General features: G+C 39.4%; 4 protein-coding genes, 2 non-coding genes and 1 pseudogene across 8 annotated transcripts in view; 4 read left to right on the top strand and 3 right to left on the bottom strand.

Moving 5' to 3' along the window:
• LOC110001868 (high affinity choline transporter 1) overlaps positions 1–16335 on the top strand; it is a 17838-nt gene extending 1503 nt beyond the window's left edge. The window contains exons 2-9 of the mRNA XM_020657415.3: positions 3896–4104; positions 4327–4440; positions 5313–5468; positions 9929–10077; positions 10391–10537; positions 10807–10960; positions 11197–11414; positions 12414–16335. Of these exons, the coding sequence (XP_020513071.1) occupies positions 3921–4104; positions 4327–4440; positions 5313–5468; positions 9929–10077; positions 10391–10537; positions 10807–10960; positions 11197–11414; positions 12414–12953 (1662 nt within the window). The 5' untranslated portion in view covers positions 3896–3920 and the 3' untranslated portion in view covers positions 12954–16335. The remainder of the gene's footprint in view (positions 1–3895; positions 4105–4326; positions 4441–5312; positions 5469–9928; positions 10078–10390; positions 10538–10806; positions 10961–11196; positions 11415–12413) is intronic.
• Positions 16336–31185: 14850 nt separating this feature from the next.
• Positions 31186–31851, bottom strand: LOC136177279 (uncharacterized; annotated as a pseudogene).
• Positions 31852–38288: 6437 nt separating this feature from the next.
• Positions 38289–38362, top strand: trnai-aau (transfer RNA isoleucine (anticodon AAU)). The gene has a single exon. It is a non-coding gene; the product is annotated as a tRNA-Ile (tRNA).
• A 312-nt stretch (positions 38363–38674) lies between these two features.
• trnaq-cug (transfer RNA glutamine (anticodon CUG)) lies at positions 38675–38746 on the top strand. The gene has a single exon. It is a non-coding gene; the product is annotated as a tRNA-Gln (tRNA).
• A 563-nt stretch (positions 38747–39309) lies between these two features.
• Positions 39310–45076, bottom strand: exosc9 (exosome component 9). Its single transcript, XM_020657416.3, has 12 exons — positions 44906–45076; positions 44512–44606; positions 43998–44117; positions 43215–43317; positions 42995–43132; positions 42758–42840; positions 41452–41584; positions 41179–41267; positions 40947–41093; positions 40214–40398; positions 39927–40005; positions 39310–39807 (listed from the first exon to the last, which is right to left on the bottom strand). The coding sequence occupies exons 1-12, from the start codon at positions 44969–44971 to the stop codon at positions 39747–39749; spliced, it is 1299 nt and encodes a 432-aa protein (XP_020513072.1). The 5' UTR covers positions 44972–45076; the 3' UTR covers positions 39310–39746.
• A 639-nt stretch (positions 45077–45715) lies between these two features.
• Positions 45716–61112, top strand: clgn (calmegin). The gene is made up of 15 exons (XM_020657411.3): positions 45716–45908; positions 48622–48903; positions 49589–49662; positions 50441–50499; positions 50860–51001; positions 51647–51728; positions 51857–52049; positions 52186–52375; positions 52506–52619; positions 52724–52880; positions 53841–54056; positions 54234–54350; positions 54456–54594; positions 54711–54874; positions 59678–61112. Exons 2-15 carry the CDS (start codon positions 48622–48624, stop codon positions 59750–59752), a joined length of 2004 nt encoding a protein of 667 aa, XP_020513067.1. The 5' UTR covers positions 45716–45908; the 3' UTR covers positions 59753–61112.
• Positions 61113–61202: 90 nt separating this feature from the next.
• scoca (short coiled-coil protein a) lies at positions 61203–68735 on the bottom strand. Of its 3 annotated transcripts, XM_029281145.2 has the most exons (5): positions 66614–66674; positions 65016–65040; positions 64546–64617; positions 64360–64440; positions 61203–63712 (listed from the first exon to the last, which is right to left on the bottom strand). In XM_029281145.2, the coding sequence occupies exons 3-5, from the start codon at positions 64562–64564 to the stop codon at positions 63570–63572; spliced, it is 243 nt and encodes an 80-aa protein (XP_029136978.1). In that variant the 5' UTR covers positions 64565–64617; positions 65016–65040; positions 66614–66674; the 3' UTR covers positions 61203–63569. The 3 variants fall into 3 exon arrangements, with proteins under 3 accessions (XP_029136978.1, XP_020509356.1, XP_020509358.1); XM_020653700.3 differs by lacking the exons at positions 65016–65040; positions 66614–66674 and adding an exon at positions 68371–68735; XM_020653702.2 differs by lacking the exon at positions 65016–65040 and having other exon boundaries at positions 66614–66761.
• Between the last annotated feature and the right edge of the window lie 2798 nt (positions 68736–71533).

Raw genomic sequence — 71533 nt, 5'->3', positions numbered from 1 at the left:
TGGAGGGGGTTTTTAATACAAAGGAAAAGAGAGGTAGAAGCCAATGTTTTCAATTCATGAGCCCTGTGTTGGTTCTCTCTCTCTCTCTCTCTTTCGCTCTGTGAAAGGCACTACACCTGTGTCTGGAGCATAGGTCACATTTCACTGCACCAAACCTCTCGTCTTAAAGCCCTGACACTTTCAGATAACAATCTGCCTAATTGCAGGGAGTGGAGAGCGCTGCAAGGCAAACGGCAAACATACAGTTGTCATAAGAGAACGGAAAAGTACTGAGCGGCTCAGCGATGAGTTGTGTGTGTGTGTGTGGGTGAGGAGGGGTGGCAGGGTTATATTTGTAGAAAGTGTGTAGCTGAGCCTGTATGGAAGAGAATAGACAGTAAGCACTACCTTCAAAAGCTGATCTGTACGAGGGGCCATCAGTCTGTTGCTATCTCAGGCGAACACAGCCAAGTGTTACATTCAGCCTCCTGCAAACAGCTATCAAATATGATTGTGTCATTACCTCCTAAAATATTAGATTTGTTCAAGCATTCTGTGGAGGAATTTCTCACAATGAGATGCTCACGTGCTTTTCATTTTTGCAGGCGTCAGCTGTATTTTCATTCTGATAAAACTAATTAAGACTTTATTGCCTCAAGAAATTTAAAGTCATTTTGGACATTTTCTTCATGCTGTCTGTCAAGTGTAAGTGTACTTAGATATGCTGGAATATTCTGGAATGCCAGCCACAGCCTTAAGAATGTTTTTCGATGTGCCTGCTTTGTGTTAACACGAGAGCAGCAATGGAAAGTTACCAGGTGCTGAGGAAGCAGACTGGTGAGGGGACTTTTTCAGAAATATTTGTCACCTTTAAAAGTTTAACCATGTGATTAAGTGATAATGTTGGCGGCAAAAATGTCCAACTCACACTGATCCTGATCCTCAAAAGAGATGAAAGTGTTGTTTATTTGGAATTCCGACCTTGCTTGTTATTTTTTACCCGTGTGCATGTAGTTGTATACCAGGGAGGAATATCTCTTGTAATGATATATTTGGCAATATAATTGTCCTGAGTCCTGTAGCTATGCATGTTTGTAACCTAACTGGGCCTTTTCCATACTATATTTTTTTAAACCTGACTACAAACTTGTGTTGGTGTCTGGTGTTACACCTACAAGTCTTTACCTTTTTGTTCAGTTTCTGAAGTCTCTAGATGATTTACAGTTTTGGCTATGAAGTTTACTGGATGTAATTGGCAGCAGTTGCCTAAAAACCCGAGTCAAAAAACTGTCTTTTATTGACCCTTCTTTCTCTAACTACTTCAGTGAAAGTTGTGTAGCCTTGAGAACACGAGTTTACCATTAACTTTCAAAGAACATCTTGATCTGGTTTAGATCAAACCTTGGGAGCACATTGAAAGCAGACCTTTAATAACTTCTAATAATATAGAGAGACTGACTGATAGAGTTCTGACTCCTTCCTGGTTTTGGGGGTTTACCAAAAGGCTTAAGCTAGCTTTCTAGCAGCCATATTAAGGCATATAGGAAGCTTAAGTAAATGTACTTAGACATATCTGAAAAGTTGAGGTGAATACATATTCATGTGGTGGTCAGAAACACAACTCCTGCCCATAAGTTGCCCAGAACTTATCAGGCAGCAGTATCAGGCTTTGGCAATATTTGACGCAAATACTTTTTTACGATGTGTTCCTCCTCTGGATTCAAATTGCTTCGGATTATAGGAACCTGTTTGTTACCACAGTGCAAATATCTTTGGCGCAAAATTTTCTGAAATTGTTGTGACACATGTCTTCTTCCATTTGATTTACAATGTTCCCTTGTTTGGGAAAAAAAACAATATACATAGCCCACATGGAACTCTGCAATGCCTAGTGTTGCATGCAAACCCAATAAAATGTTTACTAGTCCCTCCCTGGAATAGTTCCAGATGTTATTTATTCCTTTTGAGGTACATAGACTACTGGTGATTTAAAAAGTGGCTTGTTTCCAGAAAAAAAACACCCTCTACTGCCAGTTGTTTACCACACAGTGTATGTTGTTCTGCTTGCTATCCAGTTGTGCATGCAGTTATTTGATCAAGCTTTAGTGGAACATTGTCTGGCTGCTAGTTTTTCTGGTAAAACTGACAATAAAGTGTCCAAAGATAAAGAACTGCTATAGGGGTTTCCACTTTCCTTTGACGCAAACACTGAAGCTATGGAATGTTTTCAATGTATGTCAAACTTTGTCCTGCATATTCGCTTTCATGAACCACTGTCTGATCTTTTGTTGTAGAGTAAAAAGTGTACTTAAAATGTTGAGGAGAAATTTCTAGTTCTTCAAAAAGAGGACTATGTTTCTACTTGTGTGTTCTTCACTATTCTTTGTGGACAAAGGTATCGTAAACAAATGTCCAAATCGTCAATTTCTTTGAAACCTATATGTCTTGCACAGGGAAATATGAGTGCTATAATCTAACGTAATGCCGTTTTAACTCTGCAAAGACTGATATGTATGGCCTGCAGCAGATTGTACAAACATACAGAACAGAGAACAAAACATGAGCCACGTGACTGAGCTTTTCAGGCTTTTGTTGACTTTGGCACAGTGCCACCCTCCCTCAAGACTTCACTCATTCCTTCCATGCCTCGCATAAACACACACACACACACACACACACACACACAGTCGCCTCCAACCCATATTTTTCAGACCATTCCTTCCACAAACACTTTTTTTTCTTCCTCTCTATTCTCCCCAAGTGGATATACACACACATTCTTTTTTTCCTCGAGTTTTATGATCTGAGCCATTACCTTTTTTTCCCCCATAATCTTTTGCATACCAAATGTGTTTTTCCACTACTTTTGGGCAAGGGCCATGTCTTGTTTTCCACCATGACAATGATGGCTTTGTTTACAATAAATGGGTTTCTGTATGTAATAAAGAAAACGTTTACTAAGAATCTGCCTTACTGTGATATTTCAGATAAAAAAATCCTGTCTTACGTCCCTAACTTCTCCTGGACTGCCTTAGCACTGTTGATACAGTATAGACAAAAATTAGCCATGCTAATGTGCAACGTGGATGCAAACCTGTGGTAAAAGAAGATTAACACTCTTTTTATAGACTCAAAGGCTTGTTCTATCTTTGAAAAGGTTTTTTTCAAACTATCCATCCAATGTACAGTCACATCAACCACACTCACATACACAAATATGTGTACACACTAACTTGGCTCTGAGTTGTGTTCACTTCCCGATGTTTGGGGTGGAACCTCGGGCCGCCCAACCACTGAAGACGGGGGGCAACATCTGTCCGCCATCTTTGTCAGTGCCGCAAAGTAATATGGTGAGACCCCTTTTGTCTCTTCAACTCTTCACTTTCCCATCCCTCGCTCATTTACCTTCTTGATCTCATCCTCCTTCGCTCCAGCCTTTCTAAGCACATCAACCCTTTCTCTTGAGAAAGCAGAGCTCCTTTTTGTCACTGCAGCCTTTTCTTCATTCACTCTTTTTCTTAAAGAAGACGTAAAAGAGTCCCTTTCCAGCTCTCTCACCCTCCTTTGTGCATTTAGTTGAATACATGCTACTGTTTTCTATTCATTGTCATGAATGATTATTTTTCATGTGGGTTTTGTATCTTCATGATGAGTATGCATTTTTGTTCATAGGGATCATCTTAGAAGATTCCATAGATTGAGCAAAGATTCCTTCTCTGCCCCCCATTGACTTGCAGTCCTTGAATTCTTTTTATTAAACATTTTTAGAAAATTAGAACATGCACTGTCATGTCATTATTTGTGTACTTTGAATTATGTTACAGTCATTCAACAACAATGGTAATGACCACTTTGCAAGCTTCTGTTTCCAGCAGCTAACATTTCTACGTTGTGTTTTTTAATTCGCTCTCTACAGGAAACGCACACAGGAGTGGTCCAGGATGGCTCTCAATGTGCCGGGTCTAATAGTGATGGTGGGATTCTACCTGCTCATTTTGGGTACAGGAATCTGGGCTTCCATGCGCTCCAGAAAAGAGGAGAAGAAGTGCACAGGAGATGGCATGGAGATAACACTCCTGGCCGGACGTAACATCAACCTGCTAGTCGGCATCTTCACTCTTACTGGTAAAGCCAACATAAGGTGTTTTATTTAGCTGATGGCCTTAACATGTGTTTACAGCTTTAAATATTCAAACCATGCAATTGAATGTAAGTGAAAATCTTTGTGTAGTGTTGACGTATTTTAAATAGTGATTGTTTGGTATATGTATAAAGTCATTGGAATGCCAAGCGAATAAAGTATCTGGATCATGTTTCCTTTTAATATTTATGTGTTTGTCTTTACAGCTACATGGGTGGGCGGAGGCTTCATCCTTGGTATAGCTGAGGCAACATACAACCCAACACTAGGTGCAGTGTGGGCTCTTATGCCTGTACCATATGTCCTGACTTTTTTCTTAGGTAAGTTGCATCACTTACCGTCAAACGTCAAACCCTGAACCATAAACAACCCACCCAAGACACAGCTTGTCTTTTTTAAGAAATGATCTCAGCTGAGTGCAGCAGTCTGGGCCAAAGTGACTTGATACAACCGTGCTTAAAAAATGTCTTGGTGGTGCTTGATATCCTCCCATTACACAATATAGGACACAATCAGAAAATAGACATCGACTAAACTTGGGCTTACAAAGATCTTGCTTATGACGACTTTGTTTTTAGTGTAAAATTATGTTTCTCAAAGTTCTTGGATACAATGTTTAAAAGTTTTGTTAAACAGTTACCTAGCTTCCATATCCCTAACCCCAATCTGACTCCAAGCACCAATAAAGGTGTCGCTCATGTTAAAAATAGGAGCATGAGAAATCAGTGAAGGATTGTAACTCAAAGCAACAGGTGCAAATGCTTAAGTTCACCCAGAGAAGTATAACCCGCTCTGAATTCACCAAAATGACCAACTAAGTGATTCCTCTGCACGCATTTGCAACAGGTGAAATATCCTGTTTTTAAGGCCCCTTTGTCACAATGGCTTGCATGGTGTGAGTAATGGGAACTGGAAACACCAAAGTCCCGGACCAGGAAATAAAACTTCCCCATTCTGTTAAAGTCCATTGTTGGCCAAGTGGGCCCAAGAGTTCAGCTAAAGGTGTTTATTGTGTTATCTGAACTGAACATTTATTTTTCTTGTTGTTCAAACACATTTGTTTCCCTTCCCTCTTCTTTTTACCCCTGGCCTTTGGTTTTTAAAATGACAGAAATATTGCCACTATAAACTGGCTTCATTATGTCGAAAAAGAAAACACGGCTTTAAAGTAATCCCCTCCCTTCTGCTTCAGGTGGTTTTTTCTTTGCCAAGCCTATGAGAGAGAACAAGTACTTGACAATGATGGATCCCTTCCAACAGAAGTATGGGAATGTTCTGAGCACTGCGCTGATCTTTCCCGCACTGGTGGCTGATGTCCTGTGGGTGGCTCGTACACTTGTCAGCCTGGGTAAGTTACCTCACACTACAAAACCGTCTGGCACTTAAATGTGAGCACACAATCATGCAGTCAGGCACCCATAATTATGGACTTAAATTGGCATAAACACTATAGTTAAAGAAAGCTGAATGTTGATGGAGTTAGGGACAATTAATTGTAAAAGTGCAATATTAATAAGCCAACCACAGAGCATGGAGGCCAACGTTACAACCGCAAGTGAAGTCATCTCACACAACCTCATGTTCAGATGGACACAAAGGCAACTGCTGTGGTACCTTAACCAAAAGTAACTTGGCCCCCTTAGGAACATTGTTGCTTTTAGCTGAATGAAAAAAGGCGAACCAGCTGATTTAGATGATGAAAATTGGTCAAATCTGCGCCAAAAAGATCCCTGTGAAAAGAGGGATTGTGACTTTTGTGTATATTTTTTCTTAACCACAAAACCATGGAAGTTTGTGACAGACACTGTTGGTAACAAAAGAGTAAAAAATAAATGAAAGTCACAATCAAAATAATCTTTGGGGCCAGATATTATTACTGGCAGTCCAGCTTTGGCCTGGGGGCCGCCAGCTGCCGTCCCCTAATGCGATGACTGCATACTGTTGAGCCACACTCATTCACTGCAGGGGGAATTCCTTCACCACGACAGCCTTACATGGAGTGAACTTTTTGGCACCAACTCGCTGTTGTTTGGACTTTATTAATGCAGTTGAATAGAATAAAAGGAAAAATGTGATATGACACAACACCAACAGCTTTATAATGAATAGCCTCTGACACTCACTAACACAGGGTCTTTTTTTTTCCATGCTTTTACAAGAGCAGAAACTGTATGAAATGAACTGAACCATGTGCACCTGTCTAAGCTACCATAGTCAGCACTCAGCCAGCTAAGTAGCACAGTACCTTTTGAAACGAATAGATGCATCTGCTGAGGAGCCCTTTATGAAATATATTACTTTACAGGGTTATAGGTTACTTAAGAAAAAGGGGATACTGATATTTTGCTTGGTACACTGTTAATTGTAGGGGCTGGCCATTCTACATGAGCTTTTGTCTTGTTGCATAATATGTTTGTAGTAAGTTTGGAGTCATTTATACCCTTAACAAGAATCTTGGTTTTAAGGAAGTTGCTGGATACACTGAAAAGTCTGAAACAGAATTTTCTTAACCAACAAGCATTAATATAATTAGCTAGCTAACAGCTGTGGACATCCGTCTGAAATCAAAACCCAGCATTCAAGTCATAAACCTGTCAAAGTGCACGTACTAAATTGCTGGTTGAGAAGAGCTTAATAAATATTTTTTTTAAAAGAAGTAGGAAGAGGGAGACTGGCTTAACAAACCGTCACACCACTATACATCTTGCCTGTTTAATGCTAGCAGCAAAGAAATGGCCAACAATTATGCTTTCAAAACCTCACACTAGGTAAGTTTGTTTAAGGACTTATTGAGCTTTTCCATTCACACATTTTACAGCCAGATGCTGGAGATGCTTGCCTTTGGTGCCTTTTTTTGAAACTAAATAAAAGACAATAATTGACCCTGAGCATTATATATACAATGAGTGTTGGTCAGAATAAAAGCAGCTATGTTATTTGAGTTTATGTGTCATCATTCAGATGACAAGATGGCTAACAATATTATTATAATAGAAAAAGCTTTGTTACATAATACTTTTAAATATGCTACTACATATGGTCCTATTGCTTTTACTGTTGCTATTGTCATTTGTCAGTGATGATTTGTGTGTGTGCGTGTGCGTGTGCGCGTGTGCGTGTGTGCGTGTGTGTGCGCGTGTGCGTGTGTGTGTGCGTGTGGTGGATGACAGTGAGCATGTGCTTTGCAGTGTGAATGAGTGGGAGAGACCATGAGTGTGTTGTGGCTGGGTGTGAACATATTGTTTTCTTGTGTGTTTTTAACGCTGTTTTCTTTTCCAGTGTTATTTGAAAAGTGGGTTAAACATCGAGCAGCCTGTTGATTGTGAGAGGTGATCAATTGTTTAAACCAGATCAGAATATTGTGTCATTGGAGGTTTCTAAAAGTGTTGGTGCCAAGGCACCGAGTCAGTTACATAGTAAATATTACATGGGAAGCAATCATTTAATTATCTGTAATTTGTAAGATGATGTTGGGGGAAAAAAACTTGATCAAACCAATGAAATCCATTGAATCGAGTCAATAGCAGTCAATAACCAAATTAGCACCACATGCTGTAATGACACTCCACAAAAGGACTGGTGGAGATGCAGGAATGTTCCGGTCCAAAGCTATAAAACCAATATAGAGTCAGGACACCCCTCACTCCTCAGAAAAAAAAAAACTCTTGCTGTTGTTTCTGGTACAGCTATGAATACATCATTGATGTGGGCTTAGCATCACACACATACACACACATAAACACTTGACACTCCAGAGAGTGTACTGAGCATTTGACCCACCACAGGGGCGTTGTTGCTGGGAGACTGTTTATTTGTGTGTGTGTGTGTGTGTGTGTGTGTGTGTGTGTGTGTGTGTGTGTGTGGAGTATAAACTGAGCTTCATGGTCAGCTTGAGCGTGTGTGTGTGTGTGTGTGTGTGTGTGTGTGTGTGTGTGTGTGTGTGTGTGTGACTGTGGTGGTTCAGTGCCAGAAATTATTGAACTAATTTAAAAATACTTTGAATGTGATCTGAGTTAACTGTGTCGTATCAAGAGTACACAGTCATGGTCAAATTTCTTCTGGGAAAGAATCATGGACAGGACAGAAAGGTTATGTGTGTCCGTGTGTTTGTGCATGCACGCTCACGCACCAGTTTTTTTTAAAAAGGACATGGATAAAAACAACATGGGGTATTTGGACAGCCCCTTCCCTCTGTCCATCCCTGGTGCTGCGCCCATTACGTCCAGAGGCCCCTGAATCTCATTCCACCTTTCCCTTGCCTAAATTTAGCTTGGAGGGGAACAGCACAGCTCAGCATAGAACAAATATGAGATCCAGTGCTATATTTGGAAAACAAGGAATAATTTAGTATCCAGTGTTAAGGTTGCATTATGTCCCAACAATGAGATAAGTCCCTTGACAAACAACACAGAACCCTTTCTTGATCATAAAGCATAGCTATCACGTTGAGATGGATTTCAGTTCACACATGACACAATGCATCTCGTCTGACCATTTGTGGTCAGAGTTTGCTCACCTGATAGCATTGCAGTTAATACAAAACAAGTTTCTTATTCAAAATGAACTCCTCATTCAATGTTGACATACAAATTTGTCACTGAACAAATCTAAATGTATTACCAACTGTATTTTAAGATGCATTTCTGTTTCAAGTGTGAACAAGTGGTTTATAACTGTAGTATCTACTATCTTTTTTTCTTAAGTGTTGGGTTATTCTGTCTTCAGAGTTCAGATACAAAAACAAACTACTTTAGATTATATAATAACTAAGATACACCAACTGAAAGCTTACAAGGTAACAGATCAGATTTCAAAAATGTGAAACACATGAGGTGAGAAGCTCAAAATGTAACAGCCAAGTATGCTTAATGTAGATGGTGCAAAGCGGGGAGACAGAAAGTTGAGATGGGATGGAGTGAGGGTGGGAAAGTCAGCAGGGTGGTGAGTGGCGATCGATGGTGCCGATCTGACACTTCTCTGTTTAAGGGCATTGTTGTGGTGTGGCTGCAGGCTGCGGCTGGGGGGACCCTGGCAATGTGGCAGAAGAGACGGTGAAGGTAGTGACGTTTTGCTTGCCTTGTTTGAGTAACAAGATGTCTTTTTTTTTCATTTATTTAAAATATACATTTAATCACAAATTCATTTGAAACACGTTTTACTTGTTGAAGACACTTCTCTTTCATTATTTTTTTTACATTTATTTTCAAAATGAAAGTAACTTAATGAAGAATTATTAGTGTTAAAATGGTGAAATTGACTCACAAGGGTGAGAGTTTCACTTGGAGTCACAATCAATAGGCTGCTTTTGTTTGTGTTTCTTTAAAGTTCTTTTTGTTATGATCTTATTATCAGTTTTTGTTCGCTTGTTGCATTATTTTAGCTCATGGATGCTTACTAGAGGTTTAAACCGAAGCAACCCATACTTAAGTATAACTTTATTCCTGACTTATATGTCTAGAAATGTTTTGCATTTTGGTTGTTAAAGCATTATTTGTTTACGTGTTCATATAAAATACTGTGTGTTTAGATAATAGTATGACCATATCATATGCTTAGTTTCTTAACAATTCTTTGGTATTACTACATACAGTAAGTGTGACTGCATGTACGTGTGTGTGTGTGTGTGTGTGTGTGTGTGTGTGAAAGAGAAAAGATTTAAAAAGGAGAAAACTAATACAACTATTTAACTATCACATAAGCAGTTGCATGTAACCATAGCAACCAACTGCTGTAAACTAGATGACTTGCTGTAGCATTATTGGTCTCTGCTAGTGGTGTGAGGCTTATTGCTGTGCTGTGTTGTTCCAGGTGGAACTATGAGTGTGATCCTGGACCTGTCCTACGTCTACTCCATCATCACCTCCTCAGTAGTGGCCATAATCTACACACTGCTTGGGGGGCTCTACTCTGTGGCTTACACAGACGTCATCCAGCTCATCCTCATCTTTATCAGTCTGGTGCGTAATATCTATACACTATTGAACTAGTCTCTGTATCGTCACCTATTGTTTTCTGAAGAGGCGTTATGAAGCCTAACGAGGGGTCGCCATAATGGAATTGTTGACCTCTACTTATTGTTGAGGGTATTTCATACGAATAAATTTGAATCCAAAAGAATATATAAGTTTACTATGATGAACAAATGCGGAAAATCCATAATAAATTTTAACTACTGTACATCTCCAACAGATATTTATAGGGACAGACAGAAAACTTCCCAAACTGGGCCCACAATCAGATTAACCATTTTTCCTGTGTTTGTGTATACAGTGGGTGTGTGTTCCTTTCCTGATGACCAACCCTCACTCTCTGGATATCTCACTAACTGCTTACAACCAGACCTTACAAACCAGTCCCTGGGTCGGCACGGTGGAGCTCGATCAGGCCGGCAAGTTTTTTGATGACTTCATGCTGCTGGTGAGTGGAGTGGGAGAAGTCATTATATACACACACACAGACTGCACTACATGTTGTCTCATACACAGCTAATCTAGTATTTACAGAGCTCCAGCCATTACAGCAATTAAAATTAAATGGAACCAGCAGTGGAATGAAATGGTCTGATTTCATTAGATGAACAAACAGCTAAGCACAACAACATCAGGGTCATGAGAGGATTGCTCCTTCTAGTCCTGTGTAGCTGTACAGTCATCTGTCATCATGTCTCAACTGTGTGTTTGTGCCAGGCTCTGGGCGGTTTGGCCTACCAGGCATTCTACCAAAGAATCTTGTCGGCCTCATCTTACACCCAGGCTCAAGTGACTTGCTTTGCCTCGTCTGCCTTCTGCCTGGTGCTCGGTATCCCCTCCGTGCTGATCGGCGCTGTGGCTGCATCAACAGGTACACACTTAACTCACAGTTATAGGAAATTGTAACTCAGCTTTCCAAGACTAGAGTCTGAATATGTTTCTGCTTTTGAAAGAGTCAAAATGTTGACATTCTTCTCATGGTTTAACTAATTAGGCTCTCTTTATCAGATTTAGTGTCTTTCTGGATTCAATTATTTCTCCCCTCGGTCTTCCAAACTTTCCTTTGGTATTCATCCAAATGTTCGTCCTTTCCGTCCTTCCTCCCAGACTGGAACTCAACCAGCTACGGATTGCCAACCCCATATGAGCGTGACCAGGCAGGCTCCATCCTCCCCATCGCCCTGCAGTTCCTCACGCCCCCCTACATCTCTGTTATTGGGATTGGAGCTGTGGCTGCGGCTGTCATGTCCTCCATGGACTCGGCTCTTCTGTCCTCAGCGTCCATGTTTTCCTCTAATGTCTACAAGAACATCTTCAGGAAGCAGGTCAGAATCTGAGGGAGATGTCAAGTCTGTCTGAGAATACATCAGTGAAACCACTTTTTTAAAACTTTCATTTACATTTACATAAGAGTAACTTCCTATAAAGTATGGTAGAAAAATTGGTTTAATATCTGAAGGTTCTTGGAATAACTGTGAAGTGAAATTATATTGTTTTAAATATATATATATATTATATTATATATATTATATTAAATCCATCTCTATCGACAACAGGCTTTCTGGAACATAAGGTAGTCTTTATTAGTATAACTCAATCATTTATTAATGCAAACAGTCGATAATTTAAAGGTATAGCGTAAATTTCAAATTCACATGTTTACCACAAGAGCCGAAGGCTGCAAAGAAGTTTTGTTTCAGCTACCATGCAAAGCTCGGCTAGTGCCTCCTTAGCAAGACAAGCTATCTGCAAATTCAGTTTATTTCATTCCAATGCATTTTCTTAAATAGTTGTAATTGTTCTGAGAAAATCTTCATTATCAAATTTGACCTTTGTGAGTCATGAGGAGCATGCAATCTTAAAATCCCCCTTTTTGGATCTTATATTCCTCTATTTGTATAATAATCAGCTGGAAATAAGTCGTATGTCATATGTGGGTAGCCCAAGGACATTAACAGCCCAGCGACTGTATCACTATAGTGTACTCTCACATCAAAAGCTGGAGGCAGCAACACAGTAGCTATTGACTTAATGATACTGCACATTCTATACAATATGCCCTCTGTTTCAGATTGAGTCTTGTTTATGATGTTTGTTCTCCTCTAACAATGATCTATTTCATTATTTCATCCCTGAGGAATGTTCCATATAATTAGCCAGCATATTGTCGGGCTCTTATAGAGCTGTAAAGAGCTGTAACTAGAAACTGATTTTGTAAGCCGATCTCAAGATGATCCTTAGATCCTAACATTGTTAAAAAAAAGGTATGAAGTGAAATTTAACTCCCTGGGCCTTTCTCTTTGTCCTACTCTTCTCTCCTTCAGGCATCAGACCGTGAAATGCAGTGGGTGATCCGTATCTCAGTGGTGGTCGTGGGCCTAGCTGGCACTGCTCTCACTTTCCTGGACAGCAGCGTGCTGGTCTTCTGGCTTGTGGGCGTCGACATGTCCTACACCATCATGTTCCCTCAGCTGGTCTGCATCCTCTTCTTCAAGGTGTCCAACGGCTACGGAGCCAGCGTGGGCTACTTGATGGGAATCATCTTGAGGGTCATGAGCGGCGAGCCCCTCATCGGCCTGCCGCCAGCCATCAAATTCCCCGGTTGCCGACTGGACGGCGAAGGAAGGCTAACCCAGTTCTTCCCCTTTCGCACCACAATCATGGTCATGTCACTTGCTTCCATTCTGATCGTCTCCTGGCTGGCCTCCGTCATTTTCAACAAGGGTCTGCTGCCTGAGAGTTGGGATGTGTTCAAGATCAAACGCACGCAGACGACAGCAAGTGCTGCGGACCACAAGAGGACCATCTCTGAAAAGGAAGACGCATCTGTGGCCAGGCAGCTCTTGGACACCACCAGCTTATGAAGAGGCACACAAAAGAAATAGAGATGGACGATGGGGAGTGGATGGAGCAGATATGTTTGTCTGCTTAGCAGGAGTTCACAGAGGGGGAACAAAGGAAAGACTGGACATTATGTACAGAATCTGTATCACAGTGACATTGTGGTGATGACTATTACATTAGCAGTGTGATATGAGCTCTCTGGCACCTTACTTCATAAGTTGCCTTATTCGGTGTAAATAGGCTCCTTGGGTAGAATAATTAGCAGAAAGCCAGCATTTAGTATAATGAATGTGATAACAAACATAAAGGCCCCAATCTTTTCCATTTCAACATGTACGCTGACACACAAAGAACCCAGAGGCGGGTTTAACCACCAAGCTATTTCCATTCATTGGATATCATTTAAGAAACAAGTTCACAACAACAGTTATATTCATTAGAAACTCAAAACAAGAATAATAGATTAATGAGAATGTATTTTACCTCTTTTTGATAAATTAAGATAGTGCTTTAGGATTCTTTCATGACCAATGACAATTCAGTTCCTGAAGACCCCAACACTGTGGCAACCTGTTATGGCACAAAGGACACCCGCACAAGGAACTGAGCAGTCAATCCACCAGTAAAATATTATAAAATAATAAAATAGCTCATATAGAAATGTTTGTAATTGTTCGTTAAAATTCAGTTTTTATGTTGGAGAAGCTAAACAGATTGGGTCATGTAGCTGATAAGAAAACAGGAGCAAACCCAGCCGACTTCATTCTTTACTGAATAATCTTTTGTTTGTCTGATCGGGGTGTATCTCAGGACACCAAGCTTATCGTTCAGTGTAAACCTCTGGGAAAGATTTGCAGCTATGTGCAGCATGACAGGGCCCTCTTTTACACCAGAACAAAAAAGAAAAACTACCCAAGGAACGAGGGCACGGCCTGACACGTTCCTTGGCACATTTTTTGAAAGATTTTTGTGATCTGATCTCTGCTGCTTCCAGCTCTACTATACGGCAAAGATGATTTTTCTTAGCATGTAAGTCAATATTATATAATCACACTTTTAACTTCCTTTATATAACTTTTATGTACAATCATAGTTACAATCATGCTTTTATTCTATAATAGCAGCTGTGTTATGATCAAACTGCTTTGCTTTGAAAAATCTCAGATTTATAGCAGCCTTAAAATGTTTCTCTGTTGTTTTTGTAAAGACTAATCTTAGTTTAAATCTGTGAATGTGCGGAGAGGACAAACAGAATTATAAGAACATTTCTAAGGTATAAGACCAGACTTGGATTTCAGTGCAATGCTGGGGGTTTTATTCTACAAGCACTTTTTAAAAAGTATACAGAGGTGACACAAACACTATTTCAAGATTTTAAACGATTTACACGTCGATTTTCTTTTTTTTTTTACTTACCTCAGTAAGTTTTGTTTGTGTTTGGTCAAGAATAGCAGAAATAAGAGACAGAAATGCAAAAAAACAACTTAATCTCCATTTATCTCACAGCTATTGCAAGGGCCTCCAAACAGCAATCTACTCATATGACATAAACTCATTGTAGCAGTTTTCTTCAACTACGCGGAGAGAAAGCACTTCAGACATATCACTACTTTTCTTCTCCACCCATCAGTGTGAGACATGATCCTCTCAGTGTTTCATTGTCTTTGTACTGTGTAGTTTTGTTTTGTCATTACTTATTGAAAAGTTGTAGTTTACAGTCCAATTTACTTTTTTTCCCCTTTCCGTTGAAGAACATCCGTGCAAATGAGACTCTCAACAATGAACAGTAAAGATTTACATCAGTGCATATTTACACCGTATTATTTGTGAGACGTTGTTCAACCACATCTCTTTTGTTAAAATGCATATGTGTCATTATACTGAGCCTGTAACTATAGTCTGTTGTGCAAAATGGTCCCTGGTATAATCTGACAGACCGACAGCCTTCCTCTACTAAACTGTTGCCTTACATGTCACTGGAAACTGGTTTCACTCTGCTGTCAGTGCTTCTGTACTGGTCATCGTAATGTGGGTGTATAATCTAGTCATTGTTTAAATACCTCAAGGGCCGGTAATGTTTGCTTTAAGTATCAGGACTACCACCTATATTGTGACTTCTATCCAAAGCATACTGTGTGAATGTCATTTTCCAAAGACTTAACACACAAAAGAAAGTGTGTATGAAAACAGGACACATTCAGGACACAATGCATCTTTTTCTATGTGTTATTGTGATTTCTACCTGTTTTAAAGTGTTGTACTATACAGCCTAATCATGATTTCTTTTTTCGATATTTACACTTTTTATTTTTTTATCGGTTGATCACGATGCGTTGAGGATTTGACAAGAGAAACACACGTGTATTTTATCTCAAGTTAGCAACGTTAAAGGCTTTAAATGCGATTTTTCAAACTTAAATGTAATATAAATCAAGTATATCCTCTGAAAATAACTCTGTGAGTCATGACTGTCTACAATGGGTGTAACACCCGAGTCCCACTGTCTGTGATGTTTTCAGAGTTTTCAGAGTCCTATCTTCAGTTTGTTGACATCGTTGGGACGGCCGGCTGACTCCTCCCCTCATGTATAAAAGTTGTTTAATTGAGGGACTAGAGAAAAGAAGAATAACATACTGTACTCACTGCTTAACTGTGTTTCTAGATCACGCTCATTTCAGGTCAATTTACATGCAGTGTGAAGATACCAGTATAATAAAGATCGCTAGTATTAGCATGCTAACACAACAATGCAGCGCAAGTTGTTTTGGGTTCATGCTGGTGCTCAAGGGCGACATCAAAAAATCGCATATGAAGCCTTTAAAGTGAAACAAATTCACCTTCAATTTTGCAGAACATTAAATGATATGTCATCTTTACAGAATTACAAAACTGTCAATCAGTGTTTTTCCTGTGTATTGTAAGCATCACAGTAAAAACATGTTACATACAGAAAAGACAGTTCGCCTCGTAGAGCAAACAGGCGAGCCTGACGACGCCTCCAGACTTGACTTCTTGCAAGAAAACGAGCCAGCAGCCAGCAAGCTGTTCACAACACACTGTAGGATGGGAAAGGACGCCTTGATAATGGTGCACGGTTATGTTATCTGTTCATTACATCACTTTTAAGGACAAGGGTTGTTTTTTTTCCATGTTGGGTCATTCTCTGAAAAGTTGTTAGTTTTATAATATAAATAGGTGATGAGTTCTTTGTTGCATTTTCCCCTTATAAATGTATTTGGTTTTATACTATTATGCATGTTGATTTTGATTAACTGTGTTGTTTGTATAACGAACCTTTGTGAAGGCTGTTCTCTCTTGCCAGTTGGCAAGGTCCTACTTTGTAATCAATTTAATGTAAATCCCCATGGGGTGATGTTCTGTCAGAATAAAGGCTGAAACCAATGACTGATTTTTGCCGTCCCTATTTTAGTGGATCGTACCACAAGTTCTTCAAAGATAAACTTTAAAATTGTTTAATAAAATACTGTTGAATACAAAAACGACATCATTAAACTGTATGGAGGGATACTGTTGTACTCTAAGCTGATGGATTACTAGCCATTAATTATCTTTATGTATTGTTGGATATACAATTCCAGCATCTCAACCATTCAGTTTACAGTAGAAACCCGTCCATCCTACTATAGCAACATCGGGAGTTTGACATTGTGGTTTTGGATGAATATGTGAAAGAAAGAGCTCTGTCTCTAGAAACATACGGTTACATTGTAACCTTGTTTTCCAACTTGAAGAGACTATCTTTCCGCCCCTGATAAGACTTTAAGACACCCAGGCTTGCCCAGTCACGTCTGACAGCTCATCTATAAAGCACCTGTGCTGGCATGCAATCATTGATAATTTGATCAAAACATGTCTCCAAGCTGCCTCGAGGCCCAACCATGCCAGTGAACAGAGGGGTCGCCATTGCAACCGGCAGCTTCCCAGCTGACCAAGTTGTCTACCAATGAGGCCCACTTAGCACCACTCCTCAAAGCTTAATGGTATCCACCAAAACACATGAACGTGCTGTTACTAAGCACTATGGGGGATGATTCCATAAGAGCTATTTAATAGCCTGTTATTACCATGTCCGACTAGCAGACTATTCTCTGCCATTCATGTATGACCAACTCAAAAGGAGAGTTTTGGAAAACAGTCATAAACTTTGACAGCAAGCAATTCATCTTGGTTGAAGTTGATCTTCCTTAAGAGCCTCAGGAAACCTTCCTCTCACTTCATAAGGTTCCCCACAGTTAAATGTCACGTTCATAATGTTCACGATATTGAAACATGCACTCTTCAGATTTAGTTCCTACCAAGCGGCAACCTTCGGTGTTGAGAAATGTGGAAGTGGAAAATCCTGCAGTTCGTCAAGTGTCGGCTTGAGGGTACACTTTGATTTTATGAATGATATGTGTTATCTATAGTTGGGCGTCAGTTTGAGTGTAAGTTAGGCTGAGACAGGATTTCCAGAATGGCGGCTGCTGCCAATGAACCTCCAGAGTCCCGTATCGTAACAGCTGGGTGACGTCACTCAAGCTTCGTCCATTAATATTTACAATCTTTAGCTGTTAAAGTTCTGTGTCCACTGTAGTTTTTTCTCGTGTGTGTTTGTCCCTGCAAAGGACAGGGAAGCTTTTCATGCACAATAAGGTGCACCTGGCCTCACTGCTTATAAATCCCAGGGCTGACTTCAGGAGGAGAGTGGATTTGGATTAGGGATTTTTCTTGCTGCTGCTTAAAGGGATTTTGTATTGATGTATCGTGTTGCTTTAGTACTTAATCGTTTAGTTCTTTGTGACCATAAGTCCCATGGTTTTGTTTCTTTAAGGTGTTCTTTGAATGTATTGGGTCATGTATTGAGTTCTTGTTTGTCCTGTAGGGCAGGTTGTTGGTGTTGCTTAACATCACATAAAAACATTAATGTTAAGGAGCTCATGGTTTAGACTGAAACAATCTCAGAACCCATAGGCACTTATCTTTTATCATTGTCTGATATACAATATACTGTATGCCTCTGGGAATGGATGCCAGTTATTCATTCTGTAGAAGTCAGCGGTGACCTTAAAATGACTTCAGGGCAGCGTTTACAACTGCAACGCAAACACTGCCCATAATATCCCAGGGTAATACGTGTTAATCTGTTGAGTCTCACTCTCAGTTCAATGGTGAACCACTGTACATGTCATAGTGGCTTCACCCGGACTCAGTTCAGCCACAATTGCTGAGAAATAAATTTGCTGAAATGACAACACCATGGTGCAATTTTTTAAAAAGTAAAATGTCAAGCTTTGTAAGGTTTGTCGTCAAGAATAGAAGAAAACAACTTTTAAAATTCCTGTTTGTTGATTGAAGGTCAAATCAATCACGGGTGGCTGTGGCTCAATTGGTAGAGTCGTTGCCTCTCAACCGGAAGGTCAAGGGTTTGATCCCCAGCTGGGCAACATGTCTGGGCATGACACTTAACCCCAAACTGCCCGCTGCTTCAGTGGCGGTGTATGAATGGTATTAGTTACTTCTGATGGATAATACTACATAGCACTCACTACCATCAATGTGTGAATAGTTGAGTGTGACATGTGGTGTAAAAGCGCTATGAGTAGTTGGAAGACTAGAAAAGCACCAAATGAGCTCAATTCCATTTACCGTTTACTTCTAAAGCATTTCATAATTGGCTGTAATGAGACAGATTTGTGGCTCAAAGTCAAATGTTTGATCTTTCATAAATTTTAAGCTGCATTTATATGCCGATATTGCTTCATGGAGAAAAATAAATAATCGTTAGAATGTTGTAGATGGGAGTCGGTATGTTGAAGTGCAGATACAAGTTCTGCCGTTTTTTTGCTGTCCACATGGACTTTTATGACCGGCATTCACCAAAGTTTGCCAATACGTAATTGGTCAATAAAGCTCGGACTACAAATGGAAACAAAAACACTTCACACTCAACAGACTATGATAACGCCTCTTGCCCCCTTTAATTTTATTTGTTGCTCTGACTTTTTGTTGTGGCATCTATAACTGCTTTACACGTTTTATTTCATCTGTAGCTCCAACAGTAACAAACAGAGCTACATGGAGCCAATATAAATTAATATGAAAATATAATTCCAATCAATAAGTAGGCTGTGTGTGATTTTACATCCTAAAAACACATCTACAAAGCTCCGGTGCTTATTCATTTTCTATTGAAGGATGATATGAAAATGATAATTAATTTAAGTTAATATATTTACTCTCTCTCCTACCTCCCCTCTCTCAATCTGCTCAGTGAGCTCCAGAATCAAGAGTTATTGAAGGTGTTGTTGGTCAGTGGCAGATGTTCATCTCTTGTCCTGAACATAACCTACACAGCACAAGTTAGTAAGGTGATCTACAAAGGTAAGAAGTGAACCCAGCATTAACCCTGAAGTTACCTTGCTAACTAAAATTCCTGTAGTTTACCCCTTGGTTGTCATCTAACTGTTAAATTCTTATTTTGTGCTACTAATCTTCCTTTTTCTGTTTGATGATGTCACCTTCCCTAATTGTTTTCAATCTCGCTGATTGTTCACAATTGCTGCTTATAAGTCAGTCTTTGTACCTCTTGCCAAGTGCCCAAGTGTTAAGCCCCAGAGTTTTTTGAGCTTTTGGTTTTACTCCTTGGCTTATGGTGTTAGATCAGTCTCAATATTCACAAATGCACACAGAAGGATTCACAAATGTATTTCAATGCACACACAAATATATTTCATTCTATATAAATGAAAATCAAATCCACAAATAAAAAAATAAGATTCACAAATGTATTTCTGATTCACAAATATTTATAGTTTTGTATATATGTAATATAAATCCACAAATGTATAATATACATATTTAAAAAACACATTTGTATCTTGTTACATTTATATACAAACTGTTCAGTCTGCATTTACAAACTCTTTGTCATTTGTGAACCACACTGCATTTCTGTGTGGGATTTTTGAGACTCCCCTGCCATGGTTAGATTCATAAATGCATTGTTTTCAGCAGGGAAATGTCTGTAGCCAATCAGATGTCTCCGTCCTATTGAGTCAATCACAGTAGCGTAGATTCAAGGGTATGTTTTAATGTGATCACTTTTGCGTTACATCTGCGCAGACAGCGATTAGCCATCATACAATCTGATTAAGTCATCTTTAATCTGACCAGCACCAATATTCTCTGTAATTCAATCAATCAAACTTTATTTGTATAGCACTTTGCATACAACAAATGTATCCCATAGTGCTTTACATCAACATACTGTAAATCAAACAGCAACAACATGACTCCCTCCCCCACCCCTATCCCACAATCCAAAAACTAAGTTAAAAATAACTAGATAAGAACAGGTACCGAGGAAACGCTATCATTTATTCTAAATGAGGAAACACGGGAGGTTCAAAATGAAGAGCTGTGTGTCATCAGCATAAATATGAAAATTTATGCTGTGCCTCCTGATGACATTTTCTAGTGGTAACCTATAAAGTTTAAAAAGGACCTAAAATTGAACCCTGGGGAACACTACATTTCATTTTATAAACTCCAGATGAGCATTCACCCACACTTACGTAAAATTTTATTTCAGTGAGATATGATTCAAACCAGTTAAAAACAGTACCAGAGATGCCAACAACGTTACGGAGTCTGTTTTAAGGAATTGTGGGGTCTACCGTATCAAAGGCTCCACTCAGGTCAAGTAGAACTAAAACAGAGGGCCTTTTTTTTTTTTATCCATGGTAGACCTGAGGTCATTTACAATTCTAACTAGCGCCGTCTCTGTGCTGTGATTCTTTCTAAACCAATATTTGAAACATTTCATACGTGCTTCTGGAGTTCATAAAATCATTTAACTGATTAAAAACAGATTTTTCTTAAATTTAACTTAAAAATGGCAGGTTAGATACTGGTCTCTATCTGGTACAGATAGATCTAAATTATTTCTCTCCAGAAGAGGTTTGATTATGGCAGTTTAAAAAGCAGTGGGGAAAACACCCATCTGAAGAGAATAGTTAAAATGTTAAGAAGTTCGGGAATTAAAAAAGCCATAAAAGTTTGTAAAAAATTATGTTGGGATGAGCTCTAAAAGGCAGGTAGCTGGTCTAAGTTGAGAAATAACTTTGCCAATCGTTTCAGCATCAACCAGGACATCTCCAGTGTTTCCTCAAGGATTCTTGAGTGTTAAAGAGCCCATATTATGCCCTTTTTGGGGTTCATATATTTAATCTATGTACCTACTTTTGTACGTTCACAATAGCTAAAGTCCGAAAAAAAGTGTCTGTTTTCATGTACTGCTCCTCTTTGCTCCCTCTCCGCTCTGAGTCCGTCAGCTACGCTCTGCTGAGCCCACACTGCTAGAACCCACGTGGGCCAGGTCTGCTCTGATTGGTCTGCCGATACGCTCTGTCGTTATTGGTCAGTTGCTCAGCACGCTTCTCGGAAATGTCCCGCCTCTTTTACCATATTTGGAATGCAGCCACTGGCTCCGTCCGAGGGGAGCAAAAACATTAGCACCTAAGCACTACTGTGCTACCGCAGACTACGGCATATCGTGGGCGTGCTACAGAAGTTAATAGGCGTGCAACATGAGCTGCTGGGCTTGCCACAACGAGCCAATGGGCTTGGATCAGTGATCTCACACTGACAATGACTAATTTTTATCGAGGGGGGCTAGAACCGAGCGTTACATGCAGCTATTGCTACAGCTAACAGGAGGAGGTAGGAGAAGCCGCGTTTCCGCGGACTTTGAATTTTTGCAAATAGATGTGTCTAAACATGCACAGGACATTTGGAAAACACACTAAAGATCATATAAACCCAGAAAAAGCATAATATGGGACCTTTAAAATTTGTAGGCTGATAGTGGGACAGATTTGATCTAATGAAATCTATTTTACTTTAGAAGTGGACTGCAAGATCTTCACATGATAAGTCTGTAGACAGAGTGGAAGGTTGGTTAAAAACAGCAGCAGCCCAAACACAAGACCAGCCTGTTGGCAGCAGCCGTCTCGCCACTATATTTATATTTTTTTGCCATTATCAGCTTTCTCCATAAAGCCTGTTAGCATAGCTTCCAAGCAATATGGCTGACAATGCAAAGCAATGGCAAATACAAAGCAATGGCATAAATCGTCATTTTGTGTTACTGGAAGCTCCTTTCAGACTCAGAAATACAAAGATTTCCCGTCTCAGGGGAAAATGAGGGCCGGATGCACGACCATTCAAAAATACTACCAGGTTTCTAATGATACAAAGCTTAATGCAAATGGGTGAAGTATCCCTCTAAGGTTTGATACTTCAGAACCCCTCAAGTTGTGTCTGGGTTTGCTCGAGGCTTGGTGACCAAATACACATTTTCTTGGATTGCCCAGACTGCAGACTTTTTGGGACGATATTATAAATAAGATTACAATAATCTTCAAAGTGGATTTACCTTTAAGTCCACTATATCATATGCTGGGATGCATACCATATATTGAAAAAATTATAACTTATTAGCTTAAATAACTTTATGCTAGATGCAAAAGCAACCTCCTACAGTGGAACAACGGAATAAAAGACTGATACATGTGTTCATTATGGAAGAATTGAACACATTTGCAAATGCAAAATATTTGAATAGAAATGGGCACCTGTAACTCAGAATCTGGCTGACTAAATAATATCTACAATGTACGTACATGGAGAACATGTAAAGAAAATGTACATACATTTTGTACATATTTCTTAAATTGCATATATATATTTTTTTTATGTAAAAAATAACAGAGCATCAGTGAACCTTTTAAACTATCAAGTTTACAAGGTTAAGACAAAGCCATAGATCTGGTTTAGGCTTTTTTACGTCATCTGTCAATGCAAATACACGGGAAGAAAATGACAGGGTTGACCTTCTGTCATTTCACGCTGGAGCTTGAAAGTATGTTTAAGCTTGTTCAGGAATGATCAGGAACATGCCTGACGGTTATACCCGAAAGAGCCCTCACAAGTTTTTCTAGGTAAAAAAACACCAAGACTCTGTCAGTGTGAGCTGTTAAAGCCTTAGCTTAGTATTGGCTTAAGGTTTTTGTTAATGTGGTATTTGTAGAGATTAATGTGATTATGATGTTAGTAAATTCAGATCCAGCTTAACGGTTGTATACTACATGTTGAAGCAGATCTCGATGATACACAGGTGAGTCAGGTACGATCACATGCTCTGATCTGTGCATATGATAGTTCATATCATATTGAAAATTAACCACATTTTATTGAACTGCAGGGCAGGAGAAGACAGCAGCTTTAAGATATGGACTGCGTTATCATGTTAAACAGCAACACTTTGTTTGAATTACCATTAAATATATTTAAATCCATTCATGGAAAACTCCCATCAATGCAAAGACCAGCCATCAACACCCCTAACTTAACTATAAATAACGGCTTAAGTGCAAATGCTTCCATATGACCAAGTTTGTGGTCCAACACTTCAACACTTCCAACACTGAGGCGACATTTGAGCTTGGGTCTCTAAAACCAGGCTTCAACATGCATTGCCTTCATGACTTTGTTTAGGACTGCAAGATTTGCATTACTGCCTCATAGGCTGAGCTTAATACTACTATGTTGGATTTATATCTGGTTATTCAGCTGTCTCTTGGTTTTGTAAAACCGAAAATGTATATAAAGTCTGAGGATTGTTAACACATTGTCCAGCTAAGGATAAATTGCTTTATTGAAAAATACAACAACCTCAACAACTACAATGTAGAGTACAACATTTCAATACTAGGGTATGTTCATTATCATGTGCAATGATTACTTTCATCTCATGTTCTTACTTTTGTAACTGTCCTCCCTACGTGTGTGGATACGCAGTTCGACAGTCAGCCAAACTCGATTTAAATGATGAGTGAGTCAGGTTCTCAGTTGATCTTGTTTATTCATCAAGGTTGAATTCAGAGTGAAAACTATAACAAAGAAAATGTACAGATTAGCAAGGTGCTATAAATAACCTCACATAATTCAATAATCAATTTCACTTGTGATACAATTATAACATTAATGCTAAGCTAGGCTATGGTCTAAACTGAGCTACATGCTAAACTAAATGCTAAACTACATGCTACGATAAGCAATTCAAAAATACAGATTCTGCAACCACATTCTGTCAAAACATCGAAGGGCTAGCCACCTTGCAATCATACATAATAAATGACTTAGAGCTGTTGCTGTCTTAAACGACACAAGTCAGTTCGTTGTTGAGCTTCTCCAGGAGCTCCCACGTGTGCTCTGATGATGACAAAAGGAAGAACTTCCAACTTCCTGTTCCTTTTATAGAGTGCACACTTCCTGTTTCCTTTGAAACAAGTGCACTTCCTGTATGAGTTTTTTGCAGGCCAACAGGTGGTGCCATTGCAACACATGACAGAACATACTTACTTTTTACAACTGGGAAAAACTTTGTTTTGAATGTTTGAATATCATGTGCAATGCTCCAACACATCATTATTATTGTTGGGTGCAATATCTCTTTTCCTTGTTATAATGTAGTGCTGTGATCCCTTCCTGGATAGTATCTGGTTATGTGGCTGATCTGTCAACAGTGTCAATAACACTGTTACTCTGTTACTTGCTTTCTCTGTTTCTTAACTTATAATACATTTTTATTCCACCATTTGTATTCCATAACTTGGCTCCCTTTATAGCAAAGGCTGTCTGGCCAAAGGAGGTACTTCGGTATGATACTTTACAGTTTCCTGCTATCGTATTTCTGGTTGAGGATCCAAGGACCTTTAAGGGTTGCACCATGTCACAGAGAACCAGAGGGGCCTGACCATGTAAACATATATTTGATGCTCCTTTGTGTTACTTGTTTTTGTACTTGAATGTTGCAGCAACCTGGCACAGGCATTTCCTTTGCATTCGTGAAGTATTATCTTGTCTTATCTTAATCTGTTCATTGGTGTGATGATTTATTAGGTTGGTTTTGATAAGCCTTCATTTTTTAAATGTAGCTCTGAAATAATGAAAGAGAGGTTTAAAGAATCTCCTTGGCAACAAACTGACTTTATCATATTGCATAAAATAAAATGAAATCCATTTCTTGTTAAAACATAAATTACAACCTTCAGATTTAAAGAAGAAACGCACCATGCACTGGTCTTGCTCTGTTTTGAACAGGTGGGTTCAATAAACAAACTTCTCTAATTAGGTAAGAGGAGATCTTGTTGCAGGGAAGGGTTCAGTTGCTCTTGATTTTATAGCAGTCCCTAAGGTCACTGGTATGTCAGAGCAAATAGTGGCATGATTACTGCAGATAGGGTAGCGTTACATTTCTGCAGAAAACCTTAAATTCAACTCCAAATCATACAGATAAAAGTATTCAAAATGATGTTTTATTTTACATTTTAATGTTAGCTGAGTGCTAGTCCTGGATGGGACAGTCAGGCATTGGTAGTCTACCGTGAGATGCAGAATGTTAAATCCTTTAAAATGGGCTATTTAACTTTTGTATGACTAGAAATGTTGTTTAGCTAACTAAAAAAATAATAATTCAGTTTGTATTTTACCAATTTAGTTAACTAGGCATTCAAATATTTGACAAGCATTACCACCATTATTAGAAAAACAGACTTCAGCATGGGCACTTAACTGTTGTGAGTCCTATTCATGTTGCTAATGCTGATTCGGAGCAAATTTATTACCATGCTATTTTTGTTTCCCTGTTAGCAAAGGTCAAAAGACATCCTCTTGGGGGACCAGACAGCTATGAGGAAATTTAAAGCCCAGTCCACTCCTCTAGCTTTTATTTTTTCTAGCTTATCTTCAGCCTCTTCTCCAGAACTTTCATTTTTTGACACTTTCCTTTAATTTATTTCCTATCCTTTTCTGGTGATTTCCATGTTTCCTTGGTGACTAGTCTTTAGCAGCTGGTCTAAAATGTCACCAACCCTGGTTATTTGAGAACTGACATCCAAGTCTTAAAGTCAGGGCCAAAATTTCTGGGAGTGGAGAAACACATTGCAATCCAAACTAACCCTTCTAATTACTCTCAATTATCTTATAATGTTGTGGTATTCACTCACACACTGCCAGTTTTCATGTAATAAGTAGTGCCACTTGTTTTGCATAGTTTTGTCGATCACTTGTCTCTATTCTCTAAATTACCTTGTGCTTTATGAGTAAGCTGCTGTTAAGAGTTCTTATTTGTTCCAACACCCATAAAGCTTTTTGGCTCCAGTTTCAGTCCTTCAGTTCCTTCCATGTTGTTGGAGATTTATTTCTCTTACAATAAGACAGACTTGCTTCACGTTCATCCCCATCCTTTATAAACAGCTATTCTAGTTTGTTACTTCCCACTACTGTTAAAAAGGCAAAAAGATATAACCAACGAATTTACTCTTCAAAATGCAATCCTTCACATGTACACTTGTATGTAAACAGTTGCGCATTTAGAGGAACAGTAACATGGTAACTATCCAGCTATTTACACCCTGTCAACCATCATCATCAGTTGATTATTACTGCAGCAGGTGTTGAGGGTCAACCACATGGTTTCTGCCTATGGCTGCGAGAGTTAAAGAGATACTTCACCCGTTGAAACATGAATCTGTATTGACATTGGGTCATATCTGTAGTAGAAATGTGAAATACATTTTGAAGTTGGTGCCTTCTTGGCCAAGAAAAGGCAGAAAGTGTCTTTTTGGCTCATGTGGATGAAAGACACCAAATCCCAGAATGCACAGCAACGCAGGCCACTCCCACTAAGGTCCAAATCAGAATCAGAAATACTTTATTCAATTTGGTGACCCTCGTGGACGAAGTGTCTCTCTGCTGATCTGGTCTTGTACATATATGTAATGTCAGGTAACAAAAAAATCCTACTGCAGTCTCTTTACTGTTAAATATATCAGTCACTGTGAATCTTTTCCATGGAAAATGTAAATAAAGGCATTTATACATTTAACAGGCTTTCTGTTAATTTCTTTGTCTCATTTGCTTTTCTGGGATCTATAAAGGCATCGCTTTAAATTTGACCTTTTTGTCAACCCAAAACAAGGTGAATTGTATCAGAAAAAAGTGACTACCATTTGGAGAAAGCAATGGGCTGACAAAGTCTGGTCAAGTGGAATACTTTATTGTAATGTTTTTTGGATCACACATATTCATTTTCTACATGCACTTGTGCATATAAAAAACCTGTGACCCTTTACAGCATGTAAGCACACAAGTAAATCCTTAATTATACACTGAGAGGGCTTTTACAGCTGTAGTATCTGCCCTGATTATGCATTGAGATGTTCAATAATCAGTGTGCTCTAAGACAGTATCTCTACATGTCTCTTATAACACTGAGTCAAACATGTCTTTGAGTGCGGGACTACTGATGGCAGTGATAAGGTGTGTTTGATAAGGTGACATCTCTGCTTAGTCCAGTACTTTTCCACTGACAACTAGTGTGTGTGTGTACGCGTGTGTGTGTGTGTGTACAAGTGCCTTGTGTGCCTGTTTGAACAAGTGCAGCTGCACACTCTGTACCTTATCAGCCAACCAGATGGAAAAGAAAAAAAAAAGGAAAGAAAATTGGTACAATCCTTTGATTAAGTCCTGAACTCTTAGGGAGGAGTAGGATTTAGATGCAGGATTATGCAGTCACACAGTATTTAACTGGCATACATTTGGCAGAATTTCATAGCACAAGTCATGTGTATCTCTTAAGAGGGGATAGATTAGACAACAATGGCACCTCAAAGTTTGCTTGATATGGCTCCCACAAAATCTGAAGCAACAAAGCAGTGGTGTGGCTCAGCAAGTGCATGTGGTTCACTAAGTGCCGTGTCCTAAGGCATTATAGCAAGTCCTGAGCCAAGGGCAACCAGCCCTATAGCGTGAGCTCTAGGTCAACATGAGCATGAATGATGAAACACCAGTGACACGTCACTGATGCACGTACCTTTAATCTGGGTGGTGAATAGATTTGACTCAGTTCTGATATTTTAAGATTCCCAGGAACTTCACCTCTCTGACTTTCTGGGTTTGCTCACTTTGTAAACTGGTGATATAGACATGATTCATTCAAAAGGCTTCACTTTTTGTATTCCAGTCGTTGTTGACCGCCCAGCCTCTAAGACAAAATATGAGAACTAATGTTTTTTTAGATAGTACACAGCTCACATGTATGTACACTGGCACATACTGTTTATGTTTGAACATATGATGGCACACCCCTTCTTGTCCTGGTGGAGCTGAGATGTCTGTTGATGATACATCGGTCTGATAAGATCCACTCTAGCCTGGACAAGAATATCACGCAGGCTTGTGTTTGTTCAACATACACATATCTCTTCCTGCTTCCTGAAGAAGACAAATTACAAATACATTAACTTCAGAGTTTATGTACACAATCTTACTGTTTTGAATATGTTTCTTTTAAATATATCACCACATTATTACCTTTAAGTCTTTTAATTACTTGAAAACTTTTTTTTTCAAACCAATGCGGCCTTGTTAGCTGTGATGACTTATTGACTTTTAAGATAATTCATAATTGAAAAATACTGAGATATAAATTGTGTTACATAACTTTGGTTTACTGATTGGATCATTTTGTTTTTGTCTCATTTTGTTCCACTTCCGATCAGCATGTTGTCTTATCACAGAAAAGTGTAGTGCAGCACACATAGAGCTCTTTTTGATAAAGACAACCATTACCACCTTTAAGCTCACAGTTTAGTTATTACCCTTTTCCTGTTTGCAGAGTCAAAATAGCTGGATAATGACCACAAAGAATGTGTCTTTAACATGTGTCTTTAATCAGCGCAAAGTCAGGGTTACTGAGCTGCTGACATTTAGCCTCCCTTGTTCATACTGTCACCTGCAGCTGCTCAGCATTAAAGGCTTCAAACCAACAAAATACATGGAAGGCAGCCAGACTATAGAAGAGTTTTTGTTTAATTTGCATGTGCTCCTCATGTGACCCATAAGCACCATCAGCTGATAAGGACACTTTTTGATTAAACCCAATTTAGGTCAGTTTGGCTGTTCTTGTGTTTTAGCTGACCTGAATTCAACAATAATCCAAGAACACAGAGTTTAAACTGTTTAAACCCAGATCATTCATCATCATTGTACTCCTCTTTATACTGCCCCCTTGTGGGCCAGGTTTAAAAAGGCAAGCTTACAAAAGCTTAAAGCTGCATATAGTGACTCCATGAGAAAATACTGTTTAAAAAACCTTGATGGACATGTGCAAGTGAGTTATTTTGTAGTGCAGGAGTTAACACTTTTTAGGCTCTTATGAGAAATTAAATGTACAAATTTATCTGCCGATTGAAGGATTCTCAGAATTCCATTATTAGGTTGTTGACAAATCCCAGTCATAGTTCTGTACGATACCAGTCAGCCTTGTGGCGACACTGGTACGATGATGATGATGATGATGATGATGATGATTTTATTGTAGGTCTGATTCAGATAACAATATTCTCAGTCTGTTTCTTTTTTGCTCACAGGGTGGTCTTCATCCCTTTTTTCTTTGGCTGCATTAGCCTGGTTTTTCCTCTTTGAAAAATCTGCAAAGAGGACACAGATAAAATGTAGTCTGCTTTGACTAAAAGAGTCCTCCATCACTGAGTCTGATTGGCAGGTATACAACCTACCAACTTCCCTTACTTCATTCTTAAACCATACACACAAACCATACAGCTTCTCTCTGTAATGGTGTTGTTTCACTTTATCAATAACTCAATGACTGTCCCTATTAGCTGGCTCACTCTTTGAATGCCTTTCTCTCTCTGCTGAGAGTCCACATGTTTCTAATAAGGAAGATGATGTTTGTAACCGTGTTCATTTGCGTTTAGAGGGATTAAAATGCTTTTATTGCATGGCTTTCAGCGTGTTAGTAACAAAATCTGATAATGATAATAATCATTTCACCACTTCTCAATTGATCATCTGAAAAACAAGAGTTGTGAAACTCTGAAGGGGTATTGTGACATTTCAACATAAGCCAAAAAAGTCAGACAACAGATAATCGACCACTTTCAGGCAGTAAAATGCAGTTTTCAAAATGATATTGCAACTTTTTTTGTTCTTCTTCTCGGGAACAAACTTGCCCTTTCAAGACCATAAATATGTCCCCTGCCATCCTGCATCCGCAGGATATGTTCATAGAGAATACTGTAACTATGAATATAGCGAGTGGATTATGCTAAGTAGATGTTGTCTAATGTAGTTTAAGTATTTTTTTTTTACTTGATATCCCTCTGGATATTCATTATCACTTGTCTTTTCAATGGTTTATCGATTGAAAGGGTGTGACATGAATACCAAGAAGTAGTCAGATCCCATATGTTCATACAACTTTTAAAAAAAAACATGGTTTTTGAGCTTCCCTGCAACCTGAGGATGACGTTAGAGTTAAACAGCCTTTGTGTGAATGTGGGGAATTGGTCACAAAAATCTATCCATTCCAGGTCTTCTCTGCTTCAGCAGTTGTGCTAACTGCAGGACAAAGACACAGATGATTCATATAACTGATAAATGCTTGGATAATACCATTGTTTCAAAATGTTTGCTCTTAAGTGAATTATTGTTATTGATACGTGTGAACCAGGAAGGATAAAGGACAAATCCAAAACAATTAGAACTCATGACTTAAACCTCAAACTAGAATTGTGTAAGATTTGCTGTTTGTTGGTTTTCCCTAATGCATGGAGGGACATTTTATTCACTGCTTTGATGAAAATGAAAGGCAGCTGGATGGGAAGACGTGTATTTGTCTCATTCCATGGTCTAAGGAACTTTCAATTCAATTTCAATTCAATTTATTTTTGTATAGCGTCAACTCATAACAAGTGTTATCTCAAGACACTTCACAAAAAGCAGGTAAAATACCTTACTCTTTGTCTGTTAACATTACAAAAGAGCAGGTAAAAAGACCTTACTCATTGTTATGTTACAAAAAGCAGGTGAAAGACCTTACTTATTGCTATGTTACAAAGATCCGGCCTATCCATCATGAGCACTTTAGCAAAGCAGCAAAAGTTACAGTGGTAAGAAAAAACTGCCTTATTAAAAGGCAGAAATCTTCGGCCGGATCCCCGGCTCATGACGAAACAGTCTTCACAGGCAGGTAGTCTAAGCCTATAGCAGCATAACTAAGAGCTGGTCTACACCAGCACTAACTATAAGATTAATCAAAAAGGAAAGTTTTAAGTCTATTTGTAAAAATACAGACTGTGTCTCCCTCCCGGACCCCGGCTCCTTAAGATAAGATGGTGCCTGGCCATTTAGAGCTTTGTAAGTGAGAAGAAGGATCTTGAATTCTATTCTAGACTGTATAGGGAATCAGTGCAGAGAAGCCAAGAGTAATGTGGTCCCTTTTCCTGGTTCTGGTCAGTACACGAGCTACAGCGTTCTGGACCAGTTGAAGAGTCTTTAGAGACTTGCCAGAGCACCCTGACAAAAGAGAGTTACAATAATCCAATCTGGAGGTAACAAATGCATGAACTAGTTTTTCTGCTTCATTTTGCGACAGGATATTCCTGATCTTGGATATATTACGAAGGTGAAAATAGGCTGTTCTTGAAACTTGCCTGATGTGAGAGCTAAAAGACATGTCTTGATCAAATAGAACTCCTAGATTCCTAACAGTGGTGCTAGATGCCAGGCTGATGTCACTAAGGACAGTCAAATCACTAGAAAAAGTCTCTCTGAGGTTCTTAGGGCCTAGCACAATAACTTCAGTCTTGTCTGAGTTAAGTAGAAAAAAATTCTGGTCATCCAGGTCCTAACGTCCTTAAGGCACGTTTCTAGCTGACATAACTGACTGGTGCCATCGGGCTTCATTGATACATAGAGCTGAATATCATCTGCATAACAATGAAACTGTATGGAGTGTTTCCTCATAATATTTCCCAGAGGAAGCATATATAATGTAAAGAGAATTGCTCCAAGCACTGAACCTTGTGGGACTCCATGGTAAACTTTAGTGTGCATAGAGGACTCAACATTAAAATGTACAAACTGAGATCGGTCTGATAAGTAGGATTCAAACCAACTTAAAGCAGTCCCTGTAATTCCAAGCAAATGCTCCAGTCTGTACAACAGGATCCGATGGTCAATGGTGTCAAAAGCAGCACTAAGATCTAACAAGACGAGCACAGAGAGAAGTCCCCTGTCTGAAGCTAGAAGTAGATCGTTTGTAACTTTAACTAGTGCAGTCTCAGTGCTATGGTGGACTCTAAATCCTGACTGAAACTCCTCAAATAAACTGTTGTCATGGAGAAAGTCACGCAGCTGATTAGCTACCACCTTCTCCAGGATCTTCGAGATAAAAGGAAGGTTGGATATAGGCCTATAGTTAGCTCGAGTTCCTGAATCTAGAGTAGGCTTTTTAAGTAGAGGTTTGATTACCGCTACTTTAAATGCCTGTGGTACATAGCCTGCCAGTAAAGACGAATTGATCATAACTAATATAGAGTTGCTAACTAAGGGAAAGACTTCCTTAAACAGCTTGGTTGGGATTGGGTCCAAAAGACAGGTTGACGGTTTCGATGCAGAAAAAATGGAATATAGCTCTGAAAGGTCGATTGGAGAAAAACAGTCAAGACTAATATCTGGTCCTGGAACTGTCTCTGCCGTATCAACCGTATCCGCACCAGGTAAGGGCAGGAGGTTACCAATTTTGTCTCTGATGTCTAGAATTTTGTTGTTGAAAAAACTCAGGAAATCATTACTGCTGAGGGCTAAAGGACTACAAGGCTCAATGGAGCCATGACTCTCTGTCAGCCTGGCTACAGTGCTGAAAAGGTATCTAGGATTGCCTTTGTTTTCCTCGATTAGAGAGGAGTAGTAGGCAGCTCGAGCGTGACGTAGAGCCTTCATATATCTTCTATGACTATCCTGCCAGAAAAAACGAGATTCTACCGTTTTGGTCGAGCGCCATATTCTTTCAAAATTCCGCGATGATTGTTTTAGAGTACGGGTTTCTGAGTTGAACCATGGAGCCACTCTCCGCTGCTTGACAACCCTCCGTTCCAGGGGAGCAATCGAATCAAGAGTAACTCTCAGCGAATCCACTGCACTATCAACAAACTGATCTAGTCTAGAGGGACTTAAGCTATCATAAGAGTTTCCAACTGGGTTGAAACACGGTACTGAATCAAAAGCAGCTGAAATAGCTTCCTTAAATCTAGCCACAGCACTATCAGACAAACTTCTAGAGAGCACACCTCTTCCAAGCAGAGGTAAATCTGGCAGGACAAAGTCGAATGTAATAAGAAAATGGTCTGATAGAAGAGGATTTTCTAGGAAAACTGTAAGGTTATGGATTTCAATGCCATAAGCTAAAACAAGATCCAGGGTGTGGTTGAAACGATGAGTAGGTTCGTTTACCACCTGGGTGAAACCAATAGAGTCTAATAGTGACATGAAAGCTGTGCTAAGGCTATCATTATCAACATCCACATGGATATTGAAGTCACCTACAGCAATTATTCTATCACTGCTAAGGACTAAATCTGATAAAAATTCTGCAAATTCAGATAGAAACTCAGAATATGGGCAAGGAGGGTGGTAAACTACAACAACTAGAACTGTCTGAAAGGTTCTTCAGACTGGATGTGAAAAACTAAAAAACAACTCTTTCAAAAGAAGAAAAATTCAGCTTTGGTCGAGGGTTAACTAGAAGACCAGAATTAAAAATAGCTGCTACTCCACCACCTCGTCCGGTGTCTCGAGGTATATGAGTACAAAAATGACTGGGAGGAGTGGATTCATTCAAACTAACATATTCATCTCGACACAGCCAGGTTTCAGTCAAAAAAGGTAAATCAATATGCTGATCTGATATCAGATCATTCACTAAAAGAGATTTGGATGCTAAGGATCTAATGTTCAAAAGTCTGCAGTGAATCTTATAATTTTTTTGCAAAATCGTATTCGTAGTTTTGATTCTTTGTAGCCCTTCTTCTCCTGCTCTGAAATAACACCAGATTGTTCACCTTGAAAGGCCTTAAACAGCCTGTGGACCACAAAAGACAGATCTAACAGTCTGAGATGGGCAGAAGCAATATGCATAATATCAGGATGATTGGCTCTCCATCTATTTAAGTCTTAATTTGTGTTGATGCTGACCAATGCCTTGGCAACCATCCAAGATACAGATCTTTTTTCTATCAAAGACCAAACTAAGAATATTAACATAAAAGGTAAGCAAGAAATAGTACAAGAATTTGCAAAATATTGTAAACATTTATATAGTCCTGACGACAACCTGCTTCTTCAAAACAAAATCAAAGAATATCTGTCCGGAATAAAACTACCACAGATAACAGAGAAACAAAATGAAGACTTGACTCTGCCAATTACATTAAATGAGATTAAGGTAGCGATTAAGAAACAGAAAAAGGGTAAAAGTCCAGGGAGCGATGGCTTCACAGCCGAATTTTATAAGGAATTTGAAAAAGAACTAGCACCGATCTTAGAAAGAACGTTTAATTGGGCACTAGATCATAGTCAGTGGGCAAATACCTGGTGCAGCTCTCTAATTACAGTCATACACAAAGAAGGCAAGGATCCCTCTGACTGTGGATGCCGATTACCTTATTAAATGTAGATCAAAAGATGTTAAGCATTATCCTAGCACATAGATTATCTAAGATGATTCCGCACATCATAGATCCGAACCAAACAGGCTTTATCCCAAATCCCAGATAGACATCAAAGACGTACTTTGAACATAATAGACTACGCACAAAAAATGAATGTACAAACATTGATCCTCACCCTGGACGCAGAAAAAGCATTCGATAGGGTGTCATGGCCCTTTATAATAGTAGTTTGTATGAAATTTGGCTTCCATGACACCTTTATCATATGGCTTCAAGCCATGTACAAAACAACAAGAGTACAGGTCAAAGCAAACGGGACCCTGACAGACTGTTTTGAGTTAAAACGAGGAACGAGACAAGGAGACCCACTATCTCCATTAATTTTCGCAATTAGTATTGAACCTCTGGCAGAAAATATCAGAGCGACAGACAAAATCGAAGGTGTGAAAATATCAAAGGAATGCCACAAACTGGCCTTATATGCGGATGATGTGGCCCTGTATATCACAAATCTAGGAATATCACTACCAGCACTCAGGCAAATCATTAATAATTATAGCTCAGCATCAGGATACAAGCTAAATATGCAGAAGTGTGAAGCAATGGTAATAATAATAACAGACTTTATTTGGCATGGACATCACAGATACATTGGACGAACCAGATGCATTGTTTAAGTGTTTTAGCAAGCATGCTAGTTCTCAATAGGTGCGCCAGTCAGCAGAGACATTAAAAATAGCTACCTTTGGAAATGTGACATGGACAGTATTAAATACTTAGGAACTGTGATTCCAAAGAATATTAACTTATTATATCACATGAACTTCAATCGCCTAGAGGCACAAATTAAGCAGGATCTGAATAGGTGGAGAACAGTTGTCTTATCAATGAATAGCAGAATAGAGACCATTAGAATGAATGTACTCCCTCACTTCCTAATTCTGTTTCAGACAGCACCACTGTACATTGGTGCAAATGTTTTTAAAAACTGGGAAAAAATGATAATAAATTTGTGTGGAATGAGAAAAAAACAAGACGTTGCACCAAATGCAGATGTTGAAAATGTCTAAAGAAAAAGGGGGACTCGCTGTCCCTAACCTGAAGCACTATTACTATGCAGCTCAAATACAATCAATAAGAACCTGGCTAAATGATAAGTCTGAAGCAAGGTGGAGATCTATAGAAAAACACATGTGCCATGTTTCAATAAAAACAATACCCTTCTGTACAAAGACTAAAAGTAGGACACAAGTAATCAGCAACGCATTAATAAGATACACTTTAAAGATTTGGCACATAATTTAAAAAAAAATGCAAAATAAGAGAGGACTTAATAGTACTGAGAGAAATAAAAGAAGGTCCTGAATTTACTCCTAACAATCAGGATACAGTCTTTAATACATGGGCACAAAAGGGACTGACCATATTTCGACAATTTTTAGATGAAAACGGAATTATACTATTTTAATATCTAAGGACACATTATGATTTACCCCACTCCCACTTCTTCCGATATTTACAACTGAGAAGTTACATTCAGAAGAGTGAAATAGGGAGGAAGACAAGCAGTGATCTCCATCCACTTGTGCAATTTTTGGTAAAGAACTTTAGTAATGTTAGAGTACCACATCAAATTTCAACTGTGTATAATATTTTGGAAAATAGTCAAAATTTTGAAGATACATGGGCAAAGCTAAGATGGGAGGAAGAACTTAACACACACATATCTGAGGATACCTGGAAGGAAATGAATCGGAATGTACACTCAACCACTATATCTCCTTACAGGAGAGAATATGCATGGAAAAATATTGCCAAACTGCTGAAGGGAATGTGGCGAATCTTACGCAAACTTTGGTCACATTTTTTGGTCCTGTCCATTATTAAAAGTGTTCTGGAAACAATATTCAGAGGGAAATCAAAACCATTTTCAATAATGCAATTCACTTGAATACAGGCTTCATATTGTTAGGTAAAACAGTGGACAAAATATGTAATGAAAATGATCAATATTTGTTAAGAATTCTGTGTAGAGAAAAACATGCCCCTTGATAGACCCCTAGGATTTTTTGTGAGCTGGGACTTCTGGCTCATCCCACGATTTTAATAAGGTAATTACATATGAGTCTGTTATTTCTTATGAAATGACTGTGTCCTATTTGTTCTGTAATTGTACATTTGTTATATTTTTTATTTTTTGATAGGCTACCTGCCTTAGGAATACGGAAATTTAGCTTTTGGGCTAATTCTGGCATATTTACATGGTTGCTATTTGTTGATATATTGTGCACTGTCCTAATTAAATTAATACATAATAAATAAATAAAAGTCTACTGTTGTACTCCGTTATGGCATAGGCCAGCGTCCTCATTCAAATCCAGTGTGCATGTCCCGCGATTCAAATCCAGGAACATATCTTAACAAAACACATTACATCCGTAAAGATGCATGGATTGATTCAAAACTTCAGCTGACTTTAGCTGGTAAACATGAAGTCAAGTAAAAAAAAATGAACAGAAAATAACTTTAATAGAAGTTAAATGTTTTTCAAAGTAACGTCTTCGTAAAAAATTTATTTAAAAAAAATGAACATTTATACTTAATGGTTAACGGGTTAACAGACGTGCTCTGTCTTTACCACACCCTCACTGTTTCACATGTAAACATGTCATGTAGCCCATTTTAAAGACAAACAAGACAGTATATAATGAGGTATGCCCTGTATCCATTTTGCATTGAAAGCACTAATGTCCCTTATACAAACAATATGCCATACAGGTCGTTCTGTCTCTGTTCTCTTCTCTTGGTGCACAGCACATTGTGTTCCCTTTAGCTTAAAGCTTGTGATTTAAGTCAGCTATAAATTTAGGCAGCACCAAAAATATTTTAGGATAGTAATTCAATTGTAAAATAATAGTAGTAAAATAATACATTAAATCAGATTTCCAAAAATACCTATTCCTATAGGCCGATATAACCTTCTGTCTTGTAAGAAAATACTACATGACGATGTAACTTGAAAACTTCAATTACCCTTAAAAGGTAATTTAGCTGACTTTTAAAAGGGTCATGTTAGACAGTTTCTTAAGAGAGATTTAACATGAATTGAGATATATCCTTATGATTTAAAAAAAAAAAAAAATAATAGTGTGGACGAATGCAAAATATCACAGAAGGCTACAAATATCAATTAACTCTATGGATAAACTGTGATAAGCTCATTAATAGGCCTTCATGTTCTAGCTATAATAATTCTGAACATGTGATTGATATGGGCTAATGTAAGGAAGTATTCGTTATGTTTTGCTTGTTGTTTTTTTTTATTTCTTTGTCAATTACTCTCTTGTTATGCTTAGTTTGCTGTAAATTGTGTTTGTTATTCTTTGGAGTTTAAAAAAATCTAACATTTTAAATTAAATATTATTATAAATGTTACATTTCATTAACAGTTTGCTTTTAGCTTTAAGGCTTACAATTAGATATTAAATAGCATATGCCTACAGAGCCTATGAGCCTACAGATGTTGTTTGATTCACATTTGTCCGGTCCCTTGGATGAGGATTTAGTTCAAGGTTCAGAGGCCTAAATGCTAGGCCTACTAGTGTTTTCTTATAATGTGTTTTTGGCCTTTTAGAAAGAGCGTAGGGGGGACCAACGCCATTCAGGTGTTAATATTTTGACTGTTTTTAACTTTCATGGTGAAGTACTCACCCATGGCCATTGGTATGATCAGCACGCAGTTACTCAAAATATCCTGGCCGGTTAGCTCAGTTGGTTAGAGCGTGGTGCTAATAACGCCAAGGTCGCGGGTTCGATCCCCGTACGGGCCATCACCTTTTTGTGGCAGAGTTAGCATTGACGTGTTTGAATGGTTCTGTCAACATTAAACTAGCTAGCCCGTTAACAGCCCTTCACCCTTCACACAGACACGATTAGCTAGCTACATTAGCATAGGCTACTCTATTAACGAGAGCTAACAAATACTATTATCATCACTGTTATTTAGCAACACAATTTAAGAATGTATTAAAAGGTTGAAATATTAAAAATATAAAATCATGAATCATGACAATGTTAATGTCAATAACCATAAGATGCCTGTATACTTCATAAACTAATCAGTCTCGCTGGTAGTCAGCGCGGGTTCTATGGTGTAATGGTTAGCACTCTGGACTCTGAATCCAGCGATCCGAGTTCAAATCTCGGTAGAACCTGTCTTTTCTTTCCGTTCACTTGTCCAGCAACCATAATTTAAGACAATCCCACTTAAACCTCATGTGCTTGATCATTTTGTCATGCGTTTTAATGGGAGTGTATTATCTTAATTTAGGAGAATATATGTCAAGCCTTTCCAGCCACAACTTCGGCACCATCATAATTAAAGTAATTTAAGTTAAATTAACTTATGTCAATACTGTCCATTTACAACTCTGTTTTTGCACATTTACATTTAATCTTCCATATTTAATTACAACCATTTACGACTCTGTTTTTGCACATTTATATTCAATCTTCCATATTTAAGACTAGTAATAATGCTTAGTGAAATCCTGGTTGTGTATATTCACATTCTTAGTTTTGATATTTTTAGTACTTAATTACTTTGTATTTAATATTATATTGTGCTTAGATTTGCTAGCATTGTGTCTTTTACTCATATTGTGTGTTGGATAACCTGCTGCTGTAACACCACAAGTTTGGGATCAATAAAGTAATTATTTTTTATTTAATAGCAATCCCTGCACACCTGTAAAAAATATTATTGTATTCAAAGTAGAAAGCTTAGAAAAAGACTATTTATTATTTAATTTTGTTTCACAATCAGAAGCTCAGACCAGGTTTCTTTTTACAAAAATGTACAACGTTGCAAACTCAAGTGTAAAAGGTACATATAGGTTGTATAGAAAATGTCTTAACTATCACAAATGTATACATTTATGCGATTGTTAAAACAAGAACAATTGATACATTTTGAATCACAAGTCAGCATTTGAATGAATCAAAATTATTATTATTTAAAAAAAAAAGAAGGTAAACTTGATGTTCTTGCGTCTCTGTACTGTAACATCTAAAAACAATTCTCGTCTATTGTACGTTTTAATCTTCGTAGCCCGGGACAGGAGTCTTTGATATGAAGAGGTGCTGCAGTCTCTGGCACTGTTGTGGGTCTGCAGAAAGGTCTCAGACAACGATGAGTTTGAAAAGCACCTCCTTTCATTTCTTCTGTCTTTTCTTTAATGCTGCTGCCCCCTTCTGGTGGGAACTCGATTTTGTACTAAGAACAAGAAAAAAAGATGATGTTGTTAGAAACTATCGGAGCATTTTGGACATTCATAACACCTAATTTCTTTGCTATAATCTCAGTTATTTAGAAAAGACAAACGGTGAACCTACATAGGAGCTTTGTCTGGAATCTCTGGATGAAGTATGACCACTTCTTCTTCTTCACTGTCAGAAATCTCAACCACATCCCCTGAAAATGAAAACAATCACAAACTGTGTTTTCCTTTTTATCAATATAAAAAAATACTCAGACTCATCAAATAATACCTAGGTTAAAGCTAAAAAAATAACATTTAAGTAAATCCCTTTGTTACAACCTCTGTATTGATGATGCTTTCGTCCTGTTGTCAGAAAATCTCCCTATAAAAATAACACAAGAGTTTTTAAAGATAAATTACCTCCTCTGATCTCCATTTTTTCATGTTGTTTCTCTTTCATCTCCGTCACTTGTTCTTCCTGATCTTCATCACTGCTGTCATTTTCCTCCTCTTCCTCTTCATCACCCTCCTCCAGTCCCCAGGTGTTCTGCAGCCCCTGCCCTACCTGACCAACCCCAGGGACAGGCACTACAGGGGAAGGCACCCTGCTGAGGAGTTAAGGAGCAAAGCAGGGAAATGAAGTAGATATTATGATGAGATTTTGTCCTCTGCTTGAAACAGTCAGGACTGTTGAAGATAAAAGAAGAATACAGAAGGTGGAACTTCTTTAAATGTAAAAAAAAGATTTGGTTGTTCATGTTTTTATCATCCAAATAGACATTTTATTTCCTCATATTATTTAAGAATATTCCCATTGTCCCAAGTCATCGCAGATCGTCTGAAGCATAACGGTAGTGACGTCACAATCATCCGACCGTGGTGTAGTTAGCTTGTAGCATAACGTTAGATTTTTACTTCTGTCGGCCGCATTAACGCTTCAAACATCATAAAAATGGTGTTCATCTATGAAGATTATCCTGCTGAACAAAACGCCTAAACTTCAGAAACGTGCGTTTGACACAGAACTTATTTTCTGCAATGATCCAAAATCCAATGAAAAAATCCCACAGGAGAATTTGCGATGCTACTTCCGGGTTGGTCTACAAAAATACGTTATATGGTTCATTCTCTATTAAAGCTTGTTAAAGGATACATTTGAGGCGGGGCTTCAGCTTTCTGGACGATGTCATTGGCTCTATCTGACACATCAGTCATCTCCACTGGAGTCTCGTACGTTTTCAGCGCTGTGATTCGCTCCTGAGGCATCGACTCAGCAAAACCACACCTTTCACCCGCCTTCCTGCAAAAAGCAACACTATGGAGTAATAAATATATCCACACATCATGAGATGAATCCTCAAGTGGGAAGGGATGTTACTGCTCACCTCGCTTTCTTGTCGTTCTCCAGGGCTTTGCTGATGAGTTCTGTGATTTCAGACACTTTGACGCTGGCTATTTTACTGCATCTCATAACCTTCAACACCAAACAGGAACAAAATGCTGTTATTATCTTCGTGTTATTCCCATGTTAATGTCTTTCAGGATCATTTTACACTGATAACTGTGGTTTTTTTGGACCTCTGAGGTAGTGTAGCTCCAAAGTCCACAGTAAAATCAGAATATTTTCAGGATCTTTTTTAAGGCTGCCAAACGTTCACCTGCTCTTTAAGCAACATGATGCCTCCACTGGACTGGATGGAGCAGATCTCTCTGTGTTTGTTCATGGCGATCATCAGCAAGCCATCCATCACCCGCTCCTCCCGCTCACAGGGGTCCACCAGCAGATATGTTCTGAAGAAAGAGTAGGGCGTATAGAAAACATAAGAATGGTATCAAGGAAAATATGATGTGTTCATAATAAGAAATATTTGAAATTTGAATTCCACTTATTTTCCCTGCTAGGTTCCAATACCTCCACCTGAGCATCGACCTAAATACTGCCCCACCTCTATGGATGCTGTCCTTTATGTCGCTTTTGAGTGACCTAGAACAGTATACTAAAGAAATCCTAACCTGAACACAAGCAGAGTACCTGGACTGAAATGTAGCTACAGTAGCAGCAGCTTGTTAGCAGCCTGTTCGCTAACCACCAGCAGCACACAGCTTCTTCTTCACTGCTTTATTCTAATCACAGACTTCAAACACTGGACAGCTCGTTTCATTTTCAAACATTTTTGTTATAGTTGTTGACTTTAGCAGCACGGTAGGCAGCAAGGCCCTGACACACCAAGCAGACGGCAAGGAACTAGTAGCTAAGAAGGCCGTCTGGGGTGTCGCCCCACGTCGCCTTTGTCTTAACACACCGCAAAGACTACAGCTGACGGCCATGTGTGAGAGGAAATACCTCTCCATGCCAGCAGGGGGCGGTAGTCTGTTGTTATGCTACGAGAAGACCATTTTCACACCGCTGTCGCTCACCACTCGTGTTATAGGTTGTCTACTAATGGAGAATAATGTCTGATAAAAAGTTGAACATGGCGCTGGCGTTGTCAGTTCTTGGTCTTTTAGTGGAAAAAGAAAAGAAGAGGTGGAGGAGACAAATAAGGAGAAACCACACTAATGGGTGAAAGCATGGATACTACAGCGGCATGCTCCTACCGACTCCGATTCAACATGTCGAATAGGCAGACGGGGCCCGACGAGTAGCAACGGAGCCGGACACACCGCAAAAACTAGGGTGACGATCGCTCACTGACAGTCCAACTAGGACTGAGCGCACGATGATCTCTTTGTGTGAGTCCTCATTCCTGAAAAAATCAAAGAATTTCTGATCTTTATGATGATTTTTCTTGTTCAAACTGATTTTCAGAGATGTGTATTCAACTGTATTCTTAATCTCGAGGCTGCAGTTGGATGTCTGTTTAGTTGCATTATGCCGTGTCGATCATCAAGATAATTATATTGTACCCACAAGATTTTTATCTGACCATGAATTTTGTGTTGTACTCGAATGTGCTGCATTACCCTTGTTGGAAGAAGGAGAAGCTGACGCTGATAGGCATGTGGTAGATACTCAGAGGGATGGGGTCTCTCTCCTCTGGACTGTACTGAAGGGGCAGAGGAATAAAAACAACCTTAAAACCAACAAAAGACATGCACACTGTTGCAAAGGACCTGCATTATAATCTCTTAAAGAATTGAAATGACAGAGCAGTTTTGTGTTTGAAACAGTTTCTAGTAGATTGAGTGAAGCGGACACACCACTGTGACTTCATCTCCCTGGATGCCAACATCAGGCCGTCTGAAGTGGCACAGAGCCGTGATGGCGGCAATGCTGGCAGCATCCATCAGGTTCCCATCATGATTCAGCATGTGAACGTCGACTCTGATCTGCCACACCTGAATGCAGAGACACACATCATCACTGCCAGTCTGGATGAGGTTCCTCTCTATTACTTGTTGTGTGTTTGTGGTGTTCTACCTTTTCTCCAGACACCACACACAGGGACTCAGTATCGATGCATTTGGAGTTCCTCAAGCATCTCTCCAGCTGTCGGTTTAGCTTCACTGAGAGCTCAGACTGTCTGGAGAACAAAGAAAAGCCCACAGATGAGATGAACTTTCTTCACAAACACATTGACTCATTGTTACTTGTTTCCGACAGAGTCCTCGTCTAACAGATCTCTTAACTGCCAACTCAAAAAAGACATTTTTATAAGGGTCGACTGCTATTGTTTATTCAGGGCCGATACTGATTCGGATTATTGGTAGTTCATTAAACTGATAATCGATATTAGGAAAACGAACGATATGCATTGACTGTAAATACTGAAATATTTCAGTCAAAATGTAGTAATTGAATATTACAAACTCCACAAGACTTTGTTTCAATGCTCAACTGGAGACTCTCCTCCTGCTCCAGGCTACTCTCATCTCTGTGCATGCCAGTGCAACCAAGGCTTCGGTGTTCATTGGCTATTACTCGTGTGACATCTAGCCAATCAGAAAGTGTTGTGGATGGGACATTAGCAGAGAGAGTGCTTAGTGAAAACAGACCCAGAGGGAAAGACACACCTGCAGCAGAGCCAAAGTAGGGCACTTTTTCATTCATTCATTTTATCGTCGATCAATAAAATAAAACATTGATACTGATTAAAGGCTGAATGCCGGCCAATAATCTGTTGACCCCTTATTTTTATCATGTGATATGAAATGTAACCTGTGCACAAGAGAAAATAAGTGACATAATCTGCTTTGTCCTTACCTGCCCTGTTCAAATGCTGGTGAAGCCATAGGTGACAGCTCGATGTTGAAGAACATGATTCCCTCGTTGGGTCGACTTTCTTTTGGAACCACCAGCTCACACGACACCTGGGCCATGACCCTGCAGAATGCAGCACACAGTTATTCCACAAAGAATATCACATGATGTTTCTAATTAACACAATTGTACCTGTGAATGTTGGTGCACTGCATGACTCAGTACAGTGGTGCCCCCTTTAGGCTCCTCTACCCCATGTACAAAAGACAACCATCTTCACCTGATAGAAGTTTACTTTGATATTTGTCTTAAATAATTCACAGTTTTTAAAGATGCCAATTTTGCATATTAAGTTCTAGACCATAGATCTTAGGGGTAAATAGAGACTACTGGAAATAATTCAAAATACATTTTTGACAATTAGAACTATACAGTCACACACAAATCTTAATCATTAATGGGGTCACCAGGTCAAAAAGCAAACACCTTATTCATATCTGGTGACGGATTATCTAACCTGGTTTTCCCCAAATCGACAAAGCAGCATCCATAGTCAGTCCCGAATGTGATCTTCATCTTTCTGTAGTCATAAGTCTGTCGTCCATCCAGGCGCTGCAAAGAGAGGACAGGTGTCACTTCAAAAAAGGAATATTTTATCTTGGCTTCTTATTCAATAACTACACTAACATGAGTCTAGGCACAACAACAAAGTGAAGTACTGAACACCCAAGCTGCTGCCATTTTCTGTTTTTGTTACGGTACATAGACTATGTGGTTCATAGACTTTAAAAAAAAAGAGAGGTAGCGTAATTGACAAACTGTGTCTTAACTCTACAAATGCAAATAGTGATGGTTTCCCCCAGTCGTACATAAATATTCAGCACCAGGTAGTTTTTTTAAAGCCTACCCACCTTTTTCTCTTCGATGGCTTTGAGCAGAAAATCCCGCTCACAGTTAGACAGCGGTGTCTCCTTCATTCTGCAGCCTTTAGTGCCTGTTATTACTTTTCAATAATCAAATTCACAACTACAATGCTACTGCTTAAACAGGCATGTGGCCACCGTCAATATTTTCTGAACTCTACCCCGGAAGTAAACGCTACACATATTATCCAAAGTATGGACTGTTCCTCTTTGTTTCAATTAATTTTTTTGTCAATTATGAAATGGCCATTGTGTGCGCTGGGTTTAGTTTTTTCATCACGTGGATTATATTCACTGATCTACATTTAACTGACAGTAGATTTGATCTATATTAATAAAATAGTCTTTTACTTTGAAATTCTCTGCTCGACAGCCCGTTTTTGATGCCTTCAGGGACTCTTTGTAAACTCGTAATTTTGTGGTGTGAATGATTAAAATACTGGTAGAAAATAATTGTAGTTCTTTGGTACAATTTTGAAATCCAAGCTCTATCACATATTCAGATGTTGATACAATAGTAACTGCTGAGTCAGATTTGGCAGGCTACAAGTTCGTATTTTATTTTAAGTTGTTTAGGTAGGCTACAAGAAAAGAAGGTAGGCCTAAAAGTAGATATTGTAAGAAATTGTAGTTGGCGCGATGGGGGGGATAACAGTCATTTCATTAACAGTTTGCCAGATTTCAAAAGATTATTTCATAGCAAGAGAAAAGACACAACAGTGTCTTCGCTCTCTTTATGTAACTTGTGAAAGCTGTCGGTTGGTGCGTGAAGGCACCAGTGCGCATGCGCATTCGCAAAGACTCGCTTGTACCCATCAACCGCTCAGAACCGTTATCCAGACCAGTTATCTACGTTCCATCGTCTCCTAGCGACGACCGTGTCTTCACACTCGTTAACAACGGGACACAGCGAACAGGGTCAGCCCCGAAATATACTTATTAAGAGGAGAAGCAGCGTCGGTGAAGGATTTTATTCCGCAAATAAAACAAGGTTTGTATACTCACTCATTCTCTCCATCCCCTGTGCGACATCACTGCTAAATTAGCAAGCTAACCTTTGCTAACCACTTTCTCCGTGGTCTTACTACATTTTCTCGGTCACCATTGCATAAATATTTTTTTTTTTTAACAATTGTGTTTAGAATGGCAGGTCAAACTAAATAAGTGTACCCTCGTATAAGTCCATTCTGGTACGAGATTAGCATTTGTTATGCTAAGGGTTGCTGTTATGACTGGCGCGTCGCCCTGCTAGTCGGCTAATTAGCCAGCGGAGCAGGTGTTATTCACCTGAAAGAGCCATGTTATCTCCATAACCAGGTCCCGTGACTTTTAAATTATTCATAGCTCTTTGATTTACCTTTTTATAAGCTTGTGTCACAAAGTGATATAAATCAATGAAGCTTATGAATGTGAATGAATGGACGTTACTCCAGTACACATGAACTGAAAAGGCTGTGCAACCTGGAAACTAGATTTTTTTTTTTTTAAAGGGCATTTATTCATAATACAAAATGTACAGTTAGTGAAAAACAGTACAGTCAGTGGGGGACGAGCTGACAGTGGTATCTGCTTCGAAAAACATGGATAGGCTTAGGGCACTATAAGATAAATACTCTATTGGTAACTGTACCCATGTGAATGATTTAAAAGATGTCAATGCAGTTTCTTCACATTTCTGTAGAATCCTGTCTGGATTCTCAGTCACCAATAGTTGTCTCCAGCCTCAGAGTTGTTACCTCTGACTCAGTTCACTTACCCTGAAATACGTGACATGTCATGTGAAACAGAAATGCTGGGGGGATTGATGTATTCAATTACGAAAGGGCTTTCTTTTACTCAGGGCTTTTCATTTTACTGTTTGTCTTTTCTCTAACTGATCCAAAAGTGAAGGGAAATTACTTGCAGACATTTAATGCTCCTAAGCGCATCTTCTTTTTGGGCCCAAGTAGACTGTCTATCTCATTTCTGACTTCCTGTTGAGGACTTTCATCAGGCATGGTCATATTGACAGTGAGCTGGCAAATGTCTACTGTAGGGCCATCGGTTCAAGCATTTAATGCATTAGTCATAGTTTCTGTAGCAAGATAGACTTTTACTGGATGAAGTTGTTATGCCAATGCCAAACACCTAAGCCAAAGGAAGCTGATTTTTGTCTAATCTCTACCCTGGAGCTTTCCTGGCTTGGTTCTACCTTCTGGGGTATAGCCTTCAGTGTCATGGAAGTACACAAGCCTCCACACCCAGGCAAGGTAGCAGCACAATGGGGAAAGAAGGCAAAATACTAAGGGTGGAGGTATGGCTGCTCGATTATGGCAAAAATCATAATCACTATTATTTTGACTGATATTGACATCAAGACTTAGTAAACAAGATTACTCATTGACTTTACTGGACAACATATGAACTATGTTTTTTGATTGTGGTGCTGTACTCTTGCGGCCATAAAATAACATCAAACACTTGGGAACATTTGCCACACATGACAAAACCTATAGACTGAACGAGCGCAACACGGCAGGCGGCACAGTAATCATTTAATCCAGATGTTCCTATTTGTGATTGTGGGGAGGCCAAAATCGTTATTGAAATTGAAACTCAATAATTTCCCAGGGGTGTGAAAGTCCATTGATATAGCTAAAAGGACTAAAATATGAGCTGAAGATATAACCGCTTGCTTGGCTATCCAGCAACAAGTCTATTTCTGTGAGTGAGTCTTTATTTCAGTACCTGTAACAAGCCTTTTTTTAACATGTTGGTAGGCATGTTTTTTATGCTCTCATATAAGGGAAATTGTCATACATACAGTAGCTGTCACCTCTTCCTGCATGAGCTATGTTCAAGATTTATTTTGTATTGTTTGCTTTCAGACCAAACATGCAAATAAGTACAATTTATTCATCTTCAAGAGAGGATGGTTTCAAACAGTACTCTGTGTACATCATCATCTCTCCTTTGTGCTCTTCACAATCCTTCTTGATTTTCCTGGGCTCTCATTAAATCATATAGAACAACAGCAGAATAGAGATTAAAGTTAATAAGGCATTAAGGAAAGCGTGTCTGCAGTGATGCTTTTCCACTTCTTCAGGCCACAACATGAGTGAGCAGCTGTGGCCAGATCAATAGGTCATTAAAGCAGTTGTTTGGTGTAAATGTACCTTTGTTCAGCAGAGACCCTTTAAGGTTTGAAAGGCAGATAAGCACTCCCCCAATGATTGTGATATATTCATTTGCTGTTAAAAAATTAGGAGCGGACCTGATGTTTGTTACAGCACAGATATATCTGACTTCTGCGTCTGTCTTAAAGATTAATCTTGTGTGAGGATGCATTGCTGTAGAAAACAGGCAGACAAAGCGTTTTAAGGAAATGTGTGTAAAATGTGTGAGAAGGTTTTCAACACATCAGGAGACACTGTGTACTAATGTGACCTCAATCTCTCTTGATTTTCCTTTCTCACCCTCTCATCTCTACATCTTTTAACACTCTTATTTTCTCTATTTATATCATTGATCCCCACACTAATATCCTGCTGCTCTCAACAAATAACACACACCTCACTCCCACATGCCTCTCCTCCCCCGCCCCTCCTCCTTTACTCTCCCACACCACACCCTCCGCACACCACTTATCTCTAACCCCCCTATCTCACACTCTGTTCCCCCTGTCTGCTATCACCACACCCCCTTCCTATTTTTACTCTATACAGATGAAGCTGGACCGGGGTTGGATGTGGTGCATGCTGCTCCTTTTCTCTCTGGCTCTGGCAGCTGTGGCAGCCCAGGAGAGTCAGATGGAGGTCGATCTTTCTGATGTAGAAGATAATATGGGCCTGGACGAGGAAGAGTTAAAGGTTCTCATGGGGGAAGAGGAGGAGGAGGAGGAGGAAGACGAGGAGGCCACAGTGATAGATGACGACAACTTTGATGAGGCAGATGTCAAGGCCACTGCAGAACGGGAGGCTGGAACTGATGGAAATGTCTCCTTCCAGGTCAGAGCCTTATGTCAAGTAGGCTGCAGTATGCATTATTTTAAAAATCAATATCGATATACTAACACAAATAAAAACATATAACTAATCCACAATTATACAGTATAGTCAGGGACTATTTTATCTATCTGTTTTCAAATGGACTCCATGTTATACAGTACATGGGATCAGCCATCACAGATAGCCAATGCCTGTTTAGCAAATTGATGTAAAATATTTGTGTTCTTCAATCTTTATTTTTATTAATCCACTCCATAACAAATGTTATCCCAAGACACTTAACAAAAAAACTAGGTGTACACCCTGCTCTTATTTCTTCATATACAGAGACTCAACATTAATCCACCTTGAGAAAAGCACTTTACATTTGTAATTAACAGTAAATTAATAACAAGTTATTACAAATTATGTAACCTAACAAGTTTCAGGTTACATAATTTACATATTAAGCAATACTACAGGTCTGTTGGGCAGTGGGCCCCTGAGGTCCAGTTAGTGTCACATGTGGAACTGAACTATATATTAAAGTTATAGCTCTGGATCAGGAGAAAGTGATCTGTATTTGAAATGTTGATAATGTTTTAACTAGAGTTTGGTGGGGGTTTGGCATTAGCATGCTTTTAAAAAAGGTAATGGGTGATACAAACAGAAATTTACAATACTGGCCTTTGTTTTTGTATACTAGGTAACATACAAGACCCCCATTCCAACTGGAGAAGTGTATTTGGCAGAGACGTTTGATGATGCATCACTGGACAGGTACAGACTGACAACTTGACACCAAGCCCTACTAAAGTGTAACACCCATGGGTGGAAATGGTGAGGGACCCAGGGGAACAAGTCGGGAGGGAATGGCGTAAACCCTTTACGATTTAAAAAATCTAGTTAATGTTTTGTAACGGGGAATTAGCATGAAGCAGGCCCATTCTTAAGCGTGTTCATTTAAACGAACATAATGCAATGTGCTTGAACGCACCACGAAACATGCATCAGTCTTTACAGCCAGTAGGAACGCGTGACACACGGGACGACTGTCTCAACTGCAGTGTTTTCATGTCTCGGTTACAGGTAGGCTATGCTGGAAGCTATCTAGAATATCATTAACATCTGTTGCTGTGCGACCTTTATGTGATCAAATTACTCTGATCACAGCTTTGTCAATTTCAATATGGTACCCACTGATTCAGCAACTGGGCTGTGTGTGTTTTGTACAAAGTGGAGGACACAGGCTGCAGAGTGGAGAAAAGATGGAGATGGTAGTTACTATTAAATGTACAATAATAAATACCATCATGTATAAGGATGTGTATCAGCAAACAAACAAACAAAAAAAGACAGCTCATGCATACTGGCCAAATAAATGGTTAAAGTATAACTCATGAAAATAATCAATTACTCAATCAAGTGCTTGTAACACTCCATAAGTGTTTGATGCATGACAGGACACACGAGCCTCTGGTGGGACTGGGTGGCCGCGATAAACTTACGAGGTGTTTGTGAGTCCAATGTTTCTTGTTTTTGTTTTGGATTTTCACAGATGGCAGCTATCAAAGACTGTGAAGGGGGATGCAGATGAAGAAATTGCCAAATATGATGGTTGGTTGTTGTTGTTTTTTACTCTAATCCAATCATGTGCATATCAGAGCTTTTGCAGAGCTACAACTTTTTGTCTTTCACCTCCAACATAGTTATCTTTTGGATGTATGATGCAAATAAGAGATATTTACTATTATGGGTCCTGTGTTTCTAGTTTTAGTCACCATCCTTGGTGGACTTGATCACCAATGACTCAGCTTGAGACAGTAAAACAATTTGTGTGATGTTGTTGTGTTGTTACTGTGGAATCTCACACATAATTGTTAACCTATTAGGGAAAAAGTTCTCCTAACCAGTTGCAATAATAGCCATGACTGTGAGAATGACACTCAAGTTGTCAATGTCGTTTTTCCTTCAAAGGGAAATGGGCAGTGGAGCAGCTGAAGGAAAACAAAGTTCCAGGAGACCTTGGCCTTGTACTCAAGTCCAGAGCGAAGCATCACGCCATTTCAACCATGTTAAACAAACCGTTTGTCTTCCAGGATGAACCTTTGGTCGTACAGTGAGTTCAAAATCCTAAGCACGTACACAAGATCATTTGTGTTCATTCATATTAAAACATTAGCCCTTTCAAATGTTTGGAAAACCAAGCATTTTAGATGTTTAGTCTCAGCTGGCCATCTGACTCCTGTTGGTGGATGTTTCTCTGCAGCAGGTCGAATGTTGCCATCTGGCTGAATTATCATTATTAATTGCAATAACAATTTTATTTTTCAAGCACATTTCATACAATTGCATTGAGGTTAAAAACACAGCATTATTAACCCAAAATTAACATATTTTTTAGAATTGATGCCAAAATTAATACATTGTAATTTCAGATATGAAGAAAAACAATGAATTCATGCATTTCAGGACTGTATAATTTTTAATGCATGGGGGTCTGATGGACCCTTTGTTGAGGTATCCACAGGACTAGCGGAAAATCTCTTAAGTTGATCTAAGCTTTTTGCCAGTCAATTTCATGAAAATGTTATCTTTGAAATCAACTTTCTTAACCTGCTTCAATTACTCTTGGACAATGTTCTCTGGCACATGGCGTCACCCCGTGCAAATTGGTGTCTTTGTAATCGAGGCACTGAAATAATTATTTTTTTCTTGTGGTCTGAACTGAACACATGTTCATGTTTTGATTTTTTTGTTGCAGGTACGAGGTGAATTTCCAAGATGGAATCGACTGTGGAGGTGCATACATCAAACTCCTCTCTGACACCGACGATCTCAATCTGGTTGGTCTACTCGTTTATATTCTACCTTGCACCATTTATAATGTCTATAAGCAGCCGAGCAGCCGCATAGTCAGAAAAGTCTGACTGTTCACTCTTGAACTTAAACTGTTGTTTCTTCTGCACTGAAGGAGCAATTCCACGACCGCACAGAGTATACCATCATGTTTGGACCAGACAAGTGCGGTGAGGATTACAAGCTGCACTTCATCTTCCAGCACACAAATCCTTTGAACAAAGACGTGGAGGAGAAGCATGCCAAGAGGGCAGATGTTGACCTCAAGAAGTTTTACACTGACAAGAAGACTCACCTCTATACTTTGGGTACGGAGTCTGTTCGTAAAGCATATATAGATGTTCAAAAAGTATCTAAAATGTAACAAAAAATAGTGTGTAATGACTCGTCTACATACTGTTCTCTCTTTGTTTTTAAAATCTGCTTTACTCATTTTTTTACCAGTTCTGAACCCGGACAACAGCTATGAGATGCTCATCGACCAGTCCAGTGTAAGCCGCGGCAGCCTGCTGCATGACGTGGTTCCTCCAGTCAACCCACACAAAGAAATAGATGACCCAAAAGACTCCAAGCCAGATGACTGGGATGAGAGAGCCAAGATGCCCGACCCTGAGGCAGTCAAGCCTGATGACTGGTGACTACAACCTCCAAAAACTATAAGACAGTGCAGCTTTTGTTGCTGATTGGACATGTTTAAAGGTTAGGGCCTTCGTGACCTGGTTCAAAAGAAATCATTGACATGTGTTTGTGTGTTTTCGCCTCAGGGACGAAGAAGCTCTGGCAAAGATCGACGACCCTGATGCAGTGAAGCCAGAGGGCTGGCTGGACGATGAACCAGAGTTTGTGCCAGACCCTATCGCTGAGAAACCAGAAGACTGGTAAATGAACATATTTATCTCCCAAACAAAACGCACAACCAGCCATCAGATTGTGTTACTGTATTTATTCTTAGAAAAACCTTAAAGCTCTCCTCTGTGTGCAGGGATGAGGAGATGGATGGTGAGTGGGAAGCCCCCCAGATTCCTAACCCAGCCTGTGAGACGGCCCCTGGCTGCGGGGAGTGGAAGCGTCCTCAGATCAACAACCCTCAGTACAAGGGAAAATGGAAAGCCCCTCTAGTGGACAATCCCAACTATCAGGTAACTGTAACTCGAAGTTAACTAAGCCAGATGCTATCAAGCTAAGGATTTTTTATTTGACTACATCAGTATAAAAGTTTACTCTAACATGTTGGTATCAGATTAGGCCCCATAATTATTCTATTAACAGTCCCTGTGTATTCTTTTTTTCTATTCATGCCTTTTCACATGCAATAGACTTAGCCAGAGGCATCATGTGTTCATGTTGCCCTTCAATGCATCCCATTTAAGTGAAGCCATATCTCAGGAATACGTTTAAATTAAGATAAAGATTTCTCTGGCCATTATTCTGCTCCCTTTTTTTCAGAACAGGATATCCGGAGCCTCCAGTTGTTCCTGACAATAACCTTAAACATTGCTTCAATCTCAACTCAGATTTGTACCAAACCTTGAATCCATTTTATTATATTTGAGTTATTTTCATTTGTATTCATCTGAGTGGACAATTCCATCTGCAATTGATTGGTGGCAGTTTTCCCCTGCTATAACCCCAGCATACCTGATCATTCCATTTCTGGAAAAAGAATCTACTGACAATAACACGTCAGCAGAGAAATAAGCAGAAAGAGTACTGGTACTGTGTCCCTTCTGAAAATTATTGAAGTATGACAACTGTTAAATGTAAACTTACTTATGTCATTCATTTGTATTTGTTTTTTTTCTATTCTTTTAGATATTTTCAATATAGAAATACGTATATGACACGTTCTGCTGCATTTACAATGTCAATCTATGGGAAAGTGATGTATTTGAACTGCTACTTTACTGGCTGGCAGAGGCGACTTACAGGTTTCAATTCTAGTTCAAAAGAAAAACGTTGAGGAACAAAACTTGAGCACTGAGCCAAAGGACACAGTGTTAACACTACGTGTTACATTCAGCACCTCTGGCCCCGTCGGTGCGAGTGTGCACAAGCTGAGACCAACCTGTGAACTCCTCCTTCTAATTGTTTCTCTCAAGGGAGTCTGGAAGCCGCGCAAGATCGATAACCCGGACTTTTTTGAGGATCTGCAGCCCTTCAGGATGACACCAGTCAAGGCTCTGGGCTTGGAGCTGTGGTCCATGACCTCAGATATCTACTTCGACAACTTCATTATCACGTCTCACAAGGAGGTGGCCGACCGCTGGGCCTCTGACAGCTGGGGGCTGAAGAAGCTGGTGGCCAGTGCTAACGAGGTCAGGATGATTCTTTATGTCATTAGGGACACAGAAATGCACTTTTACTGAGGCTTTCATTGTCACTATGTGCATGACATTGACCTCATTATTATTATTCAGGTAAAGTATTACAACTTCTCACTCTTTACTCCTGATCTGTGGTTTTTTTTTTTTTTTTTTTTTTTTTTTTTTCAGCCGGGGATTTTTGCTCAGCTGACGTTAGCAGCAGAGGAGCGTCCTTGGCTCTGGGTGATTTACATTCTGACAATTGGACTGCCTGTAGGACTGGCTGTGCTCTTCTGCTGGCCAAAGGTAATCTACACCTCATGGGTCATTGATCCACTTCATCTTCTTGATCTCAAAGAAATACACCAGAAAACCCTTCCAAAGCTGACTGTTATCATGTTTGTGTCTCAGAAAACAGAAGATGAATATGTGTACAAAAAGGTGGATGTTCCTCAGACCGAGGTAGAAGAGGAGGATGAAGAAGAAGAGGAGGCAGCCGCAGACGAGGAAAGCAAATCGGCCGAGGCGGCAGATGGAGCAGCAGCTGCAGGTTAGAGAGTCAAACACAGGGCATCACACACACACTGCTGTCGGAGAACTTTACTGCTGCTTTGTTCTAGAGTTCTATTTCCTCGCTGTGACCACATTCACTGTCTGCTCATTCAGAACCAACAGAGGAAACCGAGGAGGGAGAGGAGGGAGAGGAGGAAGATGAGGACGCCGATGCAGGGGGCGACAATCTAGAGGAGGACGATGAGGAAGAGGAGGAAGAGGAGAAAGTAGAAGAGGAAAGCAAAGCTCCTGAGAGAACGTTAGAAGATGACGTTGAGGTTGGTGTCATTGTGAGATTTTCTGACCTGCTCAGCAGCATGAGCCATTGGTGTGAAATAATTCCTGGAATCATGTCGTCTGATTTGACCTTTGTCTTTGTTACGCATCACCTCGAAATGTCAAGTTTTCACATTATCCAAAATGCATCTGGATTAGGATCATACAGTGTGTTATGCTTCAAATGTTCCATAAAACAAACTACAGTTTGATCATTTAGTTTTGTACTAAGGCTTGGCTGGCATGAAACAATTATACCAGAGAGGTAGTAGAGTAAAACTGATATTTATCAACAAGGCAATTTAGAGTCACCAGGAACCTAACAAGTGAGTACCCTTAGTGTACCCAGGTACACACAGGACAGACTCGGTGAGGCAAACACAAAGACCCCTGTCCAGGCGGGGATTCAAACCAGCAACCCTCTTGCTTGGAACTGACAGCGCTAACAACTCTCTATTTTTACTCTATATTAAATTCGATGTCAATCCATCCAAGGAAATACATTCAAGGTTTAAGCTTTTGCAAAATATTCATGTCCATCTGCTTTATTTTGTGACGGATAAAAATGTATCCGTTACTGTTTAAAGAATGTTTAACTATGTGAACAGTATTGAGTGTATTTCACAACAGTACTAAACATGTCATCACTGTACAATAGTTGTTTTTACACATTTACACATCGGAGGTCTTTTAGAGTTTTATCAGCTCCATTTGGATGTGTGCAGGGGCCCTTTCCATGTGAACTGCAAATGAAGTTACTGAGCGACAAGTCAGAACATTGAAGTGATCTGGGCGCCAATTCTGCTCAGTTTAACTGCACAGTGCACAGTTGATGTTTGGAAACACCAAAGTTGCCCAAAATGAGCTTCCTGGATCTGAGTCTCCCACAGACGCAGCTTTGAAAGCTCTCTCTGATTCATACATGTCCATGATCCAGCAGTCCATTCACCAAGATGCTAGGCTACACAGAAACAGCAGAGGGGATAGGGAGCTTGAGTGGCCGGGGTGTTGCATTTTGGGAATTGTAGTATCCAGAGGTGTAAAGAGTACTAATATATTCTACTCAAGTAAAAGTACTGTTACTTTGATGAAATTTTACTTAAGTACTAGTAAAAGTACCAGTTTAAAAATGTATTCAAGTAAAAGTAAAAAGTAACTCATTTAAAATGTACTTTAAGTAAAAGTTACTTCGTTACTTTTTTTAACAACGCGTCTCTCGTGTGTCATGAAAAAGCACGAGAGGATATTAATCTCAAAGTTTTTTTAATTAAAGGCAAAGTTTATCTTTTCAGATGAACATTTTCTTTTCTACCACATTGACAAAAACAAAATATAAATAATGGAATACATATTCAAGGCTTATATGTTCAAGTAATCAGCTGTTTTATGAAGGGAAATGTTTAAACTATTTAAGAAAATACTAAAGGGGACTTTGTCTCAATCATAAACAGTGTAGAGTATTTTAGTGTTTTTAGTTTTGTTATTCTTTGTCTCAAATGCAGCCTCAAAGGCTGATGTAGCTGCAACTAAACCTGAGATGAAAGATAATCCATTTATTGTTTTAAAATGAGCCTGTATGAGAGTATATTAGATGTTTTAGTCTCTGTTTGTTTACCTATTAGCTACTGAAGCTTCTAACTGAATGTGTTTGGTTTGAAGTATTTATTTTCACACATCTGAGATGTGTTAAGTTGCAGCAGCTTATAACACCCAACTTCCTCATACGTCTGCTTTAAAATAAAAGCACATCACAGAGATGGTAATAAGGGACTTTTATTGTGAAAAACTTTCCGGAACTAAATGTGTTTATGGCTCGGAGCTGCAGCAGAGCTGCAGCGGCGATTGTAGTCGCGAACGCTGCAGTGAGAAAGAGCACTCAGCCACTTCTTTGCCCAAGAGTAAGAGCCACAGCCAACTTATTTTAATCATCTTGGACTCAAGACAATAAGACATCAGTTTATAAACACTTTCAGCAGGTAGACCCGCTGTAGTGGAGGTGCTTATCCGTGCTGCATTATACTGAAGTGGCACCGAGCCAAGAAAAGGGTCTCTGTCTCTCTGTCTGTCGTCCAGAGCGATGAAGGAAAATCATTCATAGCAGGCCTATTTTTTTTAAGTCAGTAACTGATGTGCTTTAAAATGTAGCGAATTACAGTACTTAACAGAAAACCTACTTAAGTAAAAGTACAGATTTTAAAAACAACTTAAAAAGTAGTAAGTACAGCAAAAAACTACTCAATTACAGTAACGCAAGTAAATGTAATTCGTTACTTTACACCTCTGGTAGTATCAATATAGGCTATCAGAGGGGCAGTCATGATAAAACTACGACATCATTCCCCAGGCTGGGATTTCAATGATACCAGTATCCTTATCAACTCTTATCAATAGTTCTCTTATTAAAGACATGACATAAAAGATGTTTAAATGTACCGTATTTTCCGCACTATAAGGCGCACTTAAAAGCCTTTAATTTTCTCAAAAAACGACAGTGCGCCTTATAATCTGGAGCGCCTTATATATGGATCAATTGGTTAATTGGTTGATCCATACTGGTTGTACACGGCGCTCAGCGACACTGACTCGGATAATGACGAGAGGGAGCCGGGCATGTTGGATGCCGTACTCGCCCAACTGTTCAATTCGGACACTGAAGAAGAAGAATTCGAGGGATTCGTGGACGGGGAATGAACTGAAAAAGTGAGCTTTACGTGTTATACGTAACTGAACAATGTTGAGTTATGCACTAACGCAGGGGTGCCCAACCTTTTTTGAACCAAGATCTACTTTTAAAGTTACCAGTCTGCCGAGCTCTACCAGTCCACATAGTGAGCCATAGCCTTTACCAACAGCCTACAAACGCATTTAATACTCACACAACAAACAGAAAATAATAAATGAGAGTTCTGTAAAAAATAATGCAGACTACAGACTACAGCAGGCTGCTGTGAGATGATTTTGCTTTTGTTAAATTAGCTGCAGACACGATGAGAGTGAACGGAGTAAAGTCCAACCGACTGTTTGACCGGGTCACGTGTGTTCCCATGAGAGAATGCTGTTCCCTGCTTCAACCCCTAAATTACACTTTCTTTGAAGTGGATTGTGAAAATGTGACATTACAAAGACTGTTTAACCTTAGATAGTCTGCAGGTTTCTGAGGCATTGATTGATCCTGCATCAGGAGCAGAAAATAATTATTTGATAATAATCATCCGCTTAATTACCCAGAGAGATTCAATTCAGTTTTTATTTGTATAGCGTCAACTCATAACAAGTGTTATCTCAAGACACTTTACAAAAAGCAGGTAAAAGACCTTACTCATTGTTATGTTACAAAAAGCAGGTAAAAGACCTTACTCATTGTTATGTTACAAAAAGCAGGTAAAAGACCTTACTCTTTGTCTTTTAACATTACAAAAGAGCAGGTAAAAAAACCTTACTTATTGTTATGTTACAAAAAGCAGGTAAAAGACCTTACTTATTGCTATATTACAAAGATCCGGCCTATCCATCATGAGCACTTTAGCAAAGCAGCAAAAGTTACAGTGGTAAGAAAAAAACTGCCTTATTAAAAGGCAGAAATCTTCGGCCGGATCCCCGGCTCATGACGAAACAGTCTTCACAGGCCTAGACTGCGCCGGGCTTGGAAAGGGATAGGGGGAGAGATGAGATAAGATGCAGGAAGAGGGATAGGGAGCAAGGGGGTGGGGGGAGACAAGTCGTCCATCAACAATCCGGTGGGGAGGGGGGTTGTTCTGGCAAGCTGTCCATCAACAATCCGGTGGGCAGGGGGGGTTGTTTTGGCAGGCTGTCAACCAACGATCTCGAGGAGCCTAAGAGAGATGTGATGTCATTTATAAACCCATCCATGTCTGTGACAGTGTAGTTTATTGGGGAAAATGTTTTTAATGCTTACTGTGTAGGTGTCACATTGTCCTATGTATTGAACACTTAGGTCTGCTCTCAGAAAGAGAGAGAGCTGCAGAGATTGGGAAGCAGGGAGAAGTTTGAAGGTAAAGAGTAGTTTGTGAAAGAGTAGAGAAAAACTTGAGTAAATTAAAAGAGGGAACACACACACACACACACACACACACACACACACACACACACACACACACACACACTATTCTACTGCCCGTATACTGATTTGACGTGTACAGGGAAAGCGAGCTGAAACTTGTTTTTATCAGACTCAAGAAGCAAACTGTAATAGCATGACTAGTCCACTGTGTAGCTGATAGCAGCTCATGGAAGCCTCTGTGCTGCATATGAAGGACTGTTAACGTTAATACCGAGGGAGCACTATTACCCTGAGCTTAACGGTACTCTCAGCACCGGCCAATCAGGTGTCAGTACCAAAAAGTCTTGGTTTTCAGTACCCACCCCCAATGGTGTCTTTTAAAATGAGTTGTTTTGATTTAAAAGGCATGTATTGAACTCCAACTTTAAATGTATAACACCTGGACCTCATCTCTAAACCATGACCATGAGCATTCACCTGTTGCAGTTGGCAGTTGCAGGTATTTGGTACAAAGCTGTGAAACATCAATATAAGCGAATGGTAAGCCATGTTGCTTTCAGACACTCATTAACTCCTCCCCTCTGTTCAGACTATTACCACTCTCTGACAGTGTCCTTGTCCTAATGAACAGTGTGCCCATGGTCAGGGAGTCTGCGCTTGTTCACCTTCAGGAATACTTATTTATATGAATACACTTTGCATTTAAAAGGTATCTAGAAATGTCTCATCCTTTCAATAAAATTCTCTTGCTTTCATATTTCATAATTCTATTTCTGTTCCACAGCCAAAGGAAGGAGGAGACATCGTCGAGGAGAGTCACAAGCAGTCAGTGAGGAAAAGGAGAGTAAGGAAAGACTGATGAGGTGAACCCCATCGCCTGCGGTCTCCTTGCTCACCTGATTTGGCGGAGGTGGAAGGGCCCTCTCTGCTGCTGCTCTCCCCCTCTCTGAGCTGAGCAGCATGAATTTCCTCACACCACCTGGTAGCCCGCAGTCACCCCGGCTGCCCCATTCATATCTCTCCATCCCTACAAATACACCCATAACAGGTCTGCAGTCTCCCACAGCCTGTCCTATCTCACCTGTCCTCCCATCTCCCCCTCTCCTTTCTGCGTGCTTGCTGTACTATCAGATAAATCACATTGAGATGTTGTGCATTTAGCTGTTTTCCCCTCCTCTATCTTAAACTTCTACTCCTTTATCCTTCTCTTCTCTATGCCTTCCTTTTCTAAATGCCTGCCTAAGATATCCCTCCTCTTCCAACTCAGTTCATGTGTTCCTGGTCTCTGTCAGTCTTCTCTCTGAATAAATGCCATCGTTGATCAACCTGAGTATCTCCTCTCAGAGTGAGGGCAGCAGCTGCTCTGCTTTTGTCTACAGTTTCATACCATTTCACAGCCTCTCTTAAGGGCCACATCTCAGAAGTATGACTTTATTCTTGTTCCTTAGTTTAAAAAAAAAAAAATGCTCTCGGACATCGTGTGACAAAGTTCCTTCCTTGTTCAAAATTGTTTGTTCGGGGAGGAGATGAAGCGAAGGTGCACAGAGCAGCTGTTTGAGATGTTGTCATGACATTTCTGCTGATGAATTTCTTGATCTTAAGTTATTAAAAAAATAAAGATGATCTGTTTAGATAGAAGGTAGTTTGTAAAAAAGCAGCAGTGACTTCTTTTTATTTCACTAAGTTATAGCAGAATTGATGATTAGCACTAATAACACTATTTATTTAAATTTGGTTTGAGCCAGTATGGATTTACATGCAGTGTTTGTTTGGAGAGGAATATGAGATACCACTGATGTTTAGATACGGAGCCCAGGTCTGTTTGCATCGTTTCACTGGTGTAAAAGTTAACATTTGAACAATGACTCTGTAAGTGCTTGCCACATTAAAAAAAAGATAATTTCAAATGCCTCGGCCAGCAGATCTCAACATGGCATTGTAATAATGTGTGTTTCTGGATCTACAACCTGTGAAAACGTGTCTCATTCAGTCAGTCTACAGCAGTGCTTTCCTGCATTCTCTTGAATGATGCAGTTCAGATACTGGACTGTTGCTTCGGGATGATGCTAATGATGCATATTTATTTGTTTTATATTATTGTCTCAAGCTTTCGTAGTTTATGATTTTGCCAGGTGATGGCAGATATCCCTGTTTACATTTTTTTTGTTTTTGCAAAGTGTACATTGCTAATGAAAATAAACTATTTAATACAAAATACTTGTCAAAAGTATGAGGCACATATTTCATTTATTTCTATGCATTCTATCACCAATCAGAAAGTGTAGAAGAGACAAAAGACGCAGACGGGAGTGATTTTAGGGTTTTATTAAAACAAAAATGTTTAAAGCAACATTGTAGTGTCTACACACGGAGAAGTTGGTACCAGGGTGTGTGTAGATGGGGCATATTCAGCATGCCAGGAAGAAATCAATGTAATACTTTTATACAACTGTTAAAATATCAAAATTACCTCAATAAATTACAGCATATACAGTTTGTAGCCTTGTTATATCCAGTTCCTCCCTTTTTGAAAGCACCACAGTAACATGATAACAGGTGGATTCACGACTTTCAGACATTGAACAGAATACTTTGACTTTAAAGGGAATATGAACCTTTAAAAACAACATGATTCATCATCCTGTACATCCACCTTCAGCCCTTTCTTATTCTCATCTACAGCAGCAGTGTCATAGGAGGACACACCCTCACTCTGCTGCTCAGTTTACAGTCAGACCAACCCTCCATCACCTGATGGATTGCAGGCTTGGCTGAGAGGGATCAATAGCACTCAAGGCCTCTTCACTGCTTTCTGTCTTGCATGCAGGCTTTGCCTCTGCATTTATGACCCTTCTCCTTTGTCGCTCTCATGTTACAGTTTGGGTCACAACACTCAATTATGAAACAATGCAGAGAAAGGGCAACACACATGTTTTAAGTACAGAAAGTAAGGTGTCATTGTGATAATAAAAATAAATGCATAAAAACATCAGTGATGTTAGTTAAGACCCAAATTCCTGTGCTAATAGATTTTAGTTTCTCTTTGCTTTCACTTCCGCTTGCAGCACTTACAGTATATGGACAACACATATTCTGCTTAGTTGTAAATTCCAATTTTACTGTTAGCATAGATGTTAAAAGTATTCCAGAAGTGTTTTTAGGTTAATAAATGTCAGTGTTTTAATGAATGCTTATTTAGATATAACACTATATGTTTCAACTACATGGCCCCTGGTGCTTGTCCATGTCTCACATGTACTGTAGGTGTATGCTAACATATGCATACAAGTCACCGTATATACAAAAGTCATACAACTCAGACCTAATCAAAAAGATGTTTTAACCTCTTTTTATAAAAGTTTAATCGTGAAGTGGGTCATTGGGATGGCCAGATTTCTTTTTGCTACCACCATGTTTCTGTCTGTTCCAGGAAAACCGTTCTGTTTTCCTGGGAAAACAGAAAGGCCAATAAAGTACTCTAAATAATAAGAGAACACATATTTGTATTTGTTTTAACAAAGTGGTTTGGCCAAATCTAGTACAAGGTTGTGTTGTATGTTTAATGAGATCTACAGCACTCACAACCAGCAAAAAACAATCTTACTTTACAAAATGCAACTCTAAAGGTAGAACTGGTGTGCCATGAAAAAATATGATCCTGTATGTTTTAGAGGAGAATATTTATTCTAACCTGAGAGAAACTATCAAATTGAGACTATACATGATTAGTGCTTCTATTTTTTCTTTTGAATAAGTGACTAGATCTTAACAAGGCCAGTTTTTTACATTTGATGTTGATGGTTCTAATTAATTTTAACTGGAGTAATTAGGTCCCTGTTAGCACAGTTTCCAGTTTGACCTGTATCTTATATTAACTTTATAGTGGTAGCATTTCTATTTCAAGCATCTTTACACCTTCTGCTGCTAACTTATAATTGATTTGAGGCCATACATGAGATGTGCAAATCTTTCAAACCAAAGGAAACCCATTCAGGAGATCTATTTGTTCTCATCCATGTGATCTGTATACCATCAGCATTCTTAGTAATACTGTTTAGTTTGTTTGCTTCAAACGGGGGAATACATAGATGGCAAGATGACATCCAAAACCTGCCAAAAAACTCAGATCCAGCTGATGCAGACACACATTTACAAAGATAAATAAAAGAAACCAGACATTAAATTCAGGTTATTTGTAGTATTTGATGGGTTGTTTCAGCCCAACACAGGTCAGTTTGAGACAGAAACTAGTCCTCAAACAGAAAACCAGGCAGGTTAAATGGGTTAACAGGATATATTAGAGTTTGCAAAGGAGCTTAAAGAAGAAACTTAAGGTAAAAAATGACCCATAACCACTTCATATACTTCTTGTTTTTGTGTAAGTAAATAAAGGTTAATGTCTACCTGGTTTGTAGTGTGGAGAGGAAGCTGCTACAGAACAGACCCAGGCCAGACTAACATGAAATGTATCTTTTTCTGAGCCTGCAGGATGGGTTAAAGGATCAGTTTATGTTTTGGATTATTAAATAGTTATTTTCTGCTCAGGTAAGGGGGCTCTCTCTGTTAAAGAAAAAAAAAAAAGAAAACGCCCAGGTCTGTCGACAAAACTAAACTCTCTCCATGTCTCCATGGTGGGGTTTCCTCTCCCAGCTATTAGCAGAAGACTTGAAGGTACCTCACTTCCGTTTGCTCTTGGTGTCAGTGGTCTGGAAGACGCTGGAGGCAGACATGAGGTTCTCGATGTACTGACCAAGGACCTGGTTCTCTGACTTTAACTTCAGGTTCTCTTCCTTGACTGCGTCGACTCGTGCTGACAGATCTAAATGAAAACAAGGAAATGGAACGATTAGAAGTGACAAAAAAAAAGAAAAAAATGTAGAAAAAATCCTGTCTTGACAGGTTTATGGTTCACAATGGATTATGTTGAAAGATGAGGTGCACGGATAGCACACTTACTGCATCCTCTTTCATTTGAATGCATCAGAGGCTCAGCGTGTGTACCTAGCAACATCACTGCATAAAAATTAATGCAATGCAGCTTAGGTAGGTTTAAGGCACCCCCCCACACAGTTGTTTTGCCCCTCGGTTTGCCTGGCAAACTGCAAACCGACAGGTGAACTGATTCAGATAGAACTGATCCTTACTGACCTAAAAAGCCTCTGCATTTATCTCATAAGCTCCATGGCCAGAAACGTGGTCAAACTAGGATAAATATTAGAGATACTTTCAAACACAGAGAGAGGTTAGAACCCAAAAAGGTTTCAAGATCAATGCAGAGCTGGTTTAATACTGAAACTTCACTGTCTGACATGGCAGATAGTACCCATTTTAAACTCTAAGTGGCAGAGTTACATACTGCTCCTTTAAGTAAAACTGGTCCTTCCATTGGGCTTTAAAAGATACAACACTACATTCACCTTTAGGTTTCAATATACAACAGTAACAATGAGAGCGTCTGTGTTTTACCTTCAAGTGTGTGCTGAAGTTCCAAAACTTGATTTATTAACCTCGTCTTCTCCTCCATCTCCACCTGGTTCTCCATGTCTCCTGAGACAAAAACAAAGACTTCTTATCTTTAAACACATAATGTCATTACTCCTGCTTATTAATGTCTCACATATTATTCTTCACTGATGCAAGAAGCAAACTCACCATCTATGTCACAGTTCATGATGAAAAGCTCGGTCTCCTGTTTCGTATACAGGGCTACACGTCCACTGTCCACTGTGAGAGGAAAAGAACAAACAATGTTAGCTCCATTAAGCAGACATACTACGTATGATAGGATGTTATGACAGAACTAATATTTCAGTGATCTTTGCTTTGATCCACTTCTCTTTTAATATTTAAGACTGGGGCTTGTTTCCCTGGAAGTTGGTCAATCAAAGTGCTACCCAACTCAGATCCTGACATCTGCTTTAGCCATCAATTAGTAGGTGATGGCCTTAACCAGTGGTTCTCAACTGGGGGATGGGGACCCAAAAATGTGACGCAGAGCCATTTTTGGTGGGTCATGGACACGTGAATGGAAAAAGTTTGTTGCAAATAGTTTATGTAACACTTGTATTTAGGAGGACATGTTTCCAATGGAGCAGTGTGTAGTAGTAGGGTGTAGTTCGTACCACTCAGTAGATCGCTGTAATTCACCTTAACAGCAAAAGAACAAAAATGAGAAATCTAAAGATTGTTTTCATGCTGGCAGTTTAGCATTGTGAAACACAAATAAGATACAGAATACACAGGTAAAATGAGTTTTATCCTCAGTCTCGTGTGCAGCAAAGTGATGGCACACAAAAATATGAAGCCATCCAAACTGAAAAGACATTTAGAAAATGAAAATCGGCTTATATAAACAAACCTTTTGAGTTCTTCCAAACTGTTTTCAGTCTTGGGGACAAACTATCGTTCGTTGGATCATTTTGACTGGGATTAAGTAGGTGGTGGTGGGTCCAGATTCTAGACCATTAACTGAAATATGAAATATTACCTTGCTTTTTTAATTTGTTGCTCAATATAGATGTATTTTTTTGTTCGAGGTGGCGTGCCTTGACTTTCTATGTGAGGCACAGACATATCTGTTGTAAACAGAATAACTGAGCTTTCTAGTTAAGTCTGGGTTTTAGCTATGAAAACAAATGTTTTACATAGGGATGGGTGGGTGGGCACTCAAAGGGGGATAGCCATAACATGCAAGTGAATAATAGCAATACATAGTTGACATAAATTGGTAAGAAGACTTCAGTCATATGGACGTGTGTGGCATCTTGGCCTTCAGCTCCCAAGTCAGCCCAAGATTAGATCAACAACAATATCAATTCTGATATTTGATATGTGGTGTCTCTCAATCCTACCAATATATATTGATAAACATGATCTTACATCTGTGTTTCTAATTACTTTTAGTCTATACCATTAACCCTATGGTGTACAGTTGTCAACTGTGTGAACAGACAGCAGACACCGCACCCATCAGCAAACTGAGGCCAAGTAGTGAAACTGCTGACCAGCTAAATATCACAGGATATGGTTAGTCGTGATAGTGTCGTTTTGTCTTTTTAAACAACCTGATGTTTGTTGACCCTGAAGCAACAAATAAACCACAGAGTTCAGTCAAATCAAGTCGTTTTCGTGTATCTCTTCTAAAGTTACTCAAAGAAACGGAGTTCCTGTCTCTGCTGAAGTCTAATTTAACATGATCATCATTTCGTCTTCCTGCAGATGGGACATCTTCCATCTTCATCCCGAACTGGTACTAACAATATTTATGCTTTCCCTAAACATCTGTAGGTAAACTTCCTGAATCTGTAAAACGCAGACATAAACAGAATAACATGGTGAGAGTAACATGGTGAGAGTAACATGATACTGACAGCAGAGACATGTCCGATAATGGACGCACACTAGATAAATAGCTAACTAAGCTAACTGTATCTTTGGGTAGCTACACCGGCGCAGCTGCAACATTTTAAACACCAAAATGCGCAGCAAGTGCCACAATTAAAACAACCAAAACTCTGTCGTTTACTAAGGCTTATATTTAAAGATACTCGTTGGTAATACATTTCATAAAAAGCCAACGGGAGAGGCTAAAGCTCCCGTTGGCTGTTACATGCTAACTACTGCTTTGCTAACTAGCTTCAAATGTAAAACCTGCTGGGGTTTAGCTTCACAAAGATATCTGTCGCAGAAATAACCTAGCTTAGCACATGTTTAAACTTACCTAAAGAAATAACTGTCTCCTCCGTATAGCGGAGTTACCCTGCACACTGACCGGAGGCTCTGTGATGATGATGAAGATGATGTCTGGTTACTTCACCCATCAACAGCGTCAGCATGACGTCACGCTCTGTATATGAACACACCGCCCGACAGGGGGCGCAGCCACGCACTCACACTACAGTGTTAACAAACAGATGCACACAGGCGTTCACAGACAGGCTGAGCAGCAGCTGACCAGCACTGTCATCATGTTGTTTAGTGCAGCTTTCTGTCCATCTGGCCATATGGAGTGGTCACCTGTATGAACTTAATATACAGTACTGTGTAGGCTATGTGTTTGGTATCCTTGCATCCTTCGCTCTGAGTCCATCTGCTGCTATTTGTTATCCTGTACCCCAGAAACACTGCAGCTTCAGCCCGTAGCTCTCTACAATCCAGTCTCTACAGCTCACACATAGCTCTGTATATATATATTTATTTCTCGTTTACTGCACATAGTTCTGTTTACATCTGGTCACTACTGCACATAGTTCTGGTTACATCTGTTTACATCTGTTAGTCCGATCACTGTCCACTTATATCTACTCCTTTATATTTTGTATTTTGAAGTTAAGTTTAAGCTTTAAGTTGTATTTAAATTGACACTTTATATTTAGGTTAAAATGTTTCGTTTACTTGCACTGTTGTTAATTTACTGCTCTGTGGGACTTTGAATTGCCCCCCGGGGACAAATAAAGTTTTTTGAATTTAATTGAATCTACTGACTGTTCACGGTAGGCTACTTTCAAATCTTTCAGAATGACAATACAGAGCTTTGAGCAAACAAAGATACTGACTTTGGACCAAAATTCATGAAATGGGTAAAACAACGTTCTATTTTGGTTGCTCCTTAACTGCTGGATTTGTAAACAAACAAAAAAAAAACACATGAATACATAGGCTATATAGTAAATTGATCGAGGAGGAGTTTGATGAATCAATCTATTGAAAAATGGACACATTCACAACATCTTATATTCCATATTTTAAAAAAACACACAGGCCTATATGTCAGCACATCCCAGTAAGAAGTTTTGTTTTTGTTTTGTTGAATGAAGGACAGAACTGTGTTATTTGCAGAGTTTGCATGAAACACCGTGTCCAATGAAAATGTCAGAAAAAGATTCTTCAAGATATATCTTACCAGCGGCTGCAGAAGACAACATTATATCAATGTTGTCTTGTTATAGACAACATTGTGGACAACATGCTCAGTCAAAATCACTGAGCATGTGTGGGGAATAAAAGTTTAGCAGATGTGCAGTGAATAGCATTAAAAAAGCAATGCAGCTTTTGTTGGAGCCACACCTCAGTCCTGTCCCAGCACAACACACTAACATAACCACTCTGGTTTTACAAGGTATTTCTCTCCACATTGTTGCCCTTTGTTCGGTCACATGCTAACTGCTAACTGTTATTAAGTGCACTGTTACTTACAACAGAAACAAGATATTGCTACCAAAAAAAGAGGGGCTTAGTTTGATGAAATGCAGATTTCAGCACTGTAGTCGCTCATCACCTGAGGAACATGCTCTATATCAGAAGAAGTGTTTGATGGTTTCTTTAAATAAATTACAAATATTACATTCTACTTGTTTTAGAATGGAAGTCATTAAAATACTCTGACTGGCTCCTCAGTTGCTGGTAAAAGAGATAGCCTAAGTGCTAGAGTTTGTTTTCATCCCACAAAAAGTCAAGGACAGAGAATGATAGCTTTACCTGTGTCGTCTCCTAGAGAGATGTTAGTGAACGTCCCATCATCCTCCTCGTCTACTTCTGCCTCCATGACCTGAGCCTCCTTTTTTTCCTCCAGCCTTCTTCCCTTTTGGTTTTTACCTCAAGGAGTCATTGATTAGTATCTGCGCTTCTTTTGTCTTTCTCTGTTTAATCTTTGCTCTTGTTTTGTCTCTCTTCCTCTCTACTTGTCTGCCGGCCCTGCCTACACACACACACACACACACACACACACACACACACACACACACACACACACACACACACACACACACACACACACACACACACACACACACACACACACACACACCTGCTGCCGAAGCCTTCACACTGTCACGGTTACCTGCTCTACCTGACTGGTGGCTCAGGTTACAGACCTGTCAGGGGAATTGGTCTCCATGGAGACCACTGGACCAAAACATAAGGTAGACTGGCCCAGCAGGAAAACTATCAGGGGTCAAAGTTCCAGTCTGCTTGCATGTAACACTCACACACACACACACACACACACACACACACACACACACACACACACACACACACACACACACACACACACACATTAACCTAAAAAGAGTGTGTGCTGATAATGAGGGCATGTAAATACAGTCTGATGATCTATATATTCGACTTTGCTCAACAAACTGAACATCACAAACTCACAGTGCTGAATGAAGCCGTTTTTTTCTGTAATTACTCCCACTTCTTTCGCACGCTTTGATGACGTCTCAGTGAAATGACAGAAGAGTACGTGAAACCGGTTCCTTCACATCTCTGTGAGCAGCCTGCACTCTGGTGGTCAATGTGGAACACTGCAGGTCAGTGACAAACATCAGAGACTCCATGTTTCACTGGAGACAACCTGCAGTGACGCTGCAGTTTACACACACCAGCAGACCTGGAGCTCTCCTGGTCTCTGGATTTATGTTCCAGTTCAAACACTGTATTATAAGATGGAATGACAACTAGTAATATTATGTTTATCACAAAAAGACCTACAGAAATACCTGGCCAGCAGAAAATGATAGCACTGCGTGGTTTTGTGTTTACATCTGCATTTGTCTGTGTGTTTATTGGTTTGAACATTTATGTGATCATAATATTCTGCACAAAGACATCTCTGATAAGAGGGGTAAATGTTGTTAAACGTTCCACACTTCAGGATTTAACCAGGTGAGCTCAGGCTTTACCTTTTTTAGCTTCCCAAAAGAATTGTACCGACTGGCTGCATTATATATTTAATTATTTTCTAATGTTTTAATAATATAAAAATTGTTCAAATGTTTTAATACTTTTTATGGTTTGCTTTGTTTTTTTTCCTTTTCTTTATTTTATTTTGCTTTGCTAATCTTACACTGTTGTTGTGTCTTTGTCAATACCTTTTAGAAGAATCATGTACGTCTGGTTTTGAAAGGCATGATTAAGGTCTTATTATTTTAGTGGCTTATTGCCACTTTCTACATATGTGTGCGTTGGTGCATGTGTTGTTGTGCACGTTTGGGTGTGCTTGCTTGCATGTGTGCATGAACATGTGTGTGTCTCTGGTTGCATTTAAATTGCAGAGGGTTCTTCTGCCACATATAGTGGAGAAGGAGATGACATTTATAGGGACATTTATAGAGCCCAGCTGCTGATCTCAGATCAGCTTTATCACTCACACTGTATAATGACGACACTGCCAAATAAACTTGGCAGATGAGTCCCACAAACAGTCCAGAGGAAAGCAGAGAACAAAAGGCTCAAAGTGAACAGGCTGCTGGAGGATGATCAGTCATTGTTCAGAATGAAGATCTGAGTATAAAGGTGAATGTCTTAGTGTCCTGTGTCTGTATGTCTGTGTGATGCTTTATGAACAGTGTGAGGTTGTAGCACACAGAGAAGGTTTGACCCCTACACAACCTGGAAGCAGGCCACTGAACCTCACTGCACACACACACACACACACACACACACACACACAGATACACACATGCATGCGTGCACATAAACACACACACATTGCAGTCTGATTTTCTGACCTTTATTCTTGCCCCTTTGTGTGTGGTGAACAGTTTCCCTAATTTGTATATTGAGCACACTTTTGCTTGTTGTTGAAATCTGCAAGCAGTGTGGTCTTTCTCTCCTTCTCTTTGTGTGTATGTGTTTGTGATTTGTTGTTAATTATTGCTGCGCAGTGACTTCCAGGAACCAGATCAAGATCTGTACCAGGATTAGCTGCATACACAACTTTAGAGAGAGAGGAGTGTGTATGTGTTGGTGTGACTGTTCTCTCCCCTGTGATAGTCCACAGACCAGATGCCCACTTTGGCACCAACACTCTGCCAGTGTTATGCTAGGCATGGGGCACACACACAGTACATGTGCATACACAAATACACACTGACACACACACACACACAGGGAGGAGAAGAGGCTGTAAAAGAGCACTCGTCCATCTGTCCATCTCCAGGCTACTCTGGTACCGAGCACATCAGCATGTTTGTGTCTCCCAACTGTGTCCTCAACAGTGTGTGTGTGTGTGTGTGTGTGTGTGTGTGTGTGTGTGTGTGTGTGTGTGTGTGTGTGTGTGTGTGTGTGTGTGTGTGTGTGAGTGTGTGTGTGTGTGTGTGTGTGTGTGTGTGTGTGTGTCTTTATGAAAGTCCAATAATGAATCTCTGTGGAGTGTAAGCTAAATTCAGCTCTGTGAAAAAAAATATTTCCCTTTATTAACGGTATTTTTTTTCCAACTGAGTGATAATTGAAATCAAATCACACAAATCTCAGATGAACTTTTCTGTCTGTAAATTGTCTGTTTGAACCCCATCACTGTTACTCACATGCATGTTGTTCAATTTGAACCACTAGTTAAGTTTAATGAAAATGTTTGTTTCTTGAATGAATATCGACTATTTCTTCCATTTATGTTTGTAAAGTATAATTACACATATTATGAGTATACTTTCTCACACAGTCCACTAACTTCAACACCTTTCATATCATTTCAGTTGGTTTACTTTCCATAGGAACATGAAAGTAGCATAATGGATGACTTTCAGGGGGCATAAGGAACTCCATTAGAGGTCCCAGTGACTCAAACTTGGTTCAAAGTTAGCGGCCATAACAACCATGCAATCTTTGCAAAGCTGCACCGTGAAGCTGCACCTGT

The sequence above is a fragment of the Labrus bergylta genome, chromosome 1 (assembly GCF_963930695.1).
Source record: "Labrus bergylta chromosome 1, fLabBer1.1, whole genome shotgun sequence".
Classification (NCBI taxonomy): Eukaryota; Metazoa; Chordata; class Actinopteri; order Labriformes; family Labridae; genus Labrus; species Labrus bergylta.
The sequence above is the reverse complement of the archived record's forward strand: the minus strand, read 5'-3'. Positions and strand labels throughout refer to the sequence as shown.

Bases quoted from the DNA above. Each gene is read 5' to 3' on its own strand.
- scoca (XM_020653700.3), bottom strand. From the start codon at position 68,437: ATGGAGGCAGAAGTAGACGAGGAGGATGATGGGACGTTCACTAACATC. The intron at 64,618-68,370 runs GTAAAGCTATCA...TTCCTCTCACAG, and splicing joins CTCTCTAGGAGACGACACAG to TGGACAGTGGACGTGTAGCC. The intron at 63,713-64,359 runs GTAAAACACAGA...GTTTTCATTTAG, and splicing joins ACTTCAGCACACACTTGAAG to ATCTGTCAGCACGAGTCGAC.
- clgn (XM_020657411.3), top strand. From the start codon at position 48,622: ATGAAGCTGGACCGGGGTTGGATGTGGTGCATGCTGCTCCTTTTCTCT. The intron at 54,057-54,233 runs GTCAGGATGATT...TTTTTTTTTCAG, and splicing joins TGGTGGCCAGTGCTAACGAG to CCGGGGATTTTTGCTCAGCT. The intron at 54,875-59,677 runs GTTGGTGTCATT...TCTGTTCCACAG, and splicing joins CGTTAGAAGATGACGTTGAG to CCAAAGGAAGGAGGAGACAT.
- exosc9 (XM_020657416.3), bottom strand. From the start codon at position 44,971: ATGAAGGAGACACCGCTGTCTAACTGTGAGCGGGATTTTCTGCTCAAA. The intron at 44,607-44,905 runs GTGGGTAGGCTT...CTCTCTTTGCAG, and splicing joins AAGCCATCGAAGAGAAAAAG to CGCCTGGATGGACGACAGAC. The intron at 41,585-42,757 runs GTAATGCAGCAC...CTCTTTCTTCAG, and splicing joins TTCTCCTTCTTCCAACAAGG to AACATATCTGCTGGTGGACC.